Source organism: Phasianus colchicus, chromosome 30 (assembly GCF_987193195.1).
Source record: "Phasianus colchicus chromosome 30, bPhaCol1.hap1.1, whole genome shotgun sequence".
Taxonomy (NCBI): Eukaryota; Metazoa; Chordata; class Aves; order Galliformes; family Phasianidae; genus Phasianus; species Phasianus colchicus.
In genome coordinates this window covers 195,357-265,403 of record NC_143465.1, presented here as the reverse complement: position 1 = coordinate 265,403, position 70,047 = coordinate 195,357, and the positions used below count along the sequence as shown (strand labels likewise).

Below are 70,047 nucleotides of genomic sequence, written 5' to 3'. Positions count from 1 at the left end.
GGAAGTTCCGAACCAATAAGCGAAAGAACTTCTTCACAATGAGGGTTACAGAGTACTGGAACATGTTGCCCAGAGCTTTTCTTCAGAGGAGGGGAGTTACATTCAGCTAGATTGAGTCAAGGTTAGATATCATGGGGAAGACAGAGACCCCCATGCTTTCTGGGAACGCATCCTCATGGGGACAGTCTTTTTCTCCCAGCTGGAAGATGTCCATGCTGCAGCATGTGTCTGGTGCCGCTTGTGCTCCTGTCACTGAGCACCTGTGAGAAAAGCCAGGCTTCATGATCTTCCACAATCCCAGTAAGCATCTGTAGGTAACACTCACTTTTTTTAATACTGATTGTAGGCAGTTCCCTCAGCCTTTGCTGCGACTGCTGGGTGCCCTGGACTCTCACCAGCCCTGGCTGAGCTCTTGCTCCATGTGGCAATGTCTTTTTCATACCAGGGACACCAGGTAGGGACTTAAGAATCCACATGCAGATTCTCAAGGTCCAAAAGGGGGAAAAAATAGAGAGAGAAATATGTGTTGTTTTTGTTGTTTTTGTGAGTTCGTTTTCTTAAGTATTACTCATTTTTTATTTATTGAATCAATTGTTCAATATGCCTCATCTTGAAAAGATGACCTTCATGCTGAACTTCAGGCTGCTTCATGTCAGAACCAAAGTCATCTTCTCCACATGAGTAGCCACTTCTGTAACTTGTTTGACACATTCTCAGGGCCCCAGTCAGCTCAGGTCCTTCTGCTGGATTCCTTCTGTTGTCCTGGCACAGCAGCTCAGAGAATGCTGGTCTCTGCCTTCCCCTATTCCTGAGGACTTGGGGAAGAAGAAATGACAGATTTTGGCAAGGGAAAAGGATGGAGATGCGAAGGATGGTCTCACAGAAGCTTTTGTTGTCAAATGAATTACCAGGAATGGCCATGTGAGCCTGCAAGGTGGTACTGGAGTTGGGACTCCGCCAGCTAGTGGTAAACTTATGGGATGGATAGTTTGGTGCCAAGACAGAGGTGGCCATCTGGGGAGAGGTGGACAGGACCCTGCCTGGCCACCAGAGCACACAGCTAGTTTGAGCTGAAGGGGAAATACTTTGTCCAGTAAAGATCCCAGTAAATCCTGGGAAAGCATCCTTCAGGAATAATATTGCAATATTTTTTGGAATTTGGAATACTTCTTTCTTTCCAGACTTGTCCAAACTTGAAGTTTTTTAATTAGATCTTCTTCCTCTGTCACTGGTGTAAAAAATCAGACTTAAATAACAGTGTGGGTTTCTATTCTGTTTTTGTTTCCAATTATCAGTCTCATTACTTATTATTATCTAGCTGGGATTGTATATTGTACAATAACAGAAAACTTCCTCACAGTCTTTGTACTTCATATAAAATCAGCTGTAACTTAATTCACAATGACATAAACAATGTGATAACACCATAGCTTATGCTTCCATTTAAAATTTATCATTTCTATTTTTGTAAAATAACATCAGTTCGTATAATCTGTGTACAATTCAGTCTGATTGCTTAGAATAACTTGTTACAAATGTTAAATAGCTGTCATGCTAATACATCATAAGACGTGATGAATATGTAGTTTTTAGGAAGAGTGCCACAAGAGCTCTATCCATCTTTGAAGAGCCACATTTTTTATAAGGAACCTATTTCATACTCATACATAAAGCACAGTTGTTTAGCTTTGTTTATCTTTGCAGAAGCTTGCTTATGAATATAAATAACACATTTTATAGAAGAGAGAAAGAAAGGTAGAAAGAAAGTAGCAGTAGCACATCCTTCTTTTCATAAATTCTCTTAGAAAGTTAACTGAGTTTCACTGAAGGGAATGAATCAATGGTCCTTTATAAAGAAAAAATCAATTAGAAAGTCATTACATAAACGTTAGCATTCAAAAAATAAAATTATATATTAAAGCCAATTAGACTGTATGTCAGAACTACGGTGAATTGCACTTGCACTGATGTATGCAAAATCATTAGCAACCTCCATGTCCAAGAAATGTAGAGAGTGAAAAAGAACATGTTTATAGACAACTGAATTTTCTTTTGCAAGCTATCTCAAGCAGCAGATGACTTCTCTGGGCTTTTTAAGAGGTTTACTTTGTCTATCTCAAGTGTTACTGTTGTTACTGAAATTAGAACACTTGAGGCAACACATAAGACAACAGCCACTCCTGTGGCATCCAGGAGGGCTATAGGAAGAACAGGAATCCCAGTAGAGTCTTTCTCCCAATAGCTTGCTGTAGTCCTGGTGTGATTTGTGTTTAATGCCACACTGGAGAGGCAGATGGTGTTAAACATTGAGAAGGAGCACTACTGAGCATCTCACAGAAGAGCTGAAGTCCCCTCCTGTGGATGCAATGGGACAGTCAATCTTATTTATTTCCTTAATGACAGCAAATAGGCTAGCTAACTTTTCGTGTTTGGGTCTGCATCACAGAAGATTAATGTATCTCTCCCTGATGGGTTTGTTCTGAGCAATCAGAAGCAGAAGATATCTCTCCCTGTAAGTCAGATGCTGTAGCTTGCAAAATTAAACATTCTGATACAGGTTGTCACATCATACAACCACTGCAAGGGATGGGGCATTTCAACTGTATCACAGTTTCAGGATTTTTGTAATTGGTATTTCACATCTTAACATCAAGTAGTGCACTGGGAGTTAAAGAGTTAATGCTCCAGTTCTGTGGATTGTTGATATTTCTAGGTATAGCTGTCTCAGAAGACAACTATATAGCCCAGAGGACTTTACGTTTTTATTTTCTGTTTGGATGGGAAAACAAAACTGTTTGCAAATCATGAGACATCTCCTTTTTCCTTTCCGCTCATCTCTACAGCGTGTGTGCTCCCTAGCCATCTCACCTTCAGCGTTAGAGTAAGGCCTTTGTTTTTTGGACACTCTCATTTTATTTGATTTCTTAGCTTCCATTTCGATTATATTATATTATATTGTGTTATCTTGCATTTCAATATCTCATTTAGTAAATCAACTTTTCTCCTCAGATCATTGTTGTTTCATTTTTAGGCCCATCTCTCTACCCTTTACCCTCTCTACCCCTTTTCCCCTTCCCCCTTTCCCAAGGTGTGGGTCTGTGGGTCCCCCTGACCCATTAGTCATGGAACCAGGCTGAACTGGCCTGTAAACCATTGACATACTGCATCTACCATTAGAGGTTCAATCCTAAACACAGTAGATAGAGAGAAAAGGAGACACAGAAGTCTGAATTCATTACATATGTTTCTGAACACATATTCAACATAATACACATTTTAGTTAGATATAACTGAAATGCAAATGGCATGCATTTCATTTCAGAAACGAGATGCATTTCTGAGCTGAGGTAAAAACTATGTTTAGTTAGAAAAGCTGAATTAGGTTACTTAGTGCCAGAGATGCTTAAGTAACAAAGACATCCCTATAGCTCTGTAGATGTGAAGGAGGTATGAGATGAGACAACAACTGCTGGACAGACAAAATGCCTGAGTGTGCCTCAGCTGGTGAAAGATACCTAAATTCAGAAACATAATTTGTCCTAGGTTCCTAAAACACTTCCGTATGAGATGTATACTGTCCTAACGCTATCCATTTATCTTCTAGCAATATGTACTTAGATTAGACAAGTTTGTATAAAAGTCTAATCAAATGTTCTGATAACGGTTATTTTTATATTTGAATTCAGGCATAATGGACCATAGGGTCATGAAGAGTAGATGGTGCATATACAAATTCATATCCACTTCATAATTTATAACAATTAGTAATTTTGATGACAGAATACTAGTTCTTGGGAACAAACATACCAAAAACTACACCCATTTGGTCTAGAATAGCAAACAATCACCAAAGTCAAATAACACAACTCAAAACACTTAGTACTCCACTAATAATTTCAAAATCTAGCACAAAGGACATTATTTTAAAGACTTAATCTGGATATATGAACAATAAACAGAAAAATAGAAGAAAAAAAAAAAACATGAAAAAAAAATGAAAGCAAATAATAAAGAAAGATTGTTAAAGAAAAAATGGTTATGACTGCTACTGGAGTACTGTGTTCAGGGAATCCAGAACAACCACATATTATATTCTTATTGTCCCTCATTTAATCGTTGCTAGCAAAACCTATGCTTTAAATAAAATGCTTTTATACTAACTTTTCATACATTAAATTTGATTTCTAAATCAAAATATACCTAAGTCAGGTTTCAATGTAAGATATTTATAAAGTAGCCAGTATTAAATAAATTGTTTGAATATTTATTTTACAACTTGAAAGTCTATTTTGCAACTGTAGCTCATTTTCTTTGGCTCTACTACAAAAAAAAAAAAAAAAACAAAAAAATCCTTTTGTGTCTCACATGTCTTAAATCATCTTAAGATGTCTTAAGACATCTTAAGTCACTGCATGTGTTTAGGAGCTGGTTGATCACATCTGAGAAGTGCTTGTAACAGGAAGCAACGTTGTAGTATCTTTTATTCCAACAAGTTAATCAGTAAATCCGCTCTGCTTTCATTGCGCATCATCTGTAAACTGAAAAGCTGGAGGCTGACTTGCATATTTGCTAATGCACTAATGCAGTAAATGATAAGAATATGTAAGTGGTTGATTCTAATCACAGCCTTGTGAAGCTATATTGCAGAAAGCAGAATTAAATCCATAGGGCTACCCTGGACATCTGTTGTGTGGAGCTCTGACTTTGCAATTCCTATTGACAGCTACATCAAACGTCCGAGTGCTTGAAATATTTGAGTGAGTGACCAGAACTCTTTAGGCTCAAATGAGATGCTGCATTACTGCATTAATAATCAGAGGAATGTTCATCAGTTCAGACATCTACAAGTTAGACACTATATTTCTATCTAAACTCTGAATTTTAAATAGACATGTTTTCTTAGAATGTAAGAATATTTTACCATTGTGTGCATTGACACAGCTAATCATAGCAGCTAATCATAAATGAGCAGATTTGTAGAAGATTCAAGCATTAAGCGTTATCTGGAGTATTATGTTCAGGTCTGGGGCCCCCAATACAAGAAGGAAAGGGAGTTGTTAAGGTCCAGAGGAGAGCCACAGAGATGATAGAGGGATGGAGCACCTCCCCTACAAAGACAGGCTAAGGCACATGGACTTGTTCAGCCTGGTTAAAAGAAGGCTACGGGGTGACCTCTTGGCAGCATGTGACATGGAGTATGGAGAGATCAACTTTTCACAGTCTCAGCAAAGATATATTATGCTTCAAATTATGATAGATTCAAAGAAAAACAGAGATTATGCATGGAAAAGGGATGACAATCTGTTAAGCTTATTACTAAAATGCTATCAATACTGAAGGCTTTTGTGGGGTTAAGAATGTAAACTGGGAAATAATATGTAAGAGCCATTTAAAGTTCAATAAATATGCAGTAGAACCACATGACTCAGGAAGTTTTTGAGCCAAAACTAATTCAAAAGTAGAAGAACACTGTCTGGAAGCAACATACCTATTTTTATTTTTTTTATATATACACTTCTTACCAGATCCCAAAGAGATGGCCTTTTCTTACATTTATATATATATAGAAAAAATAAAAATATGGCCTTTTCCCTCTCAAGCATCTGTTTTCTCACCAATACCTGGCATTTTCTCCCAGAAATACCAGCTTTCTCACGGATACATGACCTTCTCCCCCCCACATCAGACATTTTCTCCCAGAAATATGTCATTTGAGCACAGAGATCAAGTCTCCCCGAAAAGGACTTTTCTGAGAAATACCTGACATTTTCTCTCCAAAATACTACTTGACACTCCTCCAGTGGACATTTTCTCCCGTGTTTACCATATTTTCTCCCCGAGACCACTTGGCACACCAAAAATACCGCAGTTGCTCTCCTCTACAAGACAGTCTTTCCCACCGTTTCCCACTTTTCTCCCTCATTTATCTCATTTGCTCCCTGAAGTTCCAGCTTTCTCCTCCTTCGATGACATTTTCTCCCAGAAATTCCCATTTTTCACCCAGAGGATGGCATCTTCTTCCAAAAAGAACACCTTAGCTCCCAGAAATACCAGCTTTCTCCAATCCAATGAGATTAGCTCCCAGAAATACTGCTTTTTGCCCAAACACATGATCTATTCCACCACAACTATCATGTTTTAATCCTCAAGAATACATTCTCTACCAGACCTATGCCATTTCCTCCCACAAATACCAGCCTTCTCCCAAATACGTGGCATTTCCTCCCACAAGTACTACTCGGCCATCCAAAAGAGGACATTTCCTCCCCAAAGAAGGAGACTTGCTCCCTGAAAAAACAGCCTTCTCCCCAAACAGATGAAGTTTTCTACCAGAAAAACAGCTTTTCTTAGATATGCTTCACGCTTCATCCACAAAATACTATATGACAATGCCAAAGGTGACTTCTTCCAACAAAAATACGATCTTTTCTCCCACAAATATCACCATTCTCCCAAACAGATGACATTTTCTACCACAAGTACTACTTCACACTCCACAGGATGAGACTTACCATCATACTTTTCTAGACTTCATATCACAGTTTCCTCCCAAATTAGATTTCCTTCCAGACATACCAGCATTCCCCGAAACAGAGGACATTTTCCCCCGGAAATACCATCATACCATCTTTTCTCCCAGAAATACCAGCTTTCTTACAAATACTTCACATTTCCTCCCATTTACACTACTTCACACTCCTAACAATCCTACGGCCGTTTCATCTCCCAAATGTGTTTCTGCCAGAAATACCAGTTGTCTCTTAAATATATGAAGCTTTCTTCTTATACAATCCTCAAGATGACATTTTCTCCAAACAGAGGACATTTTCTCTCAGAAATACCAGGACTCGTATGAATATTTCAATTTCCTCCCGAATATACAACATTACACTCCTCAAGAGGACAGTTTCTTCCAGAAATGTGGCATTTTATCACACCTAGACCATTTTTATCCCCAATAGAACTCATTTTCCCCCATAAATACCACTACTCCAAGAAATAGCTCCCATTCTCTACCAAAAATGCTGCTTTACTCTCCTCAAGATCACACTTACCCCCATCAAGATGGCAGTGTCACAGAAATACCAGCTTCTGCCCCCCAAAATAGGACATTTTCTCCCCAAAACAAGACATTTTCTCCCAGAAATACCACTTCTCTTAGAAATACCTCCCATTTAATCCCAGGAATACTACTTGACACTCCTCAAGATCACACTTACTCCCATCACAATGGCCTTTTCTCCCACATACACCAGGTTTCTCCGAAATACACCACATTTACTCCTACATAGGCCAGGTTTCTCCCAAAGATGGCATACATTCACCCAGAAATTCCTGCCTATTCTTCAAAATACGGCCTTTTTCCCAAAAAAAAACAGCTTTCTGACAAACACATGTCATTTTCCAACCAAGTCTGCTACTATCTCCCAGAAACAGCCGGTTTCCGAGAAATACCTGACGTTTGCTCTCCCAAATACTACTTGACACTCCTCCAGAGAACATTGTCTCCCCTATTTACCACGTTTTCTCCCCAAGAGACCACTTGGCACACCAAAAAGACCACCGTTGCTCTCCAATACAAGATATTCTTTCCCACCGGTTCCCACTTTTCTCCCTCAACGATGTCATTTCCTCCCAGAAATGCCACTTTTCCCTTGGAAATTTCACCTTCTCTTCCAAAAAGAGGAGATTTGCTCCCAGAAATGCCCCTTCTCTTACAACTGCCACACGCTTTCTCCCCCAAAAGCCTCCAGGACAATGCCAAATGGGACACTTGCAGATAAGAAGAGGACACCTTCTCTCAGAAAGACCACTTTTCTCCCCAAGAGAGGAGATTTTCTCCCAATTGGATGACATTTGCTGTAAGAAAGACCTGTTTTCTTCCCTCAAGAGGACACTGTCTTTCCCACTCAGGACATTTTCTCCCAGAAGTACCGCTACTCTTAGAAACACCTCCATTTCCTCCCAAATCTACTCCATGACACGCCTCAGGATGACACTTACTCCCCGATTTGGGGCATTTTCTCCCAGAAATACCACTTCTCTCCCAAAGGGATGGCCTTTTCCCTCTCTAGCATCTGTTTCCTCACCAATACCTGGCATTTTCTCCAAGAAACACCAGCTTTCTCACACATACGTGACCTTCTCCCCCCCACATCAGATGTTCTCTCCCAGAAATATGGCATTTGATCACAGATATACTCTTTCCAGGGAATACCAGGTTTCATAAAAATACCTCATAATTTCTCCATGAAGTTGGTTAGCAAGATGACACTTTCACCCTAAATAGGAGATTTTCGCTCAGAAATGCATGCTTCACCCTCACTGAACGGCATCTTCTCCCCAAATTAGGACATTATCTCCCCGAAATACCACATTTCTCCAATCCAATGACATTATCTCTACGGAGAGTTTGCAGTTGCTGCCCGTTAAATCGCTTTTCTCCCCGAATACCACTCTCAGACTTCAACAGCGATCTCGTCTTTCTCTCTCGGATGCCGAGAAAGACAGACATCAGCCGGATGCTTTTCTTGGACGAGCGACTTCTTCTGCGCACATCGCAAAGGAGCGGTTCTGACTTCTCCTTGTGTCCATGCATTCTGCACTACGCTTCTCTCTCATTCTTTCAGTCTTTCCCTTGATTCCTAGCCACATTTCGTTTTTGTGTGTTTATCCAATGCTACTCTTCAGCATTCTGTGACGAACAGAGTAGAAGGGAAAAGCCCCTCTAATAAGGCAGCTAGAAGTTCCAGGACAGACACACAATGTGCTTTCAGAGAGGACGTTACAGAAAGTGGAGAGATGTGGATTCTTTCCTCCGGAGAAAAAACCCTCTGTTTTCAGGCAATGCAGTATGCTGTATTCGCACGTTGTCGGCATGGCAAATTCGCAAATTCGCTCTCGTGGGTCGACAGCGCCACTCTCTGTTAACCGCTTCAGAGATTTTGTAGTTGCTGGCCGGGAAATCGCGGTTCTCCCCGAATGCCGCTTTCAGCCTTCAGCAGCGGTCTCGTCTCTCTCGGATGCCGAGAAAGGGCGACTTCAGCCGGATGCTTTTCTGCGACGAGCGGCTTCTTCTGCGCACATGGCATAGGAGCGGTTCTGACTTCTCCTTGTGTCCATGCATTCTGCACTACGCTTCTCTCTCATTCTTATGCCTTTCCTCTTATTCCTAGCGGCATTTCGTTTTTCTCTGTTTTTCCGATGCTACTCTTCAGCATTCTGTGACGAACAGAGTAGACGGGAAAAGCCCCTCTAATAAGGCAGACAGAAGTTCCAGGAGAGACACACGTTGTGCTTTCAGAGAGGACGTTACAGAAAGTGGAGAGATGTGGATTCTTTCCTACGGAGAAAAAACCCTCTGTTTTCAGGCAATGCAGTACTCTGAAATCGCAAGTTCTCTGCATAGCAAATTCGCTATTTCGCTCTCGTGGGTCGAAAGCAGCACTGTCGCTAAACCACTACGGAGAGTTTGCATTTGCTGGCCGGGAAATCGCGGTTCTCCCCGAATGCCGCTTTCTGCCTTCAGCAGCGGTCTCGTCTCTCTCGGATGCCGAGAAAGGGCGACTTCAGCCGGATGCTTTTCATCAAAAAGCGGCTTCTTCTGCGCACATCGCAAAGGAGCGGTTCTGACTTCTCCTTGTGTCCATGCATTCTGCACTACGCTTCTCTCTCATTCTTTCAGTCCTTCCCTTGATTCCTAGCCACATTTCGTTTTTCTCTTTTTTTCAGATGCTACTCTTCAGCATTCTGTGACGAACAGAGTAGAAGGGAAAAGCCCATCTAATAAGGCAGCTAGAAGTTCCAGGAGAGACACACGTTGTGCTTTCAGGGAGGACGTTGCAGAAAGTGGAGAGATGTGGATTCTTTCCTCCGGAGAAAAAACCGTCTGTTTTCAGGCAATGCAGTATGCTGTATTCGCACGTTGTCGGCATGGCAATTTCGCAAATTCGCTCTCGTGGGTCGACAGCGCCACTCTCTGTTAACCGCTTCAGAGATTTTGTAGTTGCTGGCCGGGAAATCGCGGTTCTCCCCGAATGCCGCTTTCAGCCTTCAGCAGCGGTCTCGTCTCTCTCGGATGCCGAGAAAGGGCGACTTCAGCCGGATGCTTTTCTGCGACGAGCGGCTTCTTCTGCGCACATGGCATAGGAGCGGTTCTGACTTCTCCTTGTGTCCATGCATTCTGCACTACGCTTCTCTCTCATTCTTATGCCTTTCCTCTTATTCCTAGCGGCATTTCGTTTTTCTCTGTTTATCCGATGCTACTCTTCAGCATTCTGTGACGAACAGAGTAGAAGGGAAAAGCCCCTCTAATAAGGCAGCTAGAAGTTCCAGGACAGACACACGTTGTGCTTTCAGAGAGGACGTTACAGAAAGTGGAGAGATGTGGATTCTTTCCTCCGGAGAAAAAAAACCTTGTTATTAGGAAATGCAGTATTCTGAAATCGCACGTTGTCGGCATCGCAATTTCGCAAATTCGCTCTCGTGGGTCGACAGCGCCACTCTCTGTTAACCGCTTCGCAGATTTTGCAGTTGCTGGCCGGGAAATCGCGGTTCTCCCCGAATGCCGCTTTCTGCCTTCAGCAGCGGTCTCGTCTCTCTCGGATGCCGAGAAAGGGCGACTTCAGCCGGATGCTTTTCTGCGACGAGCGGCTTCTTCTGCGCACATGGCATAGGAGCGGTTCTGACTTCTCCTTGTGTCCATGCATTCTGCACTACGCTTCTCTCTCATTCTTATGCCTTTCCTCTTATTCCTAGCGGCATTTCGTTTTTCTCTGTTTTTCCGATGCTACACTTCAGCATTCTGTGACGAACAGAGTAGAAGGGAAAAGCCCCTCTAATAAGGCAGATAGAAGTTCCAGGAGAGACACACGTTGTGCTTTCAGAGAGGACGTTACAGAAAGTGGAGAGATGTGGATTATTTCCTCCGGACAAAAAAACCCTTGTTATCAGGAAATGCAGTATTCTGAAATCGGACGTTCTCTGCAAAGGAATTTCAATATTTCGCTCTCGTGGGTCGAAAGCAGCATAGTCGCTAAACCTCTACGGAGAGTTTGCATTTGCTGGCCGAGAAATCGCGGTACTCCCCGAATGCCGCTTTCTGCCTTCAGCAGCGGTCTCGTCTCTCTCGCATGCCGAGAAAGGGCGACTTCAGCCGGATGCTTTTCATCAAAAAGCGGCTTCTTCTGCGCACATCACAACGGAGCGGTTCTGACTTCATGTGTCCATGCATTCTTTATGTCTTTCCCTTGATTCCAAGCGACATATAGTTTTTCTCTGTTAATCCGATGCTACACTTCAGCATTCCTTGACGAAACGAGTAGAATTAGTGAAACTGCGATGCCGAGAACGTGCGAATGGGAGGAAATGTGAAGTATTTGTAAGAAAGCTGGTATTTCTGGGAGAAAAGATGGTATGATGGTATTTCCGGGGGAAAATGTCCTCTGTTTCGGGGAATGCTGGTATGTCTGGAAGGAAATCTAATTTGGGAGGAAACTGTGATATGAAGTCTAGAAAAGTATGATGGTAAGTCTCATCCTGTGGAGTGTGAAGTAGTACTTGTGGTAGAAAATGTCATCTGTTTGGGAGAATGGTGATATTTGTGGGAGAAAAGATCGTATTTTTGTTGGAAGAAGTCACCTTTGGCATTGTCATATAGTATTTTGTGGATGAAGCGTGAAGCATATCTAAGAAAAGCTGTTTTTCTGGTAGAAAACTTCATCTGTTTGGGGAGAAGGCTGTTTTTTCAGGGAGCAAGTCTCCTTCTTTGGGGAGGAAATGTCCTCTTTTGGATGGCCGAGTAGTACTTGTGGGAGGAAATGCCACGTATTTGGGAGAAGGCTGGTATTTGTGGGAGGAAATGGCATAGGTCTGGTAGAGAATGTATTCTTGAGGATTAAAACATGATAGTTGTGGTGGAATAGATCATGTGTTTGGGCAAAAAGCAGTATTTCTGGGAGCTAATCTCATTGGATTGGAGAAAGCTGGTATTTCTGGGAGCTAAGGTGTTCTTTTTGGAAGAAGATGCCATCCTCTGGGTGAAAAACGGGAATTTCTGGGAGAAAATGTCATCGAAGGAGGAGAAAGCTGGAACTTCAGGGAGCAAATGAGATAAATGAGGGAGAAACGTGGGAAACGGTGGGAAAGACTGTCTTGTAGAGGAGAGCAACTGCGGTATTTTTGGTGTGCCAAGTGGTCTTGGGGAGAAAATATGGTAAACACGGGAGAAAATGTCCACTGGAGGAGTGTCAAGTAGTATTTTGGAGAGAAAATGTCAGGTATTTCTCAGAAAAGTCCTTTTCGGGGAGACTTGATCTCTGTGCTCAAATGACATATTTCTGGGAGAAAATGTCTGATGTGGGGGGGAGAAGGTCATGTATCCGTGAGAAAGCTGGTATTTCTGGGAGAAAATGCCAGGTATTGGTGAGAAAACAGATGCTTGAGAGGGAAAAGGCCATATTTTTATTTTTTCTATATATATATAAATGTAAGAAAAGGCCATCTCTTTGGGATCTGGTAAGAAGTGTATATATAAAAAAAATAAAAATAGGTATGTTGCTTCCAGACAGTGTTCTTCTACTTTTGAATTAGTTTTGGCTCAAAAACTTCCTGAGTCATGTGGTTCTACTGCATATTTATTGAACTTTAAATGGCTCTTACATATTATTTCCCAGTTTACATTCTTAACCCCACAAAAGCCTTCAGTATTGATAGCATTTTAGTAATAAGCTTAACAGATTGTCATCCCTTTTCCATGCATAATCTCTGTTTTTCTTTGAATCTATCATAATTTGAAGCATAATATATCTTTGCTGAGACTGTGAAAAGTTGATCTCTCCATACTCCATGTCACATGCTGCCAAGAGGTCACCCCGTAGCCTTCTTTTAACCAGGCTGAACAAGTCCATGTGCCTTAGCCTGTCTTTGTAGGGGAGGTGCTCCATCCCTCTATCATCTCTGTGGCTCTCCTCTGGACCTTAACAACTCCCTTTCCTTCTTGTATTGGGGGCCCCAGACCTGAACATAATACTCCAGATAACGCTTAATGCTTGAATCTTTCTACAAATCTGCTCATTTATGATTAGCTGCTATGATTAGCTGTGTCAATGCACACAATGGTAAAATATTCTTACATTCTAAGAAAACATGTATATTTAAAATTCAGAGTTTAGATAGAAATATAGTGTCTAACTTGTAGATGTCTGAACTGATGAACATTCCTCTGATTATTAATGCAGTAATGCAGCATCTCATTTGAGCCTAAAGAGTTCTGGTCACTCACTCAAATATTTCAAGCACTCGGACGTTTGATGTAGCTGTCAATAGGAATTGCAAAGTCAGAGCTCCACACAACAGATGTCCAGGGTAGCCCTATGGATTTAATTCTGCTTTCTGCAATATAGCTTCACAAGGCTGTGATTAGAATCAACCACTTACATATTCTTATCATTTACTGCATTAGTGCATTAGCAAATATGCAAGTCAGCCTCCAGCTTTTCAGTTTACAGATGATGCGCAATGAAAGCAGAGCGGATTTACTGATTAACTTGTTGGAATAAAAGATACTACAACGTTGCTTCCTGTTACAAGCACTTCTCAGATGTGATCAACCAGCTCCTAAACACATGCAGTGACTTAAGATGTCTTAAGACATCTTAAGACTTAAGATGTCTTAAGACATCTTAAGATGATTTAAGACATGTGAGACACAAAAGGATTTTTTTTTTTTTTTTTTTTTTTTTGTAGTAGAGCCAAAGAAAATGAGCTACAGTTGCAAAATAGACTTTCAAGTTGTAAAATAAATATTCAAACAATTTATTTAATACTGGCTACTTTATAAATATCTTACACTGAAACCTGACTTAGGTATATTTTGATTTAGAAATCAAATTTAATGTATGAAAAGTTAGTATAAAAGCATTTTATTTAAAGCATAGGTTTTGCTAGCAACGATTAAATGAGGGACAATAAGAATATAATATGTGGTTGTTCTGGATTCCCTGAACACAGTACTCCAGTAGCAGTCATAACCATTTTTTCTTTAACAATCTTTCTTTATTATTTGCTTTCATTTTTTTTTCATGTTTTTTTTTTTTCTTCTATTTTTCTGTTTATTGTTCATATATCCAGATTAAGTCTTTAAAATAATGTCCTTTGTGCTAGATTTTGAAATTATTAGTGGAGTACTAAGTGTTTTGAGTTGTGTTATTTGACTTTGGTGATTGTTTGCTATTCTAGACCAAATGGGTGTAGTTTTTGGTATGTTTGTTCCCAAGAACTAGTATTCTGTCATCAAAATTACTAATTGTTATAAATTATGAAGTGGATATGAATTTGTATATGCACCATCTACTCTTCATGACCCTATGGTCCATTATGCCTGAATTCAAATATAAAAATAACCGTTATCAGAACATTTGATTAGACTTTTATACAAACTTGTCTAATCTAAGTACATATTGCTAGAAGATAAATGGATAGCGTTAAGACAGTATACATCTCATACGGAAGTGTTTTAGGAACCTAGGACAAATTATGTTTCTGAATTTAGGTATCTTTCACCAGCTGAGGCACACTCAGGCATTTTGTCTGTCCAGCAGTTGTTGTCTCATCTCATACCTCCTTCACATCTACAGAGCTATAGGGATGTCTTTGTTACTTAAGCATCTCTGGCACTAAGTACCCTAATTCAGCTTTTCTAACTAAACATAGTTTTTACCTCAGCTCAGAAATGCATCTCGTTTCTGAAATGAAATGCATGCCATTTGCATTTCAGTTATATCTAACTAAAATGTGTATTATGTTGAATATGTGTTCAGAAACATATGTAATGAATTCAGACTTCTGTGTCTCCTTTTCTCTCTATCTACTGTGTTTAGGATTGAACCTCTAATGGTAGATGCAGTATGTCAATGGTTTACAGGCCAGTTCAGCCTGGTTCCATGACTAATGGGTCAGGGGGACCCACAGACCCACACCTTGGGAAAGGGGGAAGGGGAAAAGGGGTAGAGAGGGTAAAGGGTAGAGAGATGGGCCTAAAAATGAAACAACAATGATCTGAGGAGAAAAGTTGATTTACTAAATGAGATATTGAAATGCAAGATAACACAATATAATATAATATAATCGAAATGGAAGCTAAGAAATCAAATAAAATGAGAGTGTCCAAAAAACAAAGGCCTTACTCTAACGCTGAAGGTGAGATGGCTAGGGAGCACACACGCTGTAGAGATGAGCGGAAAGGAAAAAGGAGATGTCTCATGATTTGCAAACAGTTTTGTTTTCCCATCCAAACAGAAAATAAAAACGTAAAGTCCTCTGGGCTATATAGTTGTCTTCTGAGACAGCTATACCTAGAAATATCAACAATCCACAGAACTGGAGCATTAACTCTTTAACTCCCAGTGCACTACTTGATGTTAAGATGTGAAATACCAATTACAAAAATCCTGAAACTGTGATACAGTTGAAATGCCCCATCCCTTGCAGTGGTTGTATGATGTGACAACCTGTATCAGAATGTTTAATATTGCAAGCTACAGCATCTGACTTACAGGGAGAGATTTCTTCTGCTTCTGATTGCTCAGAACAAACCCATCAGGGAGAGATACCTGCATCTTCTGTGATGCAGACCCAAACACGAAAAGTTAGCTAGCCTATTTGCTGTCATTAAGGAAATAAATAAGATTGACTGTCCCATTGCATCCACAGGAGGGGACTTCAGCTCTTCTGTGAGATGCTCAGTAGTGCTCCTTCTCAATGTTTAACACCATCTGCCTCTCCAGTGTGGCATTAAACACAAATCACACCAGGACTACAGCAAGCTATTGGGAGAAAGACTCTACTGGGATTCCTGTTCTTCCTATAGCCCTCCTGGATGCCACAGGAGTGGCTGTTGTCTTATGTGTTGCCTCAAGTGTTCTAATTTCAGTAACAACAGTAACACTTGAGATAGACAAAGTAAACCTCTTAAAAAGCCCAGAGAAGTCATCTGCTGCTTGAGATAGCTTGCAAAAGAAAATTCAGTTGTCTATAAACATGTTCTTTTTCACTCTCTACATTTCTTGGACATGGAGGTTGCTAATGATTTTGCATACATCAGTGCAAGTGCAATTCACCGTAGTTCTGACATACAGTCTAATTGGCTTTAATATATAATTTTATTTTTTGAATGCTAACGTTTATGTAATGACTTTCTAATTGATTTTTTCTTTATAAAGGACCATTGATTCATTCCCTTCAGTGAAACTCAGTTAACTTTCTAAGAGAATTTATGAAAAGAAGGATGTGCTACTGCTACTTTCTTTCTACCTTTCTTTCTCTCTTCTATAAAATGTGTTATTTATATTCATAAGCAAGCTTCTGCAAAGATAAACAAAGCTAAACAACTGTGCTTTATGTATGAGTATGAAATAGGTTCCTTATAAAAAATGTGGCTCTTCAAAGATGGATAGAGCTCTTGTGGCACTCTTCCTAAAAACTACATATTCATCACGTCTTATGATGTATTAGCATGACAGCTATTTAACATTTGTAACAAGTTATTCTAAGCAATCAGACTGAATTGTACACAGATTATACGAACTGATGTTATTTTACAAAAATTGAAATGATAAATTTTAAATGGAAGCATAAGCTATGGTGTTATCACATTGTTTATGTCATTGTGAATTAAGTTACAGCTGATTTTATATGAAGTACAAAGACTGTGAGGAAGTTTTCTGTTATTGTACAATATACAATCCCAGCTAGATAATAATAAGTAATGAGACTGATAATTGGAAACAAAAACAGAATAGAAACCCACACTGTTATTTAAGTCTGATTTTTTACACCAGTGACAGAGGAAGAAGATCTAATTAAAAAACTTCAAGTTTGGACAAGTCTGGAAAGAAAGAAGTATTCCATATTCCAAAAAATATTGCAATATTATTCCTGAAGGATGCTTTCCCAGGATTTACTGGGATCTTTACTGGACAAAGTATTTCCCCTTCAGCTCAAACTAGCTGTGTGCTCTGGTGGCCAGGCAGGGTCCTGTCCACCTCTCCCCAGATGGCCACCTCTGTCTTGGCACCAAACTATCCATCCCATAAGTTTACCACTAGCTGGCGGAGTCCCAACTCCAGTACCACCTTGCAGGCTCACATGGCCATTCCTGGTAATTCTTTTGACAACAAAAGCTCCTGTGAGACCATCCTTCGCATCTCCATCCTTTTCCCTTGCCAAAATCTGTCATTTCTTCTTCCCCAAGTCCTCAGGAATAGGGGAAGGCAGAGACCAGCATTCTCTGAGCTGCTGTGCCAGGACAACAGAAGGAATCCAGCAGAAGGACCTGAGCTGACTGGGGCCCTGAGAATGTGTCAAACAAGTTACAGAAGTGGCTACTCATGTGGAGAAGATGACTTTGGTTCTGACGTGAAGCAGCCTGAAGTTCAGCATGAAGGTCATCTTTTCAAGATGAGGCATATTGAACAATTGATTCAATAAATAAAAAATGAGTAATACTTAAGAAAACGAACTCACAAAAACAACAAAAACAACACATATTTCTCTCTCTATTTTTTCCCCCCTTTTGGACCTTGAGAATCTGCATGTGGATTCTTAAGTCCCTACCTGGTGTCCCTGGTATGAAAAAGACATTGCCACATGGAGCAAGAGCTCAGCCAGGGCTGGTGAGAGTCCAGGGCACCCAGCAGTCGCAGCAAAGGCTGAGGGAACTGCCTACAATCAGTATTAAAAAAAGTGAGTGTTACCTACAGATGCTTACTGGGATTGTGGAAGATCATGAAGCCTGGCTTTTCTCACAGGTGCTCAGTGACAGGAGCACAAGCGGCACCAGACACATGCTGCAGCATGGACATCTTCCAGCTGGGAGAAAAAGACTGTCCCCATGAGGATGCGCTCCCAGAAAGCATGGGGGTCTCTGTCTTCCCCATGATATCTAACCTTGACTCAATCTAGCTGAATGTAACTCCCCTCCTCTGAAGAAAAGCTCTGGGCAACATGTTCCAGTACTCTGTAACCCTCATTGTGAAGAAGTTCTTTCGCTTATTGGTTCGGAACTTCCTATGCTCAACTTTATGGCCATTTCCCCTTGTTCTGTCCCCATGGACTGCTGAAAAGAGGTTGGCCATGTCCCTTTGACTCCCACACTTAAGATATTTATAGACATTAATAAGATCCCCTCTCAGTCTTCTTTTCTCAAGGCTGAAAAGATTCAGGTTACCTAGCCTTTCCTCATAGGGGAGACTCTCCAGGTCACTTGTGGTCCTCTGCTGGACTATCTCCAGGAGATCCCTGCATTTTTTGTACTGGGAAGCCCAGACCTGGATAGAGTACTCCAGGTGAGGCCTGACCAGAGCAGAGCAGAGGGGGAAGATCACCTCCCTGGACCTTCTGGCCATGCTCTTTTCAATGAACTCATTGGCCTTCTTGGTCATCAGAGCAGTATGTTGATAATATATTGTTTACGTGCTTAAATTTTCATAATGATATTTTGGTGCCCGTGATTAATAACAACAACAAAATACTCTACATGTGTGGAATATGGTAGCCCAGCGAGAGGCTCTTTGATACATTTTACGTTTTTGAAAGATAGATGCTTTTAAAGGATAGATTCATGGTTAATGCTTTTTAGTCATACAGAATTAGTATATGCATTAGTGCCCATACAGCAGCATAAGGCTCACATAATATGTTAAGGAAAGAATGCTGAAAGTGAAGATCCTCACTCTAAAAATGTTTTAATCTAAAAAGTATGTCAGATGAAATAGAGTTAATGTAAGTGGAAAAAGTGAGAAAAATTTCACCTAAGATTGCCAGCAATCATTAGTACAGAACCTTTATATTTTTAATCCCAGTGAAATGTTTTGTAAGAAGTGTGCAGAGTTGATCGTGTAGAAGCCATTGGCAATTTTGAAATATGTGTGAATGGTAAATTTCCTATGAATATTGTTGGCTTGATTTCAGATATATTCACAAGCATTTCTCTGGAAAGTACACTGCTATTCTGTCCAATGTAAATTCACTGACACCTGCTCTTAGCAGGAATTTTTTAGTAATTCAAGGCAGAAACGTTTATCAAAGTAGCTAAATTAGCTGTTATGAAATCACTGTTGAGTTTTTGTGAATGAGCACCTCTATGCACTATTCTACTTCTATTCTAGCACTTTTCAGACACTAACATAGGTAATAGACTAATGAGGCAGGGGAACCTGCGAATCCAAGCCCTGGGAAAAGGAAAAGGGGAAAAGGTAGGGAGATGGGTCTAAAAACAGCACAGTGGCAATGATCTGAGGAGAAACAAACTAATTTACTAAATAAGATATCAGAATGCAAGATAACATACTATAATGCAATATAATATAACGTAATTAGAATTGAAGCTAATGACTAAAGTGAGAGTGTCTGAAAAATAGAAGCCTTACTCTAATTAAGCTGAGGTGATATGGCTGGGAGCAGAGATGAGCCAGAAAATCAAAAAAGGGAAGTCAAGAGATCTACGAATGGTTTTTATCTTTCCCACTGAGCAGAAATGGTAACAGAACAGTGAGCAGTCCTCTGGGGGATATAGTTCTTCTTCTCTTCTAAAACAGGTACCCCGAAGTATCTACTATGCATGGAACAGGAGCATTAATGCTTTAACATGTACTACATGATGTTATGATGTGGAATACTGAGAACAAAAATCTAAAACCATGACATATAGTTACACTTCCGTCACCAGAAAAAAGAGGAAATAGGGAAGTTCTGGAGTCTGAGTCTAATTCAAAATTGTTTGTAATTAATTAAATGAATTATTTTGGAATTCAAAAAGGAATCTCTTTTACAGATTTTGTTCACTGACCAAAATTTACAAAATTCTTCAAGTAGACACAAGTATAGGGCAAAAAATATCTGAACAAGCCTACCCAAGTCTAATAAGGTAATAAGACTGTGGGTGGTGACTTATTTTCCTTTGAGATTTGGAATTGGGGTCACTTTTGTCACCAGATTTTTTAACACCTTCTTCGAGATATTCTGATTTATTGTTCTTCAGAGGAAAACTGCTTAAATGTGGCATCACAGAAATATATTGGATTAAGGGCTAATACATTTTCCTAGCCAGATGAAAGTGGTGTTGTATTTTTAACATGTCAATAGTGCTTATCCATATCTCAGGAAATCCAACAGTGGAGAATTCAGGTTTAAAGTAATTAGATTTATATTTCTTATTTAAATGCATATATTTATTTTCAATATTGTCAGTTACTTTTTTCCCATCTTACCACATTTTTGTCTCTCTTCCTCTTTTCCTGTCTCTCTCGTGCACTAAGTAAATATATAAACAAATATATAAACATATATGTATACACTTATATACTGTCTCTTTCCTATTAATGGTAGTTAGTTTAGTGACTAAGGATGAAAAATATTGTATATTTACGCTTCAATTATAGGAACAATATGTTTTACTGTCTAAGTACCATTTCTTGTCATGGTTATTATCGTGATATTAAATAGCTGAGAGTCATTGTAGAAGGAACATAAGTCATTACCATCTTTCTATACATAATGACTCTTAAACATAATTGCTATGTAATCTTTAGGTGAATTATTATATTGAATTATTATATAGGCCAGTGCACATGCTGGTAGCTTAGCTAGGAATAAAAGAAAGCTACTCAATCAAAGATTAGTCCTGTTTCTTTTTTAATTGAATGATTTCAAAGCATAATATTCAGGGCCGTGTTTTAGAAATATGTGATACTTTTACTTGACTCTGTTAAAGTGTGTGATATTAATTTAAGTAAATTGATAATGAAAAGAACATAACTGCATGACTGAAAGACTGATCCAGGTATGAAAAGGATACTTGTATTTCATGAGCTACATATTGAGAACCCACAAACCCACAAAAATCTAGTCAAAGTCTTGATTAGATGTGAGTCACATGCTTGACAGTCAAGGTAACTTATGCTGATGTTACAAAGAGATACCAGCTGATCTTAGGGGAAAGGTGATATGTTCTACATAGGGGACTTTACAAACAGCAGAAAATTAAATTCTTTCCTTTGACCTCCTTCATAGGATGCAAAGTCAATGCTGTGGAAGTCATGATAGGTTGAGGTGATCCATGAAAATATCTACATATTAATATATATCTGTACATATATATATAGGCAATTGGAAAGAGCCTGAAAACCTTCCAGTGATGTGACATGTCTATTTTGGTGATACTAAGCTGCTATTACATCAATTGTGTTCAAAAATAACATGAAATAAAAATGCTCTGTAGGTGCCTTTTACTCCAGTAGAATGTAGAGTAACAATGTCATAGAGAGACATGAGGAAACTTGCACTACAGAATCTATCCCCTCAGTCTTCTTAATCTCTTTTACTTCCACAGGAAGAATTTTGTGGAGCCTATGACTGTTTCAAGTAGAGAAAGAAAGTATTACCTTTTTCTGATCTAACTTGCCACTCCCAGGGCAGTCCATCCCAGTGCTTGACCAATCTTTTGGAAAAAAAGCTTTTCCTAACATCCAACCTGAACTCCTCTGTCACAGCTTGTAGCCATTCCCTCTAGTCCTATTGCTAGTTACAAAGGAGAAGAGGCTGACGCTCACCTTGCCACAACTTTCTTTCAGGTAGTTGTAGAGAGCAATAAGGTCATGCCTGAGCCTCCTCTTCTGCAGACTAAACAATCCCAGTTCCGTCAGCTGCTCCTCATAAGACTTGTGCTCCAGACCCCTCACCAGTTTAATTGCCCTTCTCTGGACAAACTCCAGGCTTTCAATGTCTTTCTTCTAGTCAGGGGCTAAAAACTGAACACAGTACTTGTGATGCAGCCTCTCTATAACTTAGTACAGAGGGATGATCATTTCCCTGCTCCTGCTGGCAGCACTATTTCTGGTACAAGCTAGTATGCCATTGGCCTTCTTGGCTACCTGGGCATACTGCTGGTTCATGTCTAGATAAACCTCTATTATAGTTTGCATGTAACTAAATAGCAAGCATTACTTTCAGAGTGACCTATGAATCAGTGATTGGTGCATGGGTTTCCGTACTTTTGGTTTGCCTGGTATGTTCTGAGAAAAGAGGAATTTTTGTGGGCTACATGTACGTAGGTTACTGCAAGTAATGTCTCCATGGAAACTACAACAGATACAAAGAGCATAATAACACTATTTGATAGAGCAAATTCTCAGCCTCATAATACTATTTTTTCAAGAAAATCACCACCACTAGCTGTGTATTTTCACCAGGGATGAACAAGAAACCACAGGCCATTCTTGTAAAAACCTGCACCAGAGGAGGAGACTAGCTGTCACAATTGCTGAAGTCTACCACCTACCAACTCGTATTCACATCCACTGTTGGTGTTCATCAGTGTTGAGTCATCACCAGTGAATGTCAATGAGAGCCAATTTTCCACCTGGAGGAATTGAATTATCCACCTTTGCTTCTTATGCACTTCTGTGTCAGAGGTTATTTTGTCAGACCACCATCCTGCTTCCATCTGTCACACACAAAATGTGATGGAATATGGTCAGGAAGTTTCAGCCTCTACTACCACACTTTCAACATCTGTTTCTGTCACCATGGGCCAACACAATAAAGCAGGAGGCATTATTTTTGGAGCATCTCTTGTAAAATATATAATATAGTTTATGTATGTAAGTAACAAAACATTTCAATTTTTAATTTTTAAAAAGGGGGCGGGGGGTGGGGAACCATAAAACTAGTAAGATATTTGATTTCATTTCTGTGAAATCAATGCACAACTCTGTTTTTATAGTAGTGGTTGCAATTCCTAGTGAGTTCTCAAGGTGTTAGTGAGAGACTTTTGATGAAATTTCATTCATTCTGTGCTTCATCCTTGATAACTGTTGTTCACAAATTTATGTACAATCAGAGAGCAATGACATGAATAAGATGGGGTGGTGAAGCAAGGAATGTTTGTCTCTGCTAAGAGAGGTCTCACAGAAGTCTGATGAAGAGACAGGATCAATGTTTGAGTTAAATATGTGATTGTAACTCTACACATTACATTTAAAAATTTGCAGGTAATTTATTTATGGGAACTGAAAATAGGGTCATGAGTACACAAAAGAAAAAGAAGAAAAGAAAAGAAAAGAAAAGAAGAGAAAAGAAGAGAAAAGAAAAGATAAGAAAAGAAAGAAAAGAAAAGAAAAGAAAAGAAAAGAAAAGAAAAGAAAAGAAAAGAAAAGAAAAGAAAAGAAAAGAAAAGAAAAGAAAAGAAAAGAAAAGAAAAGAAAAGAAAAGAAAAGAAAAGAAAAGAAAAGAAAAGAAAAGAAAAGAAAAGAAAAGAAGATTCTTTTCATCAGTCTTGAAATATAGTCTCAAATTCCTTTATCAAAACAGAAAGCATGGCTGCCTGTTTTTCACTGTTTGCAGTACTGTTTTTGGCTAAAGTATCAAATAGTATAAAATTATTTGCCATAACCTGACTTACCTGTACACTGAGCTCCTGGTTTCAGTCACCATGATGTTAGTGGCAGATCTATGTGTGGTTGTTTCTAGGTGAGCACCTAGGGCCAGACCAGGCAGGTAGGTTAAGAAGACTAATCACCATGGTGGTGAGGGGCAGAGGCTGGGCCTCTTGACAGGCTGCGCCAGATTGCATGTTGTCCACAGTCCATGGGTTGGACATGCCTGGTCTAGCTGGAAAAATCCTGAAGGACAGAAACATAATGTGTTGGTGCGTATATCAGAAAACTCACTTTGCTTAATGGTGAAAGGATGTATGGACAGGCACTTAATAAACATAACTGCGAGCCTTGATCTCAACTGACTGTTGTTTAGTTACTGAATAGAAGATGTGTTGTGGATTTTGTGACTGGACAATGAAATAGAATGAAACATTGGTTCTGTTTGTACATACTTTCAGTAAAGAATAAACATCATGAAGCTTGCTTTTCTCTGACACTCAGATAACTTTTCTATCACTGCAAAAATGTTCCTGGAAATCATAGAATGTGAAAAGAAGCCTACATTGATGCTGTACATAAGCAGCCTCTTGATAGCAGTTGAGGACTCAGAACTCGTAAAAATTGACTCAGCAGATCATTTTGGTATCCCCTAAATTCCCAGACATTTAGGCATGGTTGTAGACATTTCTTTAGGCGCTTCACTGAATCTGGATGAAAAATAATATTTCAAGAATTACTTCAAAGTAAGCATTTTTTAAAATGCATGTCTGACATATGTTGCCAAAAACAAAGGCAACTTTTTTAACATAATAGCGGATAATGTTGACTACCTAAATTTGAACTGAAATATATATAATTTATTAATCATTTATATGTAATATTAATCATGTACAAAATGCTATAATGGAATTTTTTAAGATTCTGCTGCACTAACTGCACAATGGAATGTTTTTGTTTGTGTGTTTTTGAGAAGGTCTGAAAGATTTAAGTTACTTTCCACCATGATAACAAAAACTAGTTAGGATTTTTAGAAAGTTACAAGCAGTCACACAAGAAAATAGGCACACAATAGAAGCAGGCAAAAATAAGGAAGATGTAATTGAAGAATTTATGATAAATTTTATTTTTTATTTAATTCAGAACATGAAATGAATTATACTAATATGTTGTGCCAATAACAGTGGACGCTTCCGTAGAATATAAGTGGGGAAGACTCTTTTCTTTAAAAAGATCAACATTTTAAAGAATTATTTTTAAAGAATTTAAATTATTAGTTGTGAATAGAGAGGAGGAAATACTCATAGAAATAATAGCTAGGGCACTAGTTACTGGTCACAGGTTAAGTGGCTTTTAAAGGGTTTTATTAAACAAATCTATAAAATTTTAAAGATCTATATGTTTGCAGTCTTTTACTGAACTGTTTTTAAAAGAGAAGATTCAAAACTCACTAGAAGTATGCCTGTTCATTGAAATGAAATTCTGTAGCTATTACTTCTGGACCGTGCATCCAAAAAAAGTTGTGAAAAATTCTGTCTCATTCTTAAAAAAATGAAAATAAGAATATATCAAATTTTGTAGTATATTATGCAACTTTTACATGAATATTGGATTAACTTTAAAAGATAATCATTGCATCCCTCAGTTTTCCTCCCTGATTTTGAATAAAACCAAACCTAGATAAAAGCTTGGTCCAAATGATAGAATTTTTTCTTCTCAAGACCAGTTGAAGCTAAATTTTATCAAACATTTCTATATATACAACTGAACAAGGCAAGGAAAAATATTTTAAAACTCCTACACAATTTTTTTAGTTTCATGTCTTAGTGATTACAGTCTTCACAGATGCATATATTTGATTTTAGGAGGCATAATATGAGTAATTAATGATAACTCAGAAGTTGTCAACTAGTTAAGAAAATGCATAGGAAAGCAAATACATTTAAGAAAAGTCAGAATAAAATTAGTACTGTGGCAGTATTTGTTTTCCTGATGCTGGTTTTTTACATCCTATGAATTAAACTTATGCCCTTCCTCGTTCCTACTTTTTATAGGAATAATCCTTGGCCAATAGAAAATATATTTGCAATGCATACTGCACTTGCACAGGTTTTTATTCTGTTCAGATACAATCTACATACAACGTATCTGTTTTTTCCAATAGCTACTGGAATATATAATCGCTCATAAACAATGTTATGTTGTTTTTTTTTTTTTTTTTTTCTTCATTAGGGGCTGATGTTATCAATTTTGATGGCCACGTAGTGCTACCATACAGATTCAGGAACAAGAAAATGAAAACATTGAAAGATGTCATCTCTCTGAAATTTAAGACCTCTGAAAGTGAAGGTGTAATTTTCCATGGAGAAGGACAACAAGAGACTATATCACCTTGGAACTCAAGAAAGCCAAACTTTTTCTAAATTTAAATTTAGGTAATTTTTTTTTTTTTTTTTTTTTTTTTTGGTATGCTTTTGTGTCCTTTTTAACACTTGTTCTGGTTTCAGCTGAAATAAAGATGTCCTGGCTTTTGCTTAGTCATGGGAGCATGTCCATGGCCAAGCCAGGACAGGCCACTTAGTGGGAAAAAGAAGTCACCACTATACGCATGACTGCAAGGGGAGGGTGGAGCCAGGACAGGTGGCCAGAATTAGGCCAAGGGTTATTCTATAAAATATGACATGCAGAAGGTCATGACTACTACCCTCTGCTGATCTTCCACAGATGGGGAGGAAACTGCATCCCATAGTCTGAGGGGAATGAAGAAAGTCTTCAAGGCCTTGGGACAGTTGGTGAAAGGGTCTGGGGCACAAGTTATTTTCTCTTCCCTCCCTTCGTTTTCAGGTGATGACATGGGATGGAATAGAAGGATCCAGTCCATAAATGCCTGGCTACAAGACTGATGCTATAGGCAGGGCTTTGAGTTCTTTGATCATGGCTGGTTTTATAAGACACCAGACCTGACAGTAATACATGGAAAAGGTTTATTTCACAGTAGCAAAAGGGTTCTGGAACAGGAATTAGCAGGGCTCATCCAAAGACCTGTAAACTAAGTTTGAAGGGGGATGGGGATGTAGATTGACTTGGACTGGTGGAGAAGTGCTCTAGTATTGATGAAGGCCAGGACATGGGACAGACACCCCTTGAGGGTTGCTGGGCATTGGTTGGTATGGGGTAAGAACTTGCATTGCTGGCAGGCCACAGGTCAGCAGGGAGTTGTATTTATTGCTGTGGATTGGTCAGTAGGTAGAGAGTAATTGCACTGTGGCTGTATAAAGTATGCATTTATATATTTATAGTTGCATTTCTTCCCATTTTCCTCTTCTTTCTTAGTGTATAGTTTTTATCTCAACCTGCAATTCCTGTTTGGTTTTTTTTTTTTTTTTTTCCCAATTCTCTCCCTCATTCCATCTGGGATGGAAAGGGGGAGTCTGGAGAGAGTGAATGGCTGTGTGATGTTTAGCTACGCGACAAGTTAAACCGCAGTTCTCAAAAGAACTTATATCCTTCTTTTTCTTCAGATACGGCAGGCCACATAATTTAATTTTGTGAAAATATTCATCATTCCTTTTATGTTGTTCTTTTTTACTTCCTGTCCTATGTCCCCCCACTTTGTGTGAGATAACATGAAAGTAAAATCAAAATGAAGATCAACAATATATTATTATTAGAAACTTGTTGGAGAGGATTGGTAGGGGATTGGGAGAACTGTATTTGCCTCAGCTATAATTTCATCTTCAGAAACTTGCAAAATTGTTGAGATTGGAAGGACTTCTAGAGGTCATCTCGTCCATCCCCCAGCTCAAGCAGAATCAGCTAGAGCAGGTTGCCCATAAGTACATCCAGAGCTTCAAGTATCCAGAGCTTCAAATATCTTCAAGAGTGGAAATTGTCATTATCTCATTTTAAGAACACAATCAAGTGGCTGTGTGAAAGAAAGATGCTGTTTTTAATGCTAGGGGAATAAGGATCACTCTTAAAAATCTGCAGCAAAAAAAGATTACTGTATGGGAAGCTACAGGCCACATGAGGTTCAGTAACCTTCCTACAAAGAAACAGAGCTTGAAGATAGGCAGGGAGAAGGTCCTGTTTGTTTTTTTTTAAGCTATACTATGAAGCACTGGACCCACTGAAGCTGGTGAAAATTCTCGGAAGGATCAATAACCTTCAGCAAAAAAGCAGTAAAGATCATTTGTAGGAAAATACTGTATTAAGCCATGGCAGTGTGATTTGCTAGAATGTGTTGTCAACTTGCACATCTTTACTGATTTTCAGGCATGCTCCAGGAATGCATTGTCTTCTCATGTATTTAAAACATAGAAGAATACACTGAGTTATTGGGCAGTGCAGCGATTTTTTAAACTTCTTGGTGAATTTGTCATTTGCTGCTTCACTTGAGATATATACTACCTACCTTTCTGGCTTACTTATGTCAGCCAGACTGCAGTGAAATATGACCTCTGATGAGCACAGCTACCCAGGCAAAAGTTTCCAGAAAGCACAGCAGTAAGCTGCAAAACTGTATTTACGTTAACTTTAATTGCCTCCCAGAAAAATTGCAGAATCACAGATGGCCAGGGTTGGAAGGGACCTCAAGGATCATGAATCTCCAACCCCCCTGCCATGTGCACAGCCACCAACCTCCACATTTAATGCTAGACCAGGCTGCCCAGGGCCCCATCCAATCTGGCCTTGAACACCTCCAGGGATGGGGCATCCACAACCTCTCTTGGCAGCTGTTCCAGCACCTCACCACTCTCTCTGTAAAGAACTTCCCCCTGACATCCAACCTAAATCTTCCCTCTCTCAACTTAAACCCATTTTCCCTTGTCCTGCTGTTGTCTACTCTTTCAAAGAAATGACTCCCCTCCAGTTTGTAGGCTCCCTTTAGGTACTGAAAGGCTGCAGTGAGGTCACCCTGCAGCCTTCTTTTCTCCAGACTGAAGAAGCCCAGCTCCCTCAGACTATCTTGGTAGGGAAGGTGCTCCAGTCCCATGATCATCTCTGTGGTCGTCCTCTGGACCCTCTCCATCAGTTCTGTCTTTCTTGTACTGGAGGCTCCAGATCTGGACACAGTACTCCAGATGGGTCCCCACAAGAGCAGAGTGGAGAGGGACAATCACCTCCCTGTCCCTGCTGACCACCCCTTTTCTGATGGAGCCCTGTATACCATTTGCTTTCTGAGCTGCAAGAGCACTGCTGGCTCATGTTAAGTTTATCATCCATCAGGACGCCCAGGTCCTTCTCTGCAGGACTGCTCTCAAGGACTGCTCCTTTTACCTCATCTAGTGAAATGTGTCCCTACCCAGGGTGACACTTAGTAGAATGAAAAGGCTCTCACTGTGAGGGTGCTCAAACGTGGAACAGGTGACAGAGATACAGAGGATCTTCAATCCTCCCCAGATTAACCAGATATAAGTAAGCTTCACTGAATCTAACCTAAAGAACCAACAACCAATGCTTGCAAGTTGTATTCTGTTCAGAGGCTTTCCTCAGAAAACGAGTCAAAGAAGAGAAGCTATGAAGCAGCGGTGAAGGGACAGCTGTCCCACTTACCCCATTAGTCCAGTGGACAGTTCAATGGTACAATTTTCTGCACCTATACAAGGCATAGAAAAAAATGTAAGAAGTACCCAAGCAAAAGGGGTGCGTTGAGATCCTCTGGTACCATGGCAACACTGATGTCACCAAAAACAACACAACTAACTCAGTTTTCTTTAGTTCAGTAACAGTCTGTATGATTGTTTGCAATTTAGTCTTCATAGGAAACAGAATCACCGCTTTTCTCTCTACCTGAAGAGAATGTACACAGGGGTAAAGTGATGGGGGGACAGACACACTTATACATGCATCACTAAGCAAGAGCATCCGTAAATAAAAGCATGCTACATAAATGCCAGCTGTGGCTATACAAATAGAATCATAGAATCACTCAGGTTGGAAAAGACATTCAAGATCACTGAGTCCAACGACCTAACCTTACTACCCTAACAAGCCTCTGCTAAATCATCTATCTGAGCAGCACATCCAAATGGTTTTTAAACACATCCAGGGATGCGATCTTTTAGGTAACAAAGAACTTTTTTATAGCTATAGTTTTATAAAGTTATTCTCTCAAGTTGTTCAATATACTTAGAACCAAAAGGGCAACTATGTACCATGAGAAATAAAGAAAACAAGGAGAGAGAAAACGAAGGAAGAAAGGAAGTAAGAACATGTTTATATTGAAAGAATTAAAAATCCACTACTTCAAGTTTCTGAAAAAGAAAAATAGAGATGTTACCATGCAAGGAATTAAGCAATAATTCTTTTTCCAGCAACCAATACAGAAATATGAAGTTCTGTTCGGAAAAATAAATGCTGAAAACAATTAATAATGTAAAAAAAATATTTATTTTCAGAACTTGCTAATTACATACATTCTTCTAAAAGTTTGAGGTTCCTTTATTAAAATAATTTTCTAATCTAGAAGTTATATAAGCACTTATGTGAAAAGGAAAGATTTATAGATTTCTCATGCAAAGGCTGCTCTGAAAGCAATGCCTTCTATTTTATTTTGTTGGCCCATGATATCAGAGGTAGATATCAGTAGTATAACAGTAGAGATTGAACGTTCCCACCAGTATCCCACTAGATTTTGTTGCCATGATGGCAGCATAGTGGCAGTCTGTGAAAATTATATCTGACACAGAAGTGCACATGAAACAAAGATATAACTGAATTCCTCCATGTGGAAAAAACAGCATCCATTGACATTCTTCAATACTTGATGAACATTCACAGAGATTTAACGGTCAGTGTTAGCATAGTGTGTTAGGTGGTGTGTTTCAGCAGTGGTGACAGTAATAGTGGATCAAATCTGCTGCTCCAGGCTTTTTTTTTTTTTTTTTTAAACAATACGCGCAGCATACAAGCCCTTCTTCAATCACCACCAAAAATGCATAGCTAGTCATGGTGACTACATTGAAAAATAATCTTCTGTAGCTTAGAACTTATTCTATTTAAATGGAAACTATATTATATAAGATTATGATGATACAATTTGATAAATGGGAAGCATTACTTTCAGAGCAAAGAAAATTTTTAAGGGAATGTATTTAAATCTTATTTAATTTATTGTGACGTTCTAAAAGATAAACAAAGTCCAAGTGTCCCATAAAAAAAAAAATTAGTATTTCTAAATCAATTTTTCTGAAGGAGGGCCACAAAGATGATCAGAGGGATGGAACACGTCCCCTGTGAGGACAGGCTAAGGGAGTTGGGCTTGTTCAGCCTGGAGAAAAGAAGGCTGCAGGGTGACCTCTTAGCAGCATTCCGGTACCTAAAGAGAGTCTACAAAGAGGAGGGGAGTCAACTCTTTGAAAGGGTAGATAATGGCAGGACGAGGGGAAATGGTTTGAAGTTGAGGGAGGGAAGATTTAAGTTGGATGTCAGGGGGAAGTTCTTTACAGAGAGAGTGGTGAGGTGTTGGAACAGCTGCCTAGAGGGGTTGTGGATGCCCCATCTCTGAATGTGTTCAAGGCCAGATTTTATGAGGCCCTGGGTAGCCTGGTCTAGCATTAAATGGGGAGGTTGGTGGCCCTGCATGTGCAGGGAGGTTGGCGATCCACAATCCTTGAGGTCCCTTCCAACCCTGGCCATTCAGTGATTCTGTTATAACATCTGTACATTCATTGATTATACAGTATTCCATCAAAAAACCTTAAAAAATCTTTTAAAAATGAACTAGCAATACATACTCTTCTAAAGGAAATGCTGAATGATTTAAAAAAGTGTTCAAGTGTAATTGAAAAATGTTTGAGTATGCAACTGAACATTTTGGTGGGATATGTATGCATGTAAAATAGATCTTTTTTAAATCTGACTTTGATTATGCATCCACTGATGCATAACAAATGTACTTGTATGGGATACACATTGCTGTTGCAGATCACAAACCTGTGGTGCCTGAGAATATCCACCAGTAACTTCACTACAGCTAGACATTTAAAAATAATGGACTGCTCAATTTGCTGTGGTTTCAAGAAGTTGATACAAAAATAAAACATTTTTTGTATCAGACTAAATATATGTTAAAAGAATGAAAAATATATGTTAAATTTTAATATTTCATTTAAAAATTGTACCATTCTTAGGTGCCGAGTTGATGACAGGGCCTGCTGGGCTGCTGTGTGTGTCTGGGGTGCCCTGTGCTGGACAGCCAGAACCAAAATAGACCCATACCTATTACTGTTAACCACTAGAGATAAGAAATTAGCTGAAGTCTGTTCTCACTTACTTTCATACCAGAATAACAAACACTTGCAAAGAAACAATCACAACTATTTCTTCCTGGGGAGTAGGTAAACAACCCACACTTTAAATACTTATTAAAAAAAAAAAAAAAAGTTATTTTTGATCCTAAATCTGCAAAACTCTACTGTTTGAGGAGTACCATGGAGCAAATGAGGAAAATCACCACTTTTTATGATCTTCAAGATAAGAAGTCCCCTCTATGTGAAAACAAATAAGAAAAATAAAATTAAAAAAAAAAAAACATGCTAGAGAGTACATTAGAAAAGAATTAAGCTTTCAAACAGAGCATGTTTTCAAAGAGATCTTCAAATGCTTTCACAGTTCATTTCCCTCACTCTCCATTGTTTTAATACAAGTACTGAGACATGCACCTGTAATATCAGAAAAAGTAAATACCAAGCTATGCTTGCAGATGTTGAACTGTGACTATGCTGGCTGAAGATCAATTACATAGAAATTGTAGAAATATCCAGAATAAAAATATCTAAAGAGAAACAGAGAAAAAGAGGGTTGGATGCTTCGGATAACTCTTAAGTGTTCTATTCACTGTCACAAACAAAGCTACTAAGTTTACAGTGACTGCTGATAATTTTCTCACATCTGTGATTCTTTTTTTCTCCAAAATGAAAAACAATTTTAATTACAATGATTTAATACAGTTGCTACAAATATGAGAACATGATTAGACAAAACATATGCTTCAAAATGTTTCTTCCTATCTATCATTTAATATTTTTATGCAGTTCCATCACTTCTATGGTCATAGAAGTCCATCTTTTCATTAAGACAGTTTAGTGAACATTATTATTATGAGTAATAAAATATTATGAGAGGTTGGCAAAGAACCATTTACATGGATTATGAGACCACATAAGTATCTTCACAATTTAGGTGGAAAAAAAAAGTGTAAAAGAATAAATATGTATTCATATGTTTACATACATATGGACATATAGTTCATTCAGCATAGGGAGTTCCAGTGGCCATCAAGACACTTCATCAGTTTTTTGATCGTGAAGGTTTGTTTGTTTGTGAGCATAGGCTGATGAAACAAAATGTCCAGTATATCTATCTAGTGGCACTGGACAAAAGAAAATTGGTTAGGTTCCACACAAGTTAAATAGTGGCTTTCTTATCTACTTTAAATATTCCCTGTGATATTTTGATGTAATATATAGTTTTGGAGAGAATGGAGTTTCTGTGAAGTACATATGGCAACCATAGGAGAGAGTGATGGAGATATGAATAGTTGGTAGCAATAGCATGACAATGGCAAAGGAAATTACAAGTATCACAGAAATTTTTCTAATGATGAATACAGCTGATGAATGTGGAATTAATAGTGAAGAGGAACAATGGTTTCACTTAAAGTCACTACAGGCAAATAGGATTAACTTGTCAAAATCTGTTCAAGCTCTAATTTTTAGCACTTCAATATTTTCAAAACAGTTATTGTAAATATTCCTTTCAAATGCTTATGGCTTAAGCCTTAACAGCATCTCCAAGTCTAATTTTTTTTTCTCTTGTAAATATTCACATGACCAAGATTTTGTTCACTGTACTATCTAAGGAGTAAATAATCTCCATAAAAAAATGTTCATTTCTTCATAAAATGATAAGGTCTGACTTGTTTATTTTTCTTCTTTTCTCTCCTTCCTTAAAAAGAAATCAGTCATACATCAGAATACTCTAACAGTAACATTTGACATAGCAAGATAGAACTAGTCCATGAGCAAAGGTATCAGTGACTCCATTCCACTCATGCCATAAGATTTCAGCACCCAGAAGTCCTCAGAAGATTATCTTAAAAAGTGCTGTCAAAGACTGTTCAATAGGAATGCTACTGTTTTTTTTGTTGTTGTTTGTTTGTTTGTTTGTTTGTTTTGTATGCATTAATCTGCTGCAGTATTGTGATTGAAGGAACTATTCGTATGGCAATGATTCTGCAGGAGCTTATTATGAACTTCAAAAATCAGTGATAAAATACAATATATATTGTAGTTGTCATAGGCTCCAGATGCCTTGAATTTGCTGATTGTCTAAAAAATTCATAAATGGGAACATGACGAGAGACATCTATCTATCATGTCTCTTTACTCTCTGTCTCAAAAAGAGCTTGAATATAAATATTCCATCAGCTTTGCATTAATGAATTCAGTGGATACTTTGCCTTCTGTAACATTACTTTCTTTCCTATGACTTGCTTTTTGATAAATTTTTCCTATGGCTTGCTTTCTGATAAATTATGTCACTGCAAATGTAAAGATCCTTTCTCCTCTTTTGAGTGTATTAAATATATTATATGTACCTGAAACTCTACAAAGGGGATGGGGAGCAAAATGCCTCCTATACTGTCAGAAAAGAGCAAGTCTGACACTGCCTTATGACACTAAATATGGACAAGTCTCTGGAGCTGGACAACATGTATCTCAGAGTCCTGAACTAACTGACTGATGTGGTTGCCAAGCTACTCTAAATCATTTCTGAATATTCATGGCTGTCAGGTGAAGGTCCTGGCAAGTGGAAAAAGGAATCATCACTCCCATTTTTAATAAAGGGAGAAAGGAAAATCTGGGAGACTATCGACCAGTGAGCCTTACCTGTGCCAGGGAAGATCACAGAGCAGAACCTCCATGAATCTACTCTAAGGCATGTGCAAGAAAGGGGAGGGGGGTGATTCAAGAATGCCAACACAGCTTCATCAAGGATAGACTATGCCTGACCATAGAAGTGCTCAGGTTGGAAAAGACCTCAGAGACCATCAAGTCCAACCACAACCTAACCAAACTTACCCTAATTCTAACAACCCTCTGCTAAATAATGTCTCTGAGCACAGTAAACAAATGGTTTTTAAACACATTCAGGAAAGGTGACTCAACCCTGCCTCTGGGGAGCCTATTCCAGTGCTTAACAACCCTTTCTGTAAAGAAGCTTTTCCTGATATCCAGCTTAAACTTACTCTGGCACAACTTGAGACCATTTTCCGTCATCCTGTCACCAGTGAGAAGAAACCAACCCTGCACTTGCTGTAAGCACCTGTCAGGTACTGGAAGAGAGTAATAAGGTCTCTCTTCAGACTCCTTTTCCCCAGACTAAACAGCCCAATTCCTTCAGTCGCTCCTCATACGGCATATTTTCCAAGCCCTTCACAAGCCTTGCAGCCCTTCTTTGGACCTGCTCGCACCCCATGTCCTTTCTGTATTGAGGTGCCCAAAACTGAACACAGTACTCGAGGTGAGGCCTCACCAGTGCTGAGTACAGGGGCCAAATTACTTCCCTAGTCCTGCTCACCACACCATTCCTGATCCAAGCCAGGATGCCACTGGCCTTCTTGGCCACCTGGGCACACTGCTGGCTCGTATTCAGCTGACTGTCCATCAATATACCAGGGTCCCTTTCTGACAGGCAACTTTTCAGCCACTTCTTCCCAAGCCTATAGGGTTGCCTGGGGTTGTTGTGACCAAAATGCAGGACCTGACACTTGACACTATTGAATCTCACACGGTTCACCTTGGCCCATCAATCCAGTCTATCCAGGACCTTCTGTAGCACCTTTCTCCCCTCTGGCAGATCAACACTCCCTCTCAATTTGGTGTAGACTGCAAACTTACTGAGGGTGCACTCAATCCCCTCATCAAGATTGTTAATAAAGATGTTAAATAGAAGCGGCCCCTGTACTGAACCCTGGGGGACACTGCTCATGACCAGCCGCCAACTACATTCAACTCCATTGATCACAATTCTTTGGGCTTGGCCATCCAGCCAGTGTTTCACCCAGCAGAGCATACATCTATTCAAGCTATGGGCAGCCACCTTCTCCATGAGAATGTTGTGAGGGACAGTGTCAAAGTCTTTACTGAAGTCCGGGTAGATCACATCGACAGCCTTACCTTCATCCACTAAATGGCTCACCTTGTCATAGAATGAAATCAGGTTTGCCAAACATGATCTACCATTTGTAAACCCATACTTACTAGGCCTGATCCCTTGGTTGACTTTTAATTGGTCCATTATGTCTCCTGAGATTATCTGTTCCATAATCTTCCCTGGTACTGAGGCGAGACTGATAGACCTGGAGCTACCAGGATCATCTTTCCGTCCTTTTTGAAGATGGGTGTCACATTTGCCAGTCTCCAGTCCACTGTGACGTCCCCGGTTAGCCAGGACTGCTGAAGGATGATGAAGAGTGGCTTGGAAACCACATCCACTAACTCCTTCAGCACTCTAGATGCAATCCATCTGACTCCATGGACTTTTGAGCATTCAGCTTCTGGAGCAAGTCCAAAACCATCTCATCATGGATTATGCAGGGCCTATTCTGTTCCCCATCCCTATCTACCAGTGCAGGAGGCTGTGTTCCCAGGGAGTAACAAGTCTTACTATTAAAGACTGAGGCAAAGAAAGCACTTAATACCTCAGCTTTATCCTGATCCTTGGTCACCATGTTGCCCTCGGTGTCCAACAAGTCATGGAGGTTCTCTCTAGCCCTCCTCTTGCTGTTGATATATTTATAGAAATATTTATTGTTGTCTTTTATCTTAATGACCAAGCTCAGTTCTAACTGGGCTTTGGTTTTTCTAATTTTCTCTCTGCACAGCTTCACTACATATCTGTAATCGCCTGGAACAGCTTGAAAAGCGGGCTCATGTAAAATCAAATGAGATTCATCAAACCAAAATGTAAGGTGTTGCCACTTGGGTTGGAGCAATCTCAGATATGTGAACAGACTGGGAGAAGTACTCAATGAGAGCAGCTCTGTCAAGTAGAACTTGGGGGTCCTAGTGGATAAAGAGCTGGATGTGAGCCAGCATTGTGCACTTGCAATTTGGAAGGCCAACAGTATACTGGACTGCCTCAAAAGAAGGGCAGCCAACTGGGTAACAGGAAGAAGTTGTCCCCCTCAGTTCTGTTTTTGTGAAGTCACACCTGAAATACTGTGCCCAGGTCTTAGGCCCTGAAGACAATAAAGATGTGGAGCTGTTGGAATCAGTCCAGAGGGCAGCCACAAAGATGATCAGAGGGCTGGAGCACCTCTCCCGTGAGGTTCAGGAAGTTGGGCTTGTTTATACTGGAGAGGAGGATTGTTTTTCTGGGGAGACCTCATTGTGACCTTCCAATACTTCAGAGGAGTTTATGAACTGGCAGAAAACCAACTTTTTTCATGGTCTATTAGTGAGAACGGGCAAGAATGGTTTTAAATTAAAAGAAAGGAGATTTAGGTTAGATGATAGGAGGAAATTTTTTATTCACTGTGGTAAAGGACTGGAAAAGGTTGCCCAGAGAAGATGCAGATGCTTTTTCCCTAGAGGCATTCAGTGCCAGTCTGGATCAGGCCCTGGGCAACCTGATCTAGTGGTTGATAACTATGTTCATGTGAGGGCATTGGAACTACATGATATTTAAAATCCCTTCCAACATAAGTCATTCTATGATTTTAAAATGAAAGCTACAACTCCCGTTGACTACAGTATATTTTTTTTTAATGTTAAATATTTTGTTTGCTTCTCTTCCCACACAGTTAAAATCTTTTCTAAATTTGACATCAGCACTTATTCACAGAGAGAAATGTAAAGAACATTTTCAATCTTACTGTAGAGGGAGCCTTTAATTTATTTATTTATTTATTTATTTATTTTTGTGACTTCCAAGAGATCTATTAGAAAGTAACGTCACAGATCTCATCTGCAGTTTCAAACATAGAAAAATCTCAAAGCAAGAAGGCAAGCAAATAATTAAATGAATAAGAGCACCTTGAAAGGAAATATTTTGTAATTTTACAAACTTCTCTAGGGAATAGATGTCATCTCTAATTCTCTTTTAAAGTTGAACCTTTTTTTTAATTCACATTGCTGTGTAAGGAAGAATGTGGTTTCCATTTCTGACACACAAAAAATAATGTGTATTTTATCAGCATACTCAAGAAAAATAAGAACAAATCAATATGGCAATTAATGACCACGTATTTCAATATGTGGTTTAATGAGAGTTCTTAATACTCTGAGACTAATAACCAGATTGCTGTATTGTGCAATGAAATATTTTTTTAAGCACTAAGTTTATGACTTTCCAATTAAACCTTTACTATGAGAAAATGTGCAAGTTCTACATCTGAAATATGTTCTCAAATATTCTCTAAATAAAAGACTGCATTCAATATAAACCTACAAACTTGAAGAAAAATATATGATTGTAAGGTATTAAGCAACCTTTTGCTTTAGGTAATGTTTCAAAAAAATTTCACAAATTGGATTAGATGCCCATGTTTTAATCAGGCTTAAAAAATTGCTACTTATCTATACAGTCAGTTTCTTCACTGACAGCAGGATTAATCTGCAAATCTCACTGGTTAATGACAATGCTTCAATATACAATACTAATTATAGGGCTAAAAACTTTGCTCCTGCTGAATTCCGTATCTATGGAACAATGTAACTTTACATAAGTTGCTCCAAATAATGCATTTGAAAACAAGTTTGGAACTCTCAAACATTATTCTGTTTTTCCAAGAAGTCATAAGACAGTGAACTTTTCTTCTCAACTGCGCTGCTGCTGTCTACTGGTTTCAGCATACTGACTCAAGGACAGCCTGATTCCTGCTTCTAAAATCTACACAGTATTTTAGGAGAGGTTTTTTTTGTTTCTTTGTTTTGTTTGTTTGGGAGGAGAAAGAAAAAAAAAGTTCCTATAGACATATAAATGTAAAACATTAATATTAATGTCATTAACAAAATACTGAAATAACTTATAATACTAGCAGTTCAATGCTTCTCTTCGAGGAAAACAAAAGGTTAGGTTTCTTACTTCAGTTGTCTGTGAAGACAAATTTTATCAGTATTTTTTTAGTTGATTCATTATTTCCTTGATAGATGTGTTTTATTTTTCTCCAGAAATATGCAGTCTTTCAAGCAGACAACTTTTCATCCAGTGACAGAAATAATTTTGTTAGCCAACTATGCTTTTCCTCACATTTAGTTTCAGACTCCAAATTCATCTTGTAACGTGCTTACAGTGCATAAGATATCAATTTAATTAAAAAAAAAAAAAAGGAAACAAAACAAAAACCTAAAACCTTTTGCTTGTAAATATTTTTGGCTAAAAAAAAACAAACAAAAAAAACAAACAAAAAAACCTACAACTTAAAAATATTTTCTTTTTTTTGTTGTTGTTTAAAAAAGTGTTGGATTAAAAAAAAAAAAAGTTGGTTTCTGTCTCCATATACTTGAATTTGTATAGTAGATATACTTAAATGTAAAAAAATGTAATCATGATGTGAAATCAACCATGTTATAGTGTTGGCTACACTTAAAACAGCATATAAAATATTTTAGTAGAGTGAAAGCACATAGCCAAGTCAAAGCAACAGAAATCACAAGATATTTTTGCTAGTTAATTAACATAATTGCTAGTTACCATGACAAAGTGTTTCAATAGGTCTTAAATCACTTGATGTCAATGGAAGAGTCTTCAAGATAGGTGCTTCTTAACTTGTTCTAACATTTTTTATTTTTTTTTTTTAAGATAAATCTCAAGTATTTATTTCCCCTAAAACACCTACAAGAATACTGTACTAAATTTGCATAGAAATAGGACATCAGACATTTACAGTTTGCAGGCATGTGGACTTCACGTAAGCACCCACAGGATCAAATTCAAGGAATGGTATTTAGAAACTACACTTGCTTTTCTTAAAACTTGATCTGTTGTGCTCTTAACCACTTGCACCATTGCTCATCTCGTTTTTTTTTTTTAGAAGAGATTCTAAAGTTATACTCAAATATTAAAGGAAAAATCTCCGAAAAACATGTCATATTTAGACAAGGTGAGCTTCTTCAATTGAATTTTTACTTGTTTTATTGTTATCTTTGTCATCAGGCAATGAATTATGTCTTGTTTCCCTCTCAAGACCCAGCATGAAATGTATCTGAATGCTATCTTTTCCTCAACTGGTCTATTCAAGTCTTCTGCAAAAACAATTTTGAAGATCAAAAGTAGTGATTTCAAAGCACTCTTACTAATTCTAATGCTGTATTTCCTATAGAAGAGCTAACTAGAAACTCAGAATAAAGGATACAGTAAATATTAAATTAAGCTCCAGTTATTACAATTAGTAATCCTGGAATATCTTCATGCATTTTAGCAAAAAGCACTTGAGATTCAGATTTAATCTGAAATTCAAAGACAGTTTCTATTTAGATTTTTTTTTTTTAAAGGAATATAATGGAAAAACTTACAGTAGGAGCAGCCGTAGACCTCAATTCTTAACCCAATTTGGCCTTCTCCATTCCAATCTAAAGGAACTATACGTACATAGCGAGCAATGACTGGGTGTTGCAAATCATGTCGGACCACACTATCAGAGTCTGTGTTTCCAGGAAATGCCTAAGGGAAAGAATAAGAAAATTATTTTATTATTTCTATCTCATACACTGTAAAGATTCTGTTATGAAGGAAAATTTTAGGTAGTGAAGACCTCCGAGTGACTAGTTAGCACTTAAGTTTGGTTAAAATGTTTTCTTTGATACTGAGCAAATGAACAGTGGTTTTAAAAAGTTTTGTAGTGCTCACAACACAAACACTGTAGCACTGGAACCTCGTGCTTTCTCCACAATAGATACAGTAAATTCAGATAAGAGCTGCTGCTAGATAAGAAAGTATTTTGCATCACTGATCCATTGCTCAGTTACTAAAACATTTATAAAGATGTCCAAAAGGGTTGTTCTGTGACAAGATACCCATCCTCTAACAGATTACAAACAGCAGTCACTGTCTTGTAAACAGAAACACTGATATATCCTATTTCCTACAGCAGACCCTCCAATTTCTCAAATTTCCAGGAATACAAAGATCTTTCTTTATTTTTTATGTACTACCTTCTGGAAAATGAGCACACAGTTTCTCTCCTAACCATAGTTACCTCCCACAGCAAAATCAGCTCTTTTTTGACTTTGGAAGTCAAAAAAGTACAAAACACAGTACTCTGTCATGGTTTTATAATTTTGTTATCGGTATTCCACACCAAACATCATGTAAAGCACGGGTAATTAAAGAGTTAATACTCCAGTTCCGTGGACTGACAACTTTCTGGATGCCTGGTTCTCAGAAGAAAGGAAGAACTACACATCCCAGGGGACTTCATGTTCAGAGAGGAGGATAAGCCATGGGAGGGAGTCATGGGATCTTGCTCTCTGGCTCTCTTGCTCACTGCCTAGCAGTGTGTGGGTCTGCTCCCCAACCGTGTGCCTTCAGTTCAAAGTAGGCCTTTTAGTTTCGGACACTCTCTCTCTCTTATTTGATTTATTAGCCTCAATTTCAATTATATTATATTATATTGTGTTATCTTGCATTCCGATATCATGTTTAGTAAAATTAAGTTTTCCTCCTTAGATTGTTGCTGCTGTTCTGGTTTCTGGGCCCAGCTCCCATCTCCCTTCCCTTCCCCCTTTTCCGTCCTGTTTTTGGGACAGGGGGCCTATGGGCTTGCTGCCCCCTGTCGAGGGCACACGTTGATCTAGATAACTCCGTGACAGACTCTCAAGTAAAATTTAAAAATGACTGAAGTAAATTCAGTGCTTCTTTTGTAATTTTGTACCTCTTGGTAAAAGATTTCATAGTACTCTGCTTAAAAGTAAATGATATCTATCTGTTAACATAACAGATTTTATTGTCTTTTCATCTCATGCACAAACCATTTGTTTTCTAATGGTAAATGTTAAAGATTGCCATTTAGTTATTTTCAGCATTTTCAGAGAAACATCATAAGTCTTCATGAGTAATTTTCAATAAAACGAGTATCTTGGAGCAGTAAACAAAGAAAGGTGATCTTTGCCACACAAATAAACCCATATAGAATCCTATAATACATTCAAGTACTGGAAATAAAAAGAAATGAAGAAACAACTAGGCTGTAAATGTATCTACTGCAAAATATAGTCATCAAAATTTTGTAAAGCCAAAAATTTAGGTTGACACTTTGCATATAGATACAGCACTAGATATTTCAGATGAGTATCCATCTTGTATACTGCACAGTAGATCTAGGTGTAGGTAAAGATTCACAGAACCCTTTCCTTGATGAGCTAAAAAAAAATAATGCATGTAATATTTTTTATAAGGTTGGTTGTTTGTACTGCTGCAATTATTGTGCTAAATAATGATGAAGACACTCGTGGCTTCATAGTAAAACTTGTTAGGTACAAAAATTAATGCCTGTGAAGCACTTCCATATTTGAGTGCTAAGCATTTATGAGAAATACAATAGTTCTGTATTCTGAGCTGAATAGCAGACAGACAACAACAAAAAGCACAGGCCGAACAAGAACTAAACAATCTATCGAATAACTGCCTACCATCTCAGATTTAATGCTGTTATGTCCTTGTTAGCAATGCCTCTGTACCATCAAAAACTATGGCAGAAAGTCACAGAGGTTCAAAGGACCGCTTTGCAACAAGCTCCTCGTATACTGCATGAACATTCTTTCATCCCTGCAGCACTCTCAGCTAAATCAGGATCGCCCCACAGAAATAATTCATTTTCACTGCTAACAGTCTTGCGAATTGGCCTACCACAGCTAGTACCATTTTCAAGACCTGCTGCTTTGTGCTGCCAATCAAGTTTCTTAGCTCCTCTCCCCCCTGCCCCAATGGCAGTCACACTTCATGATCTCTGCTTTCCATGCTGGAGCTGCAGCCAGTTGGACTTCGGTTTCTCAAGTCCCTTTCAGTCTCAGGAGGGAATAAAACAGCCAGAATGGAATGGATGCAATGCGGCTCTCTCTAGGACACCTGCTGCCTCAGAAGAGTTCACATCTACTGGACAGCTACAGAGCTCCTACAAAAGCATCACACACAAACAAGGAAGGAAAGAAAAACCCAGGACACTGTGCAGGGGTCCTACCTCTCACTAGGTGATACCTGTTCCGTGTACAGAGGATGGACATAAACTGCACCTCATCTGTTCCCCACTTCTTCTCCCCCGCTTCGTACAGGCACTTCAAGACATTAGGGGTGACAAAGTAAGGCTCATGGAGAAGACTGGGCGTACAGGAGATCTTAAATCCCTTGCAGCTAGAGCACTGCTGGCGCGTACTTGTCTAGATCACGGATATTTTCCAACAAGCACCTACCAGGCACGGCAACCCACAGCCAAAATCTCATTGCCCCTGCCAAGTAGCCAGCCTGTCGAGAGACCTCTCGTTAGAGACTTGCAAACAAGGCTAAAAGCATTATTTCCATTTCACAGGCTGGCTTCTCTTCACCATGCATCACCTGCTCAAGAATAGATTGGGAAGCACATTACTACGCACCTGAGCATCTTGCTGAGCATGGGCATCATCCACATACATTCCTTCATCTCTGTTTCCCTGCAAAGACACAAGGATAGAAGACTCAGTTCACCAGAGCATCTACTGGAAGCAACTCCTGAGAATTCCCCACTCATGAAAAGCTGCTGGGGATGGATAATGGAGTCCTTCAAAGGGAACACTAGCTTACAAATGAAATGCAGCTCAGATGTACTTTGGGCTTCCTTCTGAAACGAGCAGCAACCCACTTCACTGGGACATTTAAAGAAGAGCCCACAGCACTCATGCACACCCAGAGTCAGAGTTCCCTCCCCGGAGAGGCTGGGTTTGAGGAGCAGGTCATGGGACACACAGGGTGAGAAAAAGCCAGCCTGGAGCTCCTCACCACTGAGTGCAGAGCTGTGCCCACAGCTCTGAACATTCACCCCCTTCTCCCCTCAGCTTGGCTCACCGTTGAGAGGGACACGAGGACCCTTCGAAACATGGGAGATGTGTCAGATACGATGCCATCCTCAAGGGAGCAGCCATATTCCAGCAAGAACACACACACAGCACCCGTTAGGAGCAGGGCCACCACCTGGGTGCTGCCCACAACATTTGCCAGCTGTAACCTAGCTAAGTACAGAACTGTGCCCAGGGCTCCCAGCAGCACTGCAGCACTCCAGCCATCATCATTAGTGCTACAGCCTCCAATTAAGAAGCGCAGACAGAAGGAAACTGACAAGAGAGCCTTTTGCACTCCTTACGAAGCTTGTAGTTCTCATTAATGCGACAAATCTCTCCATTGGTGCGAGAAGCCAGAATTTCCATTGGGCAACCTTCATCTGCTCCTGCTCCCTAGGGAATCACCAAGGCAAGACTTAAGATACCAGCACCTGCTTGTGACGTGCAACCAGGTTTCTTTAAGAGAGAGAAGACATGCATAACAAAGCAGTAAGTCCTTGGCCAGAACTTAAGCAATACAAAAGGAAGATTTCCAAACCTTCACAGCCCTCCTTAGTTCGTGCACGTCATACATGGTGGTGGGAGTCATCACCCCAATGATCACCCTCTCAAAATTCCCACTCAGCTCCGACTTCAAGTCATCAATCAAATCCTAGAAGGCAAAGAGGAGAAAGGAGTTGGCAGAAGGGACGGCCTTTGAGGACAGAGGAACTGAGCTGTTCAGCACTCCTCTTCAGGCTCCAACCCTCCTTGCATCAACAACTGCTCTGAACTGAACAAGAACAAAACAACCTTGGTCAGGTGAAGTCTCTGCCGACCTTTCTCTTGTAGAGATTGGGTCGTTTTTCACTTTGCACCCAAGTGACACAACCACGTTCATGCATCTCTGCAGACCACCCACCCTGCCAGTAGTGCTCTTAGAGGTGATCAGAACTTGCTGACGCTGGGAAACATTTAGTTTGGTCAAGACGTCAGTGATGGCATCTTCATCCATGCCTGCAAGAAACAAATGGAAGCTAGTCAGGATGCTTGCACAAGGATCAGAAGTGCCCTCTGGTCTTGTGCCACCTCCAGTCCCTCACACAGCCGGCTCTCAACAGCTCCAGGACTACATCGATGCACACAAAGCTGCCAGGACCCAGGCCACCAGAGCAGCTGCATTTTGGGACACGAAGGGCAGTTCTGTTTCCACTTTCCAACAATTTTTAGGGCAGTTGTGCAGCAGAGCAGTGCAAGCAGCTATGCTTCCCTCTATCAAACCACCAGAGCAGCCATTCGCAGTGCTGGGGAAAAAATAAAAGTTGACCATGGAGGGAGATCAACTTAGCAAAGCCCTTCATGGCCTTCCTGAGAGCCTGCGCTTCTTGCTCAGCGCTGAAACTTGAGACCCCCTCGATTGTTGCCTAAGGCCACAAGAAAAGGATTTAGCAAAGGCAGACCGACGCACGCAGAGTTGAACTGGAAAAAAAAAAGAAGACAAACATAAAAGATGTGAACACAGAGATAGTAAAACTCCACCCACACAACTGATGCTTCTCTCTCACTTCTGTCTCACACGGCAGCCTGTTCTAGTGGGACTTCCCAAGCATATCAGAAAGAAGCCACGGGGGCACAACTGCATGGAGAACATATCTCCATACTGCTGCCCACGGAGTACCTGGTTTCCAGTGAAACAAAAGCTGGACCACCCGGCATCTGTGTTCAGGCCCACCAGGCCTTCTTCCTAGCAGTTCTCCACGTCAATCATAAAGCAACGCGCTCCCATCATAGCCCTAGTCCTGACTTCTCTTGTAGCAGGTAAGGACCAGTATTCTGCACCATTCCTTTTGCTCTGCTCGGCACTGGGGAGGCTGCAGCTGGAGAACAGCGTCCAGCTCTGGGCTCCCAGTACAGGAGACAGCTGGACATGCTGGAAAGAGTCCAACACAGGGCTACCAAGATGGTGAAGGGACTGGAACACCTCTGCCATGACAAGAGGCTGAGAGAGAGGGGGCTGCTCAGCCTGGAGAAGGGGAGCTCAGGGGGATCCCACCCACGGCTGTAGAAGTTCTGCACAGAAGTTTGTCCTGATATCCAACCTAAACTTACCCCATGCCTGTGTGTCCTGCGGAACCCCACAGATGTGACAGTGGGCTGCTTCTCAAAGGAAACCAGTGCTCGGCGTCGGGAGCAGTGGAGGAAGCAGCTGATCCTGCCAATAACGCTGCCATCGCGCGTCCCTCCCCGGGACTCCCACACCTTCCTCTCCCCAGCCCGGCTCGGCTCCTCGCAGGCTGCAGACACTGCTGAGGCACTCGCGCTCCAGGCCGTCATCTTCTTCCCGTGCCGCCGGACCGCTCTCTGCAGCGCTGCGCTGAGCTCCTGCTGCTGCACCAGAACCGCAGCTCCCGTGCTGACGGACGGCGGAGCTTCGTGCCGGCACCCACAGCACGCGGCCCCCGGGCTGCTGGCGGCACGGCAGGATGCTCCCGTCCCCGCCTCCCTCCCACCGCCCCTCGGCTCCGGCATCCTCCCGTTATCCGCCTGAGGAAACGAAGGCCCCGCACAGGGCTCTGGACGGGCTGACCGACGGCTGATGCCAACGGAACGACGTTCAACACCGCCACGCGCCGGTCCCGCACTTCGGTCACGACGACCCGAGGCATCTCTGCAGGCCGGGGGCAGAGCGGCTGGAAGGCCGCGCGGAGGAAAAGGATCCGGGGGCGCGGGCCCCGGGGCCCCGGAAGCGGAGCGGGCGCGCGGAGCGGGGCAGCGCCGCGGGCAGCCGGGCCGGGGCCACGCGGGACGCGCGCGATGATGACGCAATGACGGCGCGACCGCGGGCGCAAACGACCCCGCCGGGAGCGCCCGCCCCGTTCCGCGGGCCGACCAATAGGAGAGCGGGAGAGGCGGGGCCGAGCGCGGGCTCTCCGCCAATGGCGGCCGCGGGATTCCGTGCCGGGAAAGCGGCGCTCCGCCGCCCCGCGTCCCCGCCGCCGCCCGCCCCGCGCCTCGGGGCCCCGTCCGTCCCGCGTCAGAACGGAGCCGTCCTCCGGAGTCGGCGTCGCGGCGGGGCGCCGCCGGCTGAGAACCGGCGGCTGACTGCGAGCGGCGGGACGCCCGGTGTCCGGGAGCGGCTCCTGGCCGAGCCGGGCAGCCCCGAAAGAGAGGGACCGACCCCGCCGATCGAGACGCGTCGGAGCCCGGCAGAGTCGGGCGGCCGCCTTCGGTTCCGGCTCGGCTCGGCTCGAACGGTCAGCAGCGCCGTGCTGAGCCGCTGCCCCGCAGGCGGAGGACTCGACTGCCGTTTTCTGTATTCACGTCTGTCCGAGAAGAAAGCTGGCGGCGCTGGCGCTGACCAGGGAGAGGGAGGCCGGGGGCCGGAAAGCTCTCGGGCTGCGGCTCCAGGGCAGGCAGAGGAAGTCACGGCGCCGGTGACATCAGCCGGGCTGCTGGGACCTGCGTGCTGTCACGCTGCGTTTCCGTGACGACGGCGGGCTCTCCCCGAGGAGCCGAGGGCAGCTTTGCTGCTGAGTTCGTTACCCGACGAAGCCCGACGCGGGGGGGCTGGGCAGACAGTCTTGCCAAAGAGGCCCGTGCTGCAGCAAGATTGACAGCACGACGCCTTTTGTTCCCCTTGAGCCCTGGCCAGGCTTCGGGGCGAAAACCAAGAGGAGAAAGAGGGCAGCGGCTGTTCCCTCGGACTGCTCCGTACATTGGTTTACTGTGTGCTAGAAAGGCTGGAGCTGCTTGCAGCGGCTCTGGACGCCTCACTCGTGGGATGGATGCATTGCTGTGCAACTTCCCCATGGCTGGGAGAGGTTCTTCAGATCCTCCCTGCAAACGGGGCTCCCCAGTGACTGCGGATCTGGCTGATGGTAAAGTGCTGGGGCAATTGGTCGTGGATCTTTCTTCACCACTGTGTTCACGTGGCAATGAGTAGGCCCACTGCCTTGCTTATTCCCTTTACTGCTAAGCTTCTCTTTTGGCTATAGACGCTGCCAATATTACTGTTGGTTTTATTTTGTCATAGGCAGTAAAATAAGCCTATCCCAAAGACGTTGGTGTCTTTGTTGCAGCTGTTGAGCCCACCGATTGGCACAACAGCATTAACACATGATGGGCACGTAACTTGGACATCAGGAACGTGACTTCAAAGGCTTCAAAGCATCGGGAATGTCTCCTTTGGAGAGAGACTGAGAGGTTTGGGCTTGTTGAGCCCGGAGAACGGAAGGCTCATGGGAGACCGTGTGGCTGCCTTTCAGTACACGGGGCCTCACAGATCACCCTTGCTGAGGGTGAGCACTATTCCCTCATTGAGGACATTGATGAAGATGTTGAACAAGACCGGACCCAGCACCGACCCCTGAGGAACACCGCTGGTTACAGGTCTCCAACCGGACTCTGCACCGCCAACGACGACCCTCTGCGCTCTGCCAGTCAGCCAGTTCTCAACCCACCTCACTGTCCACTCATCTGTCCACACTTCCTCAGCTTTGTCATAAGGATGTTGTGGGAGACGGTATCAAACGCCTTGCTGAAAGCAAGGTAGACTACATGCACTACATCCACCCAGCCAGTGACAACATCGTAGAAGGCTACCAGGTTGGTCAAGCATGCCCTCCCCCTGGTGAACCCTTGCTGATTACTCCTGATAACCTCCTTTTCTTCCAGTTGTCTGGAGATGGCATCCAGCACAAGCTGTTCCATCACCTTTCCAGGGACAGAGGTGTGCCCAGGTGGCCAAGAGGGCCAACAGCATCTTGCATTAGAAATAGCGTGGCCAGCAGGAGCAGGGAGGGAATCATCCCCCTGTACTCAGCCCTGGTGAGGCCACGCATTGAGCGCTGTGTTCAGTTTTGGGCCGCTCACTACAAAAAAAGACATTGAGGCCCTGGAACGTGTCCAGAGAAGGGCAACAAAGCTGGTATGGGGTCTGGAACACAGGCCTTACGAGGAGCGGCTGAAGGAGTTGGGGTTGTTCAGTCTGGAGAAGAGGAGGCTCAGAGGAGACCTCATTGCAATCTACAACTTCCTGAATGGAGGCTGTGATGAGGAGGGGTTTGGCCTCGTCTCCCAGGCAACAAACAGGACCCGAGGAAATGGCCATAAGTTGTACCAGAGGAGGTTTAGGTTAGACATAAGGAAGAACTTGTTCTCTCAGAGAGCAGCCAGGCACTGGAATGGCTGCCCAGGAAGGTGGTGGAGTCGCCGTCCCTGGCAGTGTTCAAGAGGCATCTGGATTAGGAGTTACAGGATATGGTTTAGTGCTTGTGGTAGCAGTGGTGATGGAAGGAGTTTTTTCTCCTTTCCTTTTTCTTCTTTTCTTCCCTTCCTTTCCTTTTTTTCCTTTTTTCATTTTGTTTTCTGTTTTCCATCTTTTCTTTCCCTCTCCCCTTTTCTTTCCCTCTCCCCTTTTCTTTCCCTCTCCCCTTTTCTTTCCCTCTCCCCTTTTCTTTCCCTCTCCCCTTTTCTTTCCCTCTCCCCTTTTCTTTCCCTCTCCCCTTTTCTTTCCCTCTCCCCTTTTCTTTCCCTCTCCCCTTTTCTTTCCCTCTCCCCTTTTCTTTCCCTCTCCCCTTTTCTTTCCCTCTCCCCTTTTCTTTCCCTCTCCCCTTTTCTTTCCCTCTCCCCTTTTCTTTCCGTCTCTTTTCATCTCTTCCCCTTTCTTTCCTTTTTTCATTTCTTTTGATTCATTTTGTTTAGTACTTTCTTACTTTTCATCTTTTAGATTCCTTTCTAAAAGAAAAGATAGAATGGGAGACAATAATTAAAGAAACAAAACCTGCTTTGAAAGCCATGGGGCCGGATGGATTGAACCTTGGGGTGCTGAGGGGGTTGGCAGACGTGGCTGCCAAGCCGCTCTCCATCATCCTTCAGCAGTCCTGGCTAATTGGGGATGTGTCCTGGCTGTCCCTGAACGTGTTTAAAGAGCTCTGGATGTGGTGCTCAGGGACATGATTGAGTGGTGGGTTGTTAGAGTTAGGGGAGTATGGTCAGGTTGCGGTTGGACTCGATGATCTTTCGGGTCTTTTCCAACCTGATCCATTCTATGATTCTATGGATTTAACAGCAGCGTTCTTGTGGGAGCTGCATTGAAACTTGCAGTGTCTCTGGGTCCCCAGAATTACTTTCTCCAAGCTGATTCGTAGGTGCTGGCACTTCTTTAAAGCAAGAGCAGCTGCTGATGGGAGGAAGGTAGTTCAGGCTCATGAGCTCTGCAGCATCTCCCAGGATGGTACCAGAGGAGGCAGGAATGATATTGCAGAAGATGAGAAGCTCCCCAGCAGGAAGCCAGAAACCCTGCGGGAGAGTCGGAGCACGTGTGGATGCCCAGGAGGTAATGCAGCCCCAGTATTTGAGAAGCGCGTGGCCAAGGAGCTGCGGCCCAAGAACAGAGCTATTCCGCCTTTGCAGAATAGCTGGCATCCCAAGAAGGACTCGTCTGTCCTTGTAAAAAGCAGGGGGAGGGCACGTCCAAATGCTTGCTGGTTGCTTGGGAGCTCAAATCCTCCAAGCTGGAGGCAGCCTGGGGGTAACATCTCCTTGGTCCGATTGTGCAGCACCTGAGCAAGAACTGGCTGCATGAGGGTCATCTTAATTTCTCTGTTCTTTTACTTAAATAAACCCGTTGGGAGACCGTGGTGTTGGTTTCCTAAAATTTGGATCTGGGAGGTGAGCACGCCCTTTGCTTATGATGGAAGCACAGAAGTGATGCGGGCACTCGCTGAGGTCACAGTCATCGCCGAGGTGGGAGCGTTTGTGGCACAGCCGGTGAGCAGAGCTGGTGCTCTGGTGAGTGTGCTGCACGCAGAGACTGAGCTGTGAGCTTTCCTTGAGAGATCACCCTGCGAGAGCCCGTCGGAAGCACCGCTGCGGCGTGTGCGTGAGCTGGGCACAGCTCAGGCTGAGCAGGCCGAGCAGGTGAGCTGGGTTTGGTGCTGGGTGGTTGCCGGGAGGTGTCTCAGCAGGAAAGCTGGGCTGGGGTGGGCACGCTGCATCAGCCCTCGTCCCGGCTGGCAGTGAGACAGAGGGAGTTTTCTTCAGGACAGCAACACCAGCCATGTGCTTCAAGGCACGTAACTATTGAGGAGATGGAGAACGCTTGCTGTCAGAAATCATGGCAGCTGTACAGGAGCTGGGTGTATTTTGGGGACAGTCCTTGTAACCAGCTGGTTTCGAGACATTGCCCTGCCCGAGAGTCTAAACTGCACAGCAGAAGAATGCTGGGAAAATGCTTCTTCCTCACTGTTTTTCACTTGCAGGTTCTTTCCTTAGGGTTCCTTTTTCCTTTCCAAAAGGAGATTTTGGGGATCGAGGCACTTGAAGAGAGAGTGAAGCCAGCTCTTTCCAACAGTGCGGGCAGTCCCTGTGGAGAGGACCCCGGGAACTTGAGCTTCCCCTGAGACGTTCCCCAGCATGTCTCAGCAGGGAGACGGACGCAGTTGCCATCGCTGCTTTGCGCGTGGAAAGGTATGGCTGGGTTTCTTTCGCTTGGGTTTCTCCTTTCTCTGGTTTTGGAGGGGAAGGGGTGGAGCAGGGGGAGCCCTGCTGGTCCTTTGTTAGCTCAGTAAGCGGCTGGGTTGTGCACTTGCAGCAACAGGACAGCATTGCCAGGCTCCTTAACCTGCTGGGGCAGGGTGGGAGCAGAGAGCGGGCACTGCCCTCCTGCCAGCTGCACCTGGTTATGGTTTGCCAGCTGCCCTGGGTTTCTGCTGAGAAGTTAGTTCTAGCTGCCTGCAGTAGTAAAGGGTGGGGAAGAAATAGTGGTGAAGAGCTAAGGCTGTGTACGGTAATTTTGCATGGGTTGAACTGTGGCACCTGAAGTCACTGTTTCCCTCGGAATAATGCTGGTGTTTGCAGGTGTGTTGGTTTAACCCCCCGAAGTGATGTCTGAGAGCGCCCGTCTTCTCCACCTGAACGATGAGAAAGCTGGATATGCCCAGAAATTGCAGCGCGTGCAGATGTTGTGAATGCGCTCCCAAATGTTTCCGTTAGTGATAACTAACGTCTCAGCACTCTGATACCCACCTCTTGCACCATCTGGAACGCTGCATCTCTTTGCAAACGTTGGGTGGCCGTTTCCATGGCCCTTCCTTTATTTCTGTCCTCAGAAGCAGCGCGGCGCAGTTCCCTGTGCTAGGGAGCAGCACCCAGCAGGCTGCCAGAGATCCAACAGCGCCTTGCAGCGCACAGAGGGACGCGATGGGGACGGACCATCCTTAGCACCACGCAAAAGTGAGTCTCTGCAGTCCTCTGTCATGAAGTATGGAAGAATGCATTTTAAGTATTACTTCTGAGCGGTGCAGCACTGCAGGGGTGTCCGGTAACCATGGTGGAAGCATTAGAGAGGCCGACAGCAACAGATGGCAGCAGTGAGACAGAAGTGTGTGTGTAAGTGGTGGTGCTCAGAGCTGAGTGCATTCCCTGTAGGGACAAAAAATCCGTGCCTCGACTTTTGCAGCTGATAGCGTTTTGTGTGCTGACGCAGCTTTGCTCTGCAGCATGCAGAGCTGTCAGGCAGACTGGGGTTCCTCTGCTGCCACCTGAGCGGGAATGAGAGCAGTAGTGCTTTGTGCAAGCGCACTGCAGTTTAAAGATCAGTTTCTGTTCTGGCTGTAGAAGAGTGTCTTTTGGTTTTTGTGGTGGACGTGGGCTAACAGGACAGTGCTGCTCCTGGTGTCTGTGAAATCAACACACAATCTGTTGTTGTAGGGACGGAGCCTGCGCGTCCATGGAATGGTGCTGGGCTTGGGGGGAAACGGAAAGCCTCCCCAGGTAAGAAGCTCTTGTGAGCTGTGGTGTGGGTACCTGCCTCTAAATAGGGCTGCATGAAGGGCTGTGTGGGATGGAGGAGAAAAGAAGGGGCACTGCAGATCTGTGCTGACTGCAGAAATGGCACAGCGTTGTAGCAGCAGAAAGGCCAATTGAAGAAACTACGCTTGAGGAGCAGAAGTTTGTGGTTGGCTGTGCTAAAATGCTCCTCCAAAGAGATGCTCTTCATGTCTTTCTTGTTTCCTTTCTGACAGAAGCTGATGCAAGCAGGCTTGCAGTGAAGCGCAGCCTTGCAGGAAGCCAGGGGAGGAGCATGGAGTGTGGCACAGCCCCCAAGAGAGGTACAGACACACAGCAGCATCTGGGTTTGGTGCACTGTCTTTCTAGTTAGGCTTTCTGTCTGTCCTTTCCTGGGACTGCTGTCGTTGCGTGTTGCTTGAGATCTTAATCCCTGGGGATTACAGTTGCCTTTCCTGTCCCAATTGGAAATGGCCCACAGTTCAGCCAAGATCCCAAGGTCCATTGCTGTGAACACTCGAGAGTTCCTAGCATTGTGGCCCATTTTGCAGACCGAAGGCAGTGTGTGACTCTCTTTTAATCTTGCTGCTTCCCCTTGCTTGATTTGAACAGGGAGAGGTGCTGAGCCAAACGGCAAGATGTACGCGAAAGCTCCTCTCCAGGCTCCAGGAGGGCTTCCTGGAACAGCAGGTCCCAGCAGAGGGGAAAGACCTTCCCCTGCAGTTGACAACCACTCCCTCTCCAAGACCATGGCTGCAAGAAAGCGCAAGGGAGTGGAGGAAGAGGAGCAAAAAGCAGAGCTGTGGCCTGCCAAGAAACAAGTGAAGGTGGAGCGCGATGGGGAGAAGGCTCAGAGCCCACATCAGAGCAGAGGCGGTGTGCCAGCTCCAGCAACACACCCTGGGCCTGCCCCAGCACCGACTGAGCGGTTCCGGACCTCAAAGCGAAGAGGTAGGAAGGTGCTGCAGCTGCCCTGGTGAGGTGCTTCCCTTATCAGGTGCATGGAGTTTGCTTAGGATTTGCTTTGCTTTCTCCTTCTCTCTGCGGAGAGGGGAAAAGAGTAGAAGGCTGCCGAGTCCAATGGCAAGGAAGTGCCAGAAAGTGTAACCCTCTCTTTTCCCATGAAATCCATGATGGCCTTCTGCTTGTCCCACTGGAAATACCCTTCCCTGAGAGGCTTCCTAGCCTGTTTTCATGTACCCATGTTTCCGCGGTTTTGCTGTTGACAAACTGAATTTCTCTCCTCTTTCTCTATAGCAAGACGACAACGACAAAAAGAGAGGAGAGCAGAAATGAAGAAGGCTGCTCTGAGAGCTGCCGCTGCACGTGCAGAGGTGAGTCCTCGGTGAGCACAGACACGGCTCTTGTTGTTCTCTGTCTGTCAGACGTGAAGGGGATTGTAGAATGCTGGGGGAAGCGGTGTCCTACTTTGACGCTCGCTTTCTTTCTTTCCAGTCCTCCACAATGAACAGCCTTGTGGAGATGATGGAGAAGCTGCAGCTGAAGGACTGAGTGGAGGAGCATCAGAAGGCAGCGGCTTCGTGGCAGCAGCCCAACTTGGCACTCTGGTTGCAGTCCATCAATAAACAATTGGAGCTTTGTATTCACAAAGAGCGCACGGCCTGATTTGTCCAGTGGCACTCAGTGAGCTGCTGCACCACCTCCTCGTTATTCCACTCGCGGCGCTGGGTCAGAACTCCCACATCTCCATCAGGGGATGCTGCAGGTTATAGAAGCAATGGATGCACCAGTCCTTGGCCCTGCCCATAAACGCACTGCCTGCAAAGCACGTGCACAGAACTGTGAGTAGCACGGCCTGAGCACAGGCGCGCTGAGTTAGAGAACAGCTGTCTCGAGCTGTCTGAGTTTCTCGGGGCAGCACTGAGCAGAAGTGAGCGTGTGCCCCTCACCCTGCAGGCGTCTCTGTTGGGGGAAGAGAGGCTCCGCCGGCTGCCTGATCCCGGAAGGCAGAGGTGTTCTCCTGACTTCTCTGCAGTGCTACCTTGCCTCATTGTCCCCCCTCTCTTCAGCCGTTTTGATGCTACTTTTCATCCTTTGGGCAGAGCTTGAGTCACTCTCATCATCGCACAGCTTTGTACTGAGCGGTGTGGAATTTTCTGGCTTTGCTCTTAAAAGCCTAGGCTGAAAACTGCAGCGTGCATGCTTAGTTTACATGGGGACATGGGGGAGGACATCCTCTAACCCCCATTATCGAAAAATAAACCTTAATTGCAAAAGTGAGGGGTGTCAACCCCCGACCCATGGGAACAAAGTGGTCCGTGGGGGTGACACTGTGGGGGTGTCCCCATCTCCAGTACGTGACACCACCAGGGTGCCATGAAGGTGTCCCCAACTTTGGTGGTGTGACAGCACGATGCTGTGTCCCCACTTCTCCAGGAAGTCCTCCAGCTGGTTACAGTGTCCCCAGCTTCGGCTCAACGTCCCCAGGGGGTCCTTTTGTCCCCTCTGCATGACGGTGACACCCGATGCTGGCTGCCGAACGCGACACCCGATGACGATGACACCGCGTCACGGCTGTGCCACGCTGGTGTCACACAGTCCCCTCTGGTGGTGGCACAGAGTTCACCACCGTGCGTGTCCACATCCTCATGTCAGACGATGGTGACAGCGCCAGAGGACTCCAGTGTCACCAGGTCCAGCTCTAGGTGGGCCTGGAGGGGTGACAAAGAACAGTGAGAGGCTCAGTGACAGCATGGTGACAACGCAGAGCTGCCTGTGCCTGGCCCTATGCGGTGGTCAGAGTACAGGGAATGGTGTCACCCGATAGATGGTGGCACACAAGTGACGGTGACACCAGATGACGGTAACAACAGTGACAGCCAGGGATGGGGACACTGCGTCACGGCTGTTCCACATCGAGGTCACCCTGTGTCACAGTGTCACCTGAAGACAGTGACACTCAACGACTCCCAGTGGCATCCAGTGAAGGGAAGAACCAACAATGGTGACACCACCGACCCCATGTCACACCCACAGCAGACCCCACATGTCCCCCGACTGTCCCCAGCTCCCCTCCCTGTACACTCCTCGTCACCTCTTCAATGAGGATGGCACCGCTCTGCAGTTGTGCCAGTCCTCTTCTTGGTTGCAAGTGTCCCATTTGGTTTTGTCATCCAGTATTTTTGGGAGAAAACGTGTGGTAGTTCTAAGAGAAGGGGTATTTCTGGGAGAAAATATCCTCTTTTTGGAAGAGAAGGTGAAATTTACCACTGAAATGTGGTATTTCTGGGAGAAAATGACATACTTGAGGGAGAGAACTCGGAAATGGTGGGAGAGAATGTCTTCTATTCGAGAGCAACTGTGGTATTTTTGGTGTGACGACTGGTCCTTTGGGGAGAAAATACGGTAAATATGGGAGAAAATGTCCTCTTGAGGAGTGTCAAGTGGTACTTTTGAGAGAAAATGTCAGGTATTTCTCAGAAAACTGCTGTTTCTGGGAGATAGTAGCATCCTTGGTTGGAAAATGACAGGTGTTTGTGAGAAAGCTGGTATTTTGGGAAAAAAGGCCGTATTTTTAAGACGAAGCTGGTATTTCTGGGGGAATATGTCCCGTCTTTGGGAGAAAAGTGGTCTATCTTGGAGAAAATGTCATGTATTTGGGAGAAAACTGGTCTATCTGGAAGAAACTGCCATTTTTCTGGGAGTAAGTGTGATCCTGAGGAGCGTCAAGTAGTATTCTTGGGATGAAACGTGAGGTATTTCTAAGCGTAGTGGTATTTCTGGGAGAAAATGTCTTGTTTTGGGGGGAAAAGATCACATGTATGTGAGAAAGCTGGTATTTCTGGGAGTAAACGCCATATTTTTAGGAAAAAATGGGTATTTCCCGGATAATCGGTCACATAGTTAGGAGAAAAGTGGTCTACCTGGGAGAAAATGTCCTTGTTTTTTGGTGGAAGAGATCATGTGTAGGGGACTAAAATAGTGTTCCCGGATGAAAATGTCACGTATCTGTGAGAAAAGTGGTATCTGTGGGTCACAGTGCTGTTCCCCAGGGGTCGGTGCTGGGGCCTGTCCTCCTCAAGATCTTTCTTGATGAGCTGAGGGCACTGAGTGCACCCTCGGGAAGTTTGCGGATGACACCAGGCTGGCTGGAAGTGTGGATCTGCCTGGGGGTAGCGAGGCCCCACAGAGGGATCTGGACAGGCTGGAGAGCTGGGCTGAAGCCAATGGGATGAGTTCCAACAAGGCCAAAGGCCAGGTCCACGTTCTGTGGGAACGTTTGTGGAAAAGTGACTTATGTAGCTTAAATCTCTGCCTTCTGACACAAGAGCAAAATGGAGCCAGGAATGTATTCTTACTTCCATAACAAGAGTGTCAGAAGGAAACACCCTGAGACTTCTTGTAGGGGTGTCCATTTGCTGTCTCCCAAAAACCAGTCAGGGGAAGGGCACAAGAGGGGTGTGCCCTGCCAGCTCCAGGTCTTAAGACCTTAGAAACCCGGTCTCTTTCAAAAGTTGAGGGAGTTTCCATTCTTAGAGCTCAGCCCTGAAGCCTTGCTGGTTCAATTCCTCTCAATGATGCATCTAAAAGATGCGGTGCAGGTGGGCAAAGGTCCAGGTGGGCCAGCGGGTGAGTTTTACCACAGCCCGACACAGATGGATAAGCTGCTTCATTAACAAGTCCAGCTTTTACTGCGGGGCTGGCAGCATCTGTGCTGTTGTTCCATCTGCAGTCAGGAATGTCACACTGCCTTTTTTTCAACCCACATTTACTCTTTCACAAAAGAGCATCAACTTCTGATACTCGTTCTGCAAACTGGGGAAGAGTAACCCGCAGAATGCTGACTGCTGCAGAGGACAGGTTGGAAGACAGCCGCTCCACGCGCCCATCGTGCCACAGCAGCTCCTTGCTGGATGTGCCTGGCATAACTGGTTGGCTCCTGACAGCAATCCCTCACAGTGGGGAGGAAAGCAGCACTTGCACAGCTGGTTTTAAGAGCGCTAACCAAGCTCAGCTAAAACACTCAAGGGAGACTGTCTTCAAGCACGGTCACAGGATGCGTTTGTTATACTGAAGACTAAAGGAGATCACTTCAGATTGACATCAGGGAGGAGACGGGGTAAAACTCCCCGCTGGCCCACACTTCAGGATCTGTGGCATGTTTTTCTGCACAGCTGCCGTTTCTAAATTTGGAAAGAGACAGTAAAACATACCTGGAAAGGGTTGAGAAGTCAGGGTCTCCGTAGCTACAGAGAGATGTTGGATGCTTCTTTCTGTGGGAACGTTTGTGGAAAAGTGACTTTAGGTAGCTTAAATCTCTGCCTTCTGACACAAGAGCAAAATGGAGCCAGGAATGTATTCTTACTTCCATAATAAGAGTGTCAGAAGGAAACACCCTGAGACTTCTTGTAGGGGTGTCCATTTGCTGTCTCCCAAAAACCAGTCAGGGGAAAGGCACAAGAGGGGTGTGCCCTGCCAGCTCCAGGTCTTAAGACCTTAGAAACCCGGTCTCTTTCAAAAGTTGAGGGAGTTTCCATTCTTAGAGCTCAGCCCTGAAGCCTTGCTGGTTCAATTCCTCTCAATGATACATCTAAAAGATGCAGTGCAGGTGGGCAAAGGCTCCACAGCTGTACAGCATCTACGGGACAGCTCTTATTGAGCCAGCAGGTGTAACTGCTTCCCGAGGAGCTGTGCAGCCATAAAGGCATTCCAAAGCACCTCTTGCTCTTACATGAACGCATCATTGGCTTCATCTCACTGCCGTGCTTAATTCCCAGTGCTGACAGGTCTGTCCGGCAGCTCTGCCTAGAGAACCAGCATATGTTTCAGGCACGTGTCCTGAACGAGTCACTCCGTTTCAGCGAGTTTAGCGTCAGTGAGAGCTCCCTGCCCCAGCAAGTCTACCGAGCACCTGTGTTCTCTTACATCCCCGCACCACGCCGTGCTGCTCAGCGAGTCCAGCGCAGCTCTGCAGGACCCGGGGGACTACAGAACACGTGCCAGCGGTGAGCTGAGCTCGTTCTTCAGGTCCTGCTCCGGGCTGTGCCCTTCTCACATCCCACGCACCGAGCCCGGCCGGGCCACCGCTCGGTTCTTCCTTGGAGGAGAAAGTGGCCAGAGATGCCGCCGCAGGAGCCGTGAGAAAACCGGGCAGAGATGCGCGCTCGGCTTTCAAGAAGCGCCAGCAGCTCGGAATCGGCCTGGAGACAGCGATTCTGGGGAAGCCGGAGACGCCGCACGTCTCAGCGCGGCTCCCGCAGGAGCGGTACCGTTCGACGGCGTCGCCACGGCGACGGCGCCTCAGCGCCTCAGCGCCGGTCCGTCGCTACGGCGCCGCGCCGTCCCCGCCGAGTGACGTCATCACGCCGCGACCCGAGGAGGCGGCCGTGCGGAAGCGGTGCGGGGCGCCTCGGGGCTCCGGGCGCCGCCTCGGCTCCTACAGGTGGGTGTTCGGGGGGCGCCGGGGCGGGGGCCGGGGTGAAGGCGGCGGGGGGGCCGCGTGCCGCTCTGTCTCGGCCCCGCGGGGTCTCCGTGGTGCTCGGGGCTTCCCTCGGCGGGGGCGGCTGCCCTGCGTCTCGCCGCCTCCCCCACCCCGTGTCTTTCGCTGCCCTCCCCCCCTGTCCCCCTGCCGCTGATCGCCCGCACCCCCCAGTCCCTCTGTGTGCCCCCCGGGGTTACACCCTCCCCCCGGTCTCCCTCCCCTCCAGTCCCCCCGTTCTGATCGCCGTAGTCCTCTTCCACCCCTCCCCTCTGTGCCTCCCCCATTCTGATCCCCAGGGTCCCCCCCCGATCCCTCATCCCTCCCCAGTCCCCCGTTCTGATCCCTGGTGTCCCCCCACCCCCCCACCGCTCTCCCCATTCTGTCCCCTAGAGTCCCCCCCTTTCCCAGTCTCCTCTATCTGACCCCCGAACTCCCTCTCCTCCCCCCGAGTGCCCCCACTCCAATTCCCCCATTCTGATCCCCAGAGTCTCCTACCACCCCCCATTCCCCTCTATTTGACCCCCAGGGTCCCGTGTCCTCCCTTCTCCTCCCACCTCCTGGCCCCTTTTTTCTGACCCCTAGAGGTCCCTGTAACCCCCTGTGCGCTCCTCCCTGACCCCTGGAGTCAGTTCCTCATTTTGACCTCCAATTTCCCTCAGCCAGACCCCATAGAAGCCTCGCACAACCCCTGGCTCTTCCCTCCCACCCCTCCCTCCACCCCCAGATGCTCTTCCTGCCTTGTAGAAACTCTGTTCACCCCTTTCCCCCACACAAGCCACTAAGTTTCCCCCCAGACTCTTTTTCCACCCCATAGACATCCCACTCTCCTCTTCTCCCCCCCAATACTTCCCTAAGGTGTCCCCCAGACTCCCACCCCATAGAAGCCCCCCACAACCCTCCAGATTTCCTCTGCCACCCCTTCTCCATTCCTAGACCCCTTTTCCTCCCAGCAGAGACCCAACTCACCCCTTTTTTCCCCCACACAACCCCCCGTCCACTCCCAGACCCCCCTTTCTGCCCTACAGAAGCCCCCTTTCCACCCCTCAAGTTCCCCTCCACAATGTACCCCTCCATCCCCAGGCCCCCTTTTCACTCACAGAAGCCTCGTTCTGCTCTTTTCCCCCTCACAACTCCCTCTCTCCATCCTCAGAGCCCCTTTCCACGCCACAGAAGCCCTCCACAATCCCTCAGTTTCCCCTTCCAACCTTTCTCCACCTCCAGACCCTCTTTCCACCTCACAGAAGCCCCACTCACACCTTTCCGCCCATAGATTCCCCACGAGCCCCCCCCTATATACCCCTGGAGGCATGCAGAAGAATCTGGAGATGTTGTAGAGGGGTTTGGGGCATCCAGTTGGTCCCCAGGTGGATCCAAGGTGTCCTTGGATTCATACAGAAGGATCTGGAGATGTCCCAGAGGGATCCTGGGGTGTCCAGGGGGTCCCAAGAATGGTCCTGGGGGTCCCTGGAAGGATCTGGAAGCTCCCAGGATGGGTCCAGGAGCTCCGAGGAGCCACTGGGATGATTTGGAGATGTGCCAGTAGAGTCTGGTAGGGTCCAGAGAGTTCTCATGTGGGTCTGAGTGGTCCTGGAGTCATCCCGTCATCAGAGACATCTCTGGGGATGTCCCAGAGAGGACTTGGAGGGTGCAGGGGGTTTTCAAATTGATCCAGGGGGTCCTTGGATTCATCCAGAAGGGTCTGCAGACGTCCCAGAATGATCCTGTGGAATGTGGGGGGGTCCTCAGGTGGGTTCAGAGGGTCCTATTGTCTTCTGGAAGGGTCTGGAGATGTCCCATGGGTGTCTTGGGGTCCCCAGGCGTTCCTGGAGTCCTCCAGAGGTCTCTAGTGGGGATTTTGAGGACAACCTCACATAGTGACACATTCTCGCTCTTCTTTGTCCCCGTGGGATCGCCCCCAATAATGTCTGTTTCCATTAAAATCAATACTATGTCACTTTTCTTGTATATTTTTTGCCACTTCCTTTCAGAAATGGATGGTTCCCACCAATCCCTGTGCAAAGCCCCACGGAAACAATCCCCCCAGGGCCACCGGGTGACACCGGACAACCACTTGTCCCCAAAGTTCTCACTGTCACCGTAACCGTGGAACCTGGGGCCGTACCAACGTACCTTGAGAGCCCCATCCGCGTCCTACAGCTCCTGGACGCTGTCACCCTGGCTGTCCATGACTGTCCCATGCTGTCCCCCCTGCCATGGTGGCACAACTTCAGCACAGTGCCATCCTCATTGAAGAGGTGACGAGGAGGGGTACAGGGAGGGGGGCAGGGGACAGTCGGGGGACACGTGGGGTCTGCTGTGGGTGTGACATGGGGTCGGTGGTGTCACCATTGTTGGGTGTCACCTTCACTGGATGCCATTGGGTGTCACTGAATGTCACTGTCTTCAGGTGGCGCCGTGACACAGGGTGACCTCGATGTGGAACAGCCGTGACGCAGCGTCCCCATCCCTGGCTGTCACTGTTGTTACCGTCATCTGGTGTCACCGTCACTTGTGTGCCACCATCTATCGGGTGACACCATTCCCTGTACTCTGACCATCACATGGGGGCAGGCACAGGCGGCACCACATTGTCACCATGCTGTCACTGAGCCTCTCACTGTTGTTTGTCACCCCTCCAGACCTGCCTACCGCAGGACCCGGTGACACCGGAAACCTCTGGTGCTGTCACCATCGTCTGTCATGAGGACGGGGACATGCACGGTGGTGAACTCTGTGCCACCACCAGAGGGGACTGTGTGACACCAGCGTGGCACAGCCGTGATGCGGTGTCATCACCGTTGGGCGTCACTCCTGGCAGCTGGCGCCGGGTGTCACCGTCATGCAGAGGGGACAAAAAAAACCCTGGGGACATTGAGCCGAAGCTGGGGACACCGTGACCACCTGGAGGACTTCCCAGGGAAGTGGGAACACCACATGACAATGTCACACCACCAAAATTGGGGACATCCCTGTGTCACACCCCAAAGCTTGGGACACCTTCATGGCACCCTGGTGGTGTCATATCCTAGAGTTGTGAACACCCCCCAGAGTTTGGGACAGCCCTCTGGAGACGCCATCTGTGCCCTCCCCCACAGAAAACATTGTTCCCATGGGGCGGGGTTGACACCCCTCACTTTTCTAATTAAGGTTTATTTTTGATAATGGAGGTTGGGGGATGTCCTCCCCATGTAAGTGATAAAGGGCAGAGGAGCGGCTGTGGGGCTCCATGTGTCACACTGGGGATGAACTCTGGGGACAGAGGTGACTGCAGCATTCTGGCCCCATCGCCCCTATGGCTCTATAACCAGTACAGCTCCATCTCGTAGCCATCCCTCGTCCGTATCCCACAACGTTATCCCATCCCATATCCATCATATCCACCCCACAGCCATCTCAAACCCATCCCATATCCATACCCCCACATCCTATCCCCATCCTTAACCCTATATCCATAGCCATTCCGAATCCTTATCCCCACATGCATCCCATGTCCATTCCATCTACTTATCCCATGCCACTATCATCCCAATCCCATCCCGTGTCCATATTTCATCCCCAATCCATCCCACATTCTTCAGTGTTGGTCCCATGTCCATCCCAAGCCCATCCCATATATATTCCATTTTCCTATCTCCCATTCCATATCCACCCCATATCCATATCCCCACACCCCAACCCTACATTTCACATCCCAGTGCACATCCAACATCCCAAGCCCAGTTCCAAACCTCATATCCCAACCCCACATCCAAGCCCCACCTCCCACCTGTCAATCCCATTCCCATCTCGCACCCCCTATAGCAGTAGGGCGCACCCCGAGGCCCCACCCACGGCCCGCCCCCTGCCGCGCTCCTCCCACCAACAGCGCAGCGTAACGCCGCACCGCCCCCGGGCTCTCATTGGGCAGGTGCCGGACCGTCCCAGCCCCGGGCTCTCATTGGTCAGGTGCCGGTCCGTCCCGCCCCCGGGCTCTCATTGGTCAGGTGCCGGTCCGTCCCGCCCCCGGGCTCTCGTTGGGCACGTGCCGATCCGTTCCGCCCCCGGGCTCTCGTTGGTCAGCGGCAGCGGCGCCGGCTCCGATTGGCTGAGGCGCGGCGCGCGGGAACGGCCGTTGGCAGCCGGCCTAGAGCTCTTCTCCCCTCAGGCGGCGGCGCTCCCGCAGCCCTGGCCGCCCCGCACCGCCGCTGCGCGCCGGAGCTGTCCGGGCAGCACCGAGACGGAACCGCGGCACGACGGGAGCGGTGCTGAGCACAGCAGAGCCGGAGCCGGGAGGGACGGAGAGCGGCGCCGGGACAGGGGAGGAAGCCTGGTGGGGTGAGGGGCTGGGAAGGCGGGGGGGGGATAGGGAGGCAGGCGGGGCTGCAGCGGCTGTGGTATCGGGGTACATGGGGCGATAGGGGTGGGTACAAAGGGATTTAGGGCAGCAGAGGGCTGTGAGGGGGAAACGGGGGGACACGGTGCTATAGGGAGCATTGGGGGCCGGGAGGGGCTGGCGAGAGCTACGGGGAGGGATATAGGGGGCTGGGGGAGGACCTAAGAAACTGTGGCTCTATGAGTGGCTGTAGGGGGAATGGAGGTGGGATAGAAGGGGATGTGGGGCTACAGGGAGCAGCGGGAGGGCTGTAGGCGTGGTATAGAGAAACAGGCATGACAGGGGTCTGTGGGTGGGATTGGGGGGGAAGTAGAGAGGTGTAAGGTTATAAAAGGCTGCAGAGAGACAATAGGGGGTTTGCGTGGGCACAGTGAAATAGAGGGTAATGTGGGGTGACACCGGGCACAAGACGGGAATGTGAGAGAGAAGACCCAGTTGGAGGCACAGATAGAGGCAAGCTGAGGGGGATAAAGAGGGAGAATCTCAACGGGGCGGGGAAAAAAAAAAAACAAAAGGAAAAATGAGAATGAAAAGTAAGAAAAAAAAAAAGATGGAAAAAGAAAAAAAAATGGAAGTGCTGAAAACAGAAAAAAAGAGGCACAGAGGAGGAAAAAAAGTAAAAAGCAATCCATGTATATCAAGAGAAAGCAAGTAGGAAAGCTAACTGCAGCAGAGCAAAGGAAAGCAACCTTGCAGGAATGGAGGAGTGTGGGAAGAGCTGAGCCCCGGCCTGGCACAGGAGCTGCACGGCAGGAGAAGAAGCTGAGCCCAAAGGTAAGAGGAGCTCCTTGGGGCTTTTTGTGGGCTTGAAGCAAAGCTGAGAAGCCGTGCCCGGGAGGAGGTGTGGGTAGCTCCAGGCCACCTTGCTGTCTCCCCAGGAGATGCGGGCTGTGGGCTAGGCAGCGGGCAGGAGTGCTGGCCAGAAGCAAGCATCTGTGTGGAGAAAGGCAAAGGGCGGAGGAGGTTGAAGGGGAGCTACCGGGCATGGGCTTGCTCAGCAAGGGGAGCAGAAGCCTGAAGGGCACGAGGAGGGAATAGAGAAGGGCATGCAGAAGGAGAGAAGCTGCGAGCAGAGTTAAGAGGCACTTGTCAGAGCAGCAAGCAGAGCAGGCAAGTGTTGAGATTGGGAGTGAGTAGCAGGAAAAGGCAAGAGCACCAAGAAAAAGGAGGCGAGGGGCAAGCAGCTCAGGTAGGGAAAAGGAAGGGCATGCAGCTCAGGTAGGGAAGGGAGGGGACAGCAGCTCAGGTAGGGAAAAGGAAGGGCATGCAGCTCAGGTAGGGAAGGGAGGGGACAGCAGCTCAGGTAGGGAAAAGGAAGGGCATGCAGCTCAGGTAGGGAAAAGGAAGGGGACAGCAGCTAAGCTAGGAAAGTGAGTGGATAGCAGGTGAGGTAGGTAAGTGAGGGGACAACCAGTAAGGAAGCCAAGTGAGCAAACATCTGCTCAAGTACGTAGTGAGGGGCAAGGAGCTCAGCTAGGTAAGTTAGGGGGAAGCAGCTCAGGTAGGGAATGAGAGGGGCCAGCAGCTCAGCTGGGAAAGCGAGGGGCAAGCAGGTCAGCTAGGTAATTTTTGGAACAAGCAGCTCAGGTAGGTAAAGGAAGGGACAGCAGCTCAGGTAAGAAGAGCAGGCAAGGGAATGGTAGGATAGGGCAAGGGGGGAGGTGAGGGAGAAAAGAAAGAATGGGGAGGGTAGGGAGGACTTAAAGGGGGTTTCAGGAGTACCTATGATTATAAAAAAAAAAAAAAGAAAAATGAAAAACAAGAAAAAAAGGTGAAAGAAAAAAGAGAAAGGGAAAAAAAAAGAGTAATAAAGGAAAAAAATAAAACAGGAAAAAAGAAAAAAAAATGGAAAACAAAAAGAGAAAACCAAGATGAAAAAGAAAAAATGAAAATAGAAAAAAATGAGAAAAGAGAGAGAAAAATGAAATAAAAAAGAAAAGTGCAATGAAAAAAAAAAGAAAAAAGGAATAAAAAAAAAAAGAAAAAAAGAGTGAAAATGAAAAAAGAAAACCAAGATGAAAATGAGAAAAAATAGATGAAAACAAAAAGAAAAGGAAAAGAGAAAAAAAAAAAAGAACAAGTGCAATGAAATGAAAAAAGAAACGAAAGCATAAAAAAAGAAGAAAAAGAAAAAAGCCCAAAAAGGTCAGAAAAAAAAGAAATGAGAAAAGAAGAAAAAAGCCAAGTAAACAGTCAAGAATAACAGCTGAGAAAAGACTGGATGGCCAAAATGTAGAGAAAGCAAAGCAGAGCACAGCAAGGGAAAGCAAGGCGAGAGTAGCAGCAAAAGGCAGGAGAATGAAGAAGGAGGGAGTGAAGAGCAGGAAAGGTGAGTTTGCCATAAGGCAAGGGGGAAGGGGAGGGGAAAGGGAGAAAAGGGGGGGTACGGGAGGGGAGGGGAGGGGAAGGGAAGGAGGGGGGGAGAGGAGAGAGGGGAGGGGAGGAAGGGAAAAATGGGAGGGCTGAGCCCCCGCCTGGCACAGGAGCTGCGCGGCAGGAGAAGAAGCTGAGCCCAAAGGTAAGAGGAGCTCCTTGGGGCTTTTTGTGGGCTTGAAGCAAAGCTGAGAAGTCGTGCCCGGGAGGAGGTGTGGGTAGCTCCAGGCCACCTTGCTGTCTCCCCAAGAGATGCGGGCTGTGGGCTAGGCAGCGGGCAGGAGTGCTGGCCAGAAGCAAGCATCTGTGTGGAGAAAGGCAAAGGGCGGAGGAGGTTGAAGGGGAGCTACCGGGCATGGGCTTGCTCAGCAAGGGGAGCAGAAGCCTGAAGGGCACGAGAAGGGAATAGAGAAGGGCATGCAGGAGAGAAGCTGCGAGCAGAGTTAAGAGGCACTTGTCAGAGCAGCAAGCAGAGCAGGCAAGTGTTGAGATTGGGAGTGAGTAGCAGGAAAAGGCAAGAGCACCAAGAAAAAGGAGGCGAGGGGCATGCAGCTCAGGTAGGGAAAAGGAAGGGCATGCAGCTCAGGTAGGGAAAAAGGAGGGCACAGCAGCTAAGCTGTGTGTTATGGGAAGTAATGTCAGTGATCTGAATGGCAGTAACCTGCTGTTCTGCATGGGGCTGTTGTGGAAGTTTACTGTTCAGACTTTCTTAGTGAGCTCTCCCTAGATTGTTTCTGTCCTATTTCTACACTTGCTTTGTTTTTTTCCAGTCCTCTATAATGAACAGCCCTGTGGCAATGATGCGGAATCTGCACCTGAAGGACTGAGAGGAAGAACATCAGAAGGCAGCAGCTGCAGTGTGTGGTGTTACAGGGCAGCGCTGCGAGTGCCGCCCAACTTGGCACTCCATGTCTTATCTGGTTGTACTCAATCAATAAACGATCACAATTACGGACTCAAAAAGAATAAGGCTGTCTTTTTCACCTTAGAGGAAAAAGGGGGCGATGGCAAGGAATGAGAGGCAGGTGAGGTCAGCTGTACAAAATCCCAACACAGATGGATAAGCTGCTTCATTAACAAGTCCAGCTTTTTCTGCGGCGGTGACCAGCATCTGTGCTGTTGTTTATCTGCAGTCAGGAATGTCATATTGCCTCTTTTTTCAACCCCCATTTACTCTTTCACAAAAGAGTATCAACTTTTGATACTGGTTCTGCAAACTGGGGAAGAGTAGCTTACAGAATGCCAACTGCTGCAGGGGACAGGTTGGAAGACAGCTGCTCCACCCGCCCATCTGCCACGGCAGCTCCTTGCTGGATGTGCCTGTGATAACTGCTTAGCTCCTGCCAGCAATCCCCTCACAATGGGGAGGAGAGCAGCACTTGCACAGTTGGTTTTACAAGCACTAAACAAGCACAACTAAAGCGCTCAAGGGAGACTGTCTTCAAGCACAGTCACAGAATGTCTGTTATACTGAAGACTAAAGGATATCACTTCCAATTGGCATCAGGGAGAAGACACAGAATAGGAGAATCACAGAATTGCCAGGGTTGGAAGGGACCTCAAGGATCATGAATCTCCAACCCCCCTGCTACATGCAGGGCCACCAACCTCCACATTTCACACTAGACCAGGCTGCCCAGGTTCCCATCCAATCTGGCCTTGAACACCTCCAGGGATGGATGGGGCATCCACAATCTCTCTGGGCAGCTGTTCCAGCACCTGACCACTCTCTGTAAAGAACTTCCCCCTGACATCCACCCTAAATCTTCCCTCCCTCAACTTCAAACCATTTCCCCTCGTCCTGCAGTTTTCTACCCTTTCCAAGAGTTGACTTCCCTCCTGCTTGTAGGCTCCCTTTAGGTGCTGAAATGCTGCAATGAGGTCACCCTGCAGCCTTCTTTTCTCCAGGCTGAACAAGCCCAGCTCCCTCAGCCTGTCCTCATAAGGGAGGTGCTCCAGTCCCCTGATCATCTTTGTGGCCCTCCTCTGGATCCTCTCCAACAGCTCCCTGTCTTTCTTGTACTGGGGGCTCCAGACGTGGTCGCAGTACTGCAGATGGGGCCTCACAAGAGCGGAGTAGAGGGGGACAATCACCTCCCTGTCCCTGCTGGCCACCCCTCTTCTGATGGAGCCCAGGATTCCATTTGCTTTCCCACCTGCAAGGGCACGCTGCTGGCTCATGCTAAGCTTTTCATCTATCAGGACCCCCAGGTCCTTCTCCACGGGGCTGCTCTCAAGGACCGCTCCTTCCAGTCTGTATGGATGCCTGGGATTCCTCCGGCCCAAGTGCAAAACCTTGCACTGTGCTGTGTAGGACCTGATCAGGTTCACCCGGGTCCGCCTTTCCAACCTGTCGAGGTCCCTCCGAATGGCATCCCTTCCTTCAGCCGTGTCAACCGCACCGCTCAGCTTGGTGTTGTCAGCAAACTTGCTGAGGGTGCACTCGATTCCACCATCCATGTCGTTGATAAAGGTGCTAAAGAGCACCGGTCCCAAGACAGAGCCTTGAGGGACACCGCTCGTTACCGGCCTCCACCTGGACATAGGGCCATTAATAACCACTCTTTGTCTGAGGCCTTACAACAAATTCCTTATCCATCGAGTGGTCCACCCATCAAATCCACATCCCTCCGGTTTGGAGATAAGGATGTGGTGGGGGACCGTGTCAAAGGCCGTGCTCAAGTCCGGGGAAATGACGTCGGTCACCCTCCCCTTGTCCACCGATACCGTCACTCCATCACAGAAGGCCACCAGATTGGTTAAGCATGACTTCCCCTGCTGAAGCCGTGCTGGCTGTCTCGGATCACACGCTCACTCCTCATGTGATCAAGCATGTCATCCAGGAGGATCTGTCCCATCATCTTCCCAGGCACAGAGGTGAGACTCACCGGCCTGTAGTTCCTGTGTCCTCCTTGCTCCCTTTCTTGCCAACGGCAGTGACGTGACCCTTCCTTCAGGCATCCGGGACCTCACCTGACAGCCACGACTTCTCAAATATGATGGAGAGCGGCTCGGCAGCCAGCTTCTTCAGAGCCCTGAGATGCACGCCATCCTGCCCATAGACTTGTACACGTTCAGTCTCACATCTCACCATCTATCTGCTCCATAGACTTGCACACGTTCAATCTCATCAGGCAGTCTCTCTGCTCTGCCCTCACAGCAGGGGGTATTTACCACCCCGGTCCCCACCTGGAGGTTTATGGATGCAAGGCTCAGGGACGTGACAAACTCTGGAATCCTGGCTGCCAGTGAAGACCGAGGCACAGAACTCATTCTGTACCTCAGCCTTCTCTCCATCTGTTGCAGGCAGTTCTCCTTTTACATTTACAAAGGTGGCACACTTGCTTTGACCTGTCTCTTCTGGCCAATGCACGTGTAGAAAGTCTTCCTGTTGTTTTTCACGTCCCTCTCCAAGTTCAGTTCTGCGCCTTGTGTTTCCTGATCCCACGTCTGCAGGTCCAGACATCCCTGTATTCTTCCCAGGTGACACGGCCTGTTAGCCCTGTATTGCTCCAGGTGACACGGCCTGTTTGTTAGCCCTGTATTGCTCCAGGTGACACGGCCTGTTAGCAGAGCTTGTTGCTCCTTGCTTTGCCCCCAGCTGCCCAGCAGGTCTGCGCCGAGCCGATGGGCTTCCTGCGTCCTCTGCTTTCTATTCAGAGGGACGGAGAGCTCTTGTGCTCTCAGAAGGGAAGGCAGCCTTGAAGAGCAGCCAGCTTTGCTCACCATCTTTGTTTTTACAGACAGATCCCCAGAGATCTGGGCCATCAGCCCGTGAAAGCTTAAAGCTCGCCGTCCCAAAGCTCAGGTCCTGCCCCACTCCTTGCCATGCCCACATCCCTCGGATCACCAACCCCACAAGCCGTGCTCACTGCAGCCAGGCTGCCCCAACCTGAACGCCTTTCACTCATCATCTCCTCCGCACTGCTGAGCAGCTGATCCAGCCACGCTTCACCTCTGGTCGGTCTGCCCAACGCCTGGAGCACAAAGTGACCATGGCTGCATTCCAGGAGCCTCCTGGAGCTCCTGGAGCTGGCCGTCTGTCCTTCCAGCAGATCTCCAATGGCTGCAGTCCTATTTTTGTAAAGATAACTGGTATTTCTGGGAGGAAATGTCCTATTTTTGGGAGAAAATGTCATACTGAGGACTGTAATGTCATATTGTTTGGAGAAAACATGAGGTATTTCTAAGAAAACTGTGACTCCCTGGAGAAAGTATCACATTATGGGGAAGGGGGGGTATTGTAATGTTGTATTTTTTGGAGGAAACGTGAAGTATTTCTAAGGAAACTGATATTTCTGGGAGGAAATATCATAATTTTGGAAGAAAATTTCATATATCTCTGATAAAGCTGGCATTCTGGGAGAAAATATCATGGATTTTGGAGAATGCTTGTATTTCCGGGAGAAAATATCGCATTTTTGGAACAAATTGTCATATTTAGGATTGAAAAGTGATCTTTCCGGAAGAAAACATCGTGTATTTGGGAGAACACTGATATTTGTGGGTTATAACGTTGTTTTTCGGCACTAGTGACACGAGAGGAGAGGCCGAAGCCCAGCTCACTACAAGCTCCCTTCAGGTAGTTCTAGAGAGCAGTAAGGTCTTCCTGAGCCTCCT

General features: G+C 44.9%; 4 protein-coding genes across 23 annotated transcripts; 3 read left to right on the top strand and 1 right to left on the bottom strand.

Annotated features, from left to right (window-relative positions):
• Positions 1-23,362: 23,362 nt before the first annotated feature.
• On the bottom strand, positions 23,363-46,314 carry LOC149914301 (annexin A4-like). Of its 19 annotated transcripts, XR_016460470.1 has the most exons (7): positions 45,560-46,314; positions 44,373-44,467; positions 44,010-44,123; positions 43,774-43,864; positions 43,031-43,087; positions 39,959-40,106; positions 27,124-32,211 (listed from the first exon to the last, which is right to left on the bottom strand). XR_016460470.1 is itself a non-coding variant. In XM_090127016.1 (5 exons), coding segments are annotated over exons 1-5 (414 nt in total). In that variant the 5' UTR covers positions 44,466-45,216; the 3' UTR covers positions 23,363-23,676. The 19 variants fall into 19 exon arrangements, 8 of the variants coding, with proteins under 8 accessions (XP_089983142.1, XP_089983137.1, XP_089983140.1 ...); XR_016460471.1 differs by lacking the exon at positions 27,124-32,211 and adding an exon at positions 23,363-23,678 and having other exon boundaries at positions 44,010-44,467; XR_016460476.1 differs by lacking the exons at positions 27,124-32,211; positions 45,560-46,314 and adding an exon at positions 23,363-23,678 and having other exon boundaries at positions 43,767-43,864; positions 44,373-45,216.
• A 2,692-nt stretch (positions 46,315-49,006) lies between these two features.
• Positions 49,007-53,851, top strand: LOC149914300 (zinc finger CCCH domain-containing protein 11A-like). Its single transcript, XM_090127008.1, has 7 exons — positions 49,007-50,920; positions 51,562-51,685; positions 52,163-52,225; positions 52,477-52,563; positions 52,853-53,191; positions 53,498-53,574; positions 53,696-53,851. Exons 1-7 carry the CDS (start codon positions 50,867-50,869, stop codon positions 53,750-53,752), a joined length of 801 nt encoding a protein of 266 aa, XP_089983134.1. The 5' UTR covers positions 49,007-50,866; the 3' UTR covers positions 53,753-53,851.
• Positions 53,852-56,778: 2,927 nt separating this feature from the next.
• LOC149914299 (uncharacterized) lies at positions 56,779-61,126 on the top strand. Its single transcript, XM_090126856.1, has 3 exons — positions 56,779-56,830; positions 58,217-58,643; positions 60,671-61,126. The coding sequence occupies exons 1-3, from the start codon at positions 56,779-56,781 to the stop codon at positions 60,939-60,941; spliced, it is 750 nt and encodes a 249-aa protein (XP_089982982.1). The 3' UTR covers positions 60,942-61,126.
• A 195-nt stretch (positions 61,127-61,321) lies between these two features.
• On the top strand, positions 61,322-64,779 carry LOC149914298 (uncharacterized). Of its 2 annotated transcripts, none has more exons than XM_090127215.1 (2): positions 61,322-62,991; positions 63,697-64,779. In XM_090127215.1, exons 1-2 carry the CDS (start codon positions 62,161-62,163, stop codon positions 63,862-63,864), a joined length of 999 nt encoding a protein of 332 aa, XP_089983341.1. In that variant the 5' UTR covers positions 61,322-62,160; the 3' UTR covers positions 63,865-64,779. The 2 variants fall into 2 exon arrangements, with proteins under 2 accessions (XP_089983341.1, XP_089983342.1); XM_090127216.1 differs by having other exon boundaries at positions 61,323-62,991; positions 63,751-64,778.
• Positions 64,780-70,047: the final 5,268 nt, after the last annotated feature.

Coding starts and splice junctions, on each gene's coding strand:
- LOC149914301 (XM_090127010.1), bottom strand. CDS start 44,465: ATGGATGAAGATGCCATCACTGACGTCTTGACCAAACTAAATGTTTCC. Junction 44,124..44,372: donor CTAAGAGCACTACTGGCAGG/GTGGGTGGTCTG, acceptor TTTGCCTTCTAG/GATTTGATTGATGACTTGAA. Junction 40,107..43,030: donor ATGCTCAGCAAGATGCTCAG/GTGCGTAGTAAT, acceptor TCTTTCCCTTAG/GCATTTCCTGGAAACACAGA.
- LOC149914298 (XM_090127215.1), top strand. CDS start 62,161: ATGCATCCCATGTCCATTCCATCTACTTATCCCATGCCACTATCATCC. Junction 62,992..63,696: donor GGGACAGGGGAGGAAGCCTG/GTGGGGTGAGGG, acceptor ATGTATATCAAG/AGAAAGCAAGTAGGAAAGCT.
- LOC149914300 (XM_090127008.1), top strand. CDS start 50,867: ATGTCTCAGCAGGGAGACGGACGCAGTTGCCATCGCTGCTTTGCGCGT. Junction 52,564..52,852: donor TGGCACAGCCCCCAAGAGAG/GTACAGACACAC, acceptor TGATTTGAACAG/GGAGAGGTGCTGAGCCAAAC. Junction 53,192..53,497: donor CCGGACCTCAAAGCGAAGAG/GTAGGAAGGTGC, acceptor CTTTCTCTATAG/CAAGACGACAACGACAAAAA.
- LOC149914299 (XM_090126856.1), top strand. CDS start 56,779: ATGCATCTAAAAGATGCGGTGCAGGTGGGCAAAGGTCCAGGTGGGCCA. Junction 56,831..58,216: donor AGGTCCAGGTGGGCCAGCGG/GTGAGTTTTACC, acceptor CGGTGAGCTGAG/CTCGTTCTTCAGGTCCTGCT. Junction 58,644..60,670: donor CGCCGCCTCGGCTCCTACAG/GTGGGTGTTCGG, acceptor ACTTCCTTTCAG/AAATGGATGGTTCCCACCAA.